Here is a 72,089-nt window from a genome sequence, read left to right as displayed (position 1 = left end):
CAGCTTTGATCTAACAGATAACTCAGGAAGTAATCTGGAATTCTTCTACATATCTATACCATCCTCAGGGCAAAACAGAAGGGCATGTCTATTATTTTGATTCACGTGAAAAGAGCAGCATGGGCTCTAGGCAGTGCCAAATTCTTCAACTTCCAATTTGAACAGGGCAGGAAGTAGCTAAAGATTAACAAAGTAAGCAAGCTTGTTTGCTGTATAAACCTATGGATAAGTTTGAGGCTCACTGCAGGAATTCTGAAACTCCTGGTTTGTGCTTGTGTGGTTTCCATAACAACTAATGACAGAAAATGAGGCAAACCGGCATGACTCATATGAAACATTTCTGTTCAGTTCTCAGAGGCCAAATTTGGTCATTGGAAGACCTTTACAGAATACAGTCATCTCTGTCTTACTAATCACACTCAAAGGACAAAGTGCTCCTCAGTGAGAGCAGCTCTCTCCATGAGCGAGCGGCCAAGGAGGCATGTTCATTCATCTGTGGGGAACAATGAGGGCACCCTACTATTCACACTTAGCTATTCTCTCCAGTGGAGCCACTGTCAAAGATGGTGTTTTTTGGGGGGTGTTAGAGAACATCAGAGTGTACATAGGGGCTGGCTGGGGTCAGGGCCAGAAGCAATGGGACCGTAGTTGTTAGGGTGGGGGTCAGCGTTGCTACAGGAGCCAGCTTGACTTCTGTTGGATCAGGGTGGCGCTGGGTGTAAAGAAGAGAATGACGGGCTGTTCCAGGCCTTAAAAGAAAGTCTAAGGCTTACAAGCAGTCTGCAAATACCTCCCCACCACCCCATCCTACCACTGCCATAAGTCACTATCCAGGCTGCCTCTTTATCTTCATGCCCTGCTGACCTTTTTTGCTACAGCCCGAGGACTTTGTGCACAGCTTCTCTCTTTAACAGTTTCGTTTCCTGTTCTGCTCTTCTAGCCACTTCCATAATTGTTATCTTTTCCACATCATTGCTTAAGGCTTCCTTTAATGCTCACTGCCACTATGATTCCTTTACCTTCTCCACCTCCCTCCTTGCCCCTGAGCCTGTCCACTTTGCACATGGCAACCACAGGGAACTTTGAAAAGTATGGGCCCACTTTGCCATCCTCTGTGAGATACCTCACTGGCTTTGCACTGCCCTAAGAGTGAAGTACAAACTTTGTGAGCTCTACCCCGGACATCAGATTTGTCTTCTCTACCTAGCTGCCAAACCAGCTCTCTTGTATCAAGGCCTTTGCATACCTGATGTGCGAAACAAAGGCAGAACAAAAATTATTAAATTTCTTTATTGCTTACAGCCCATTGACAAGTCCCTGAAACAGGCAGAGTGACATTCCTCTAGAGACTCCACTGCCTGATGTTGATACTTGGCTAAAGGCTAAAGGCAATCTTAGCCCAACCCCTATGATCTATATGTCTATTTAACATATAAAAATTCCTTTGGAAAGTTCCTTTAGCTCCACACCCCAAAGATAGATGTTGGCAATCATCTCCCAAGCATATGACCCACCGATACACATCTGAAGAGTCTCAAGACTAAGGTTTTATTAAACAGTAATAAATAACGTTTTCCCAACAATAGCTAGCCCCCTCAAGGTCCTGGAAACCTTGCTTCCAAAATGCCTCAGAGATTTATGCTAACCCTAAACCCCTCCCAACTTGAAAGTATAAAATGAGCCATTCCTCATGACATTGGGGTACAGCTCTTTCTGCCCATGAGTTCTGTCCCCATGTTTTAAGAAAATCACCTTTTGGCGGGCACCTCAGTGGTTGAGCATCTATCTTCGACTCAGGTTGTGATCCCGAGGTCCTGGGATCGGGTCCCTCATAGGGCTCCCTGCAGGGAGCCTGCTCCTCCCTTTACCAATGTCTCTGCCTCTCTCTCTCTGTGTGTCTCTCATGAATAAACAAAATCTCTAAAAAAAAAAATCACCTTTTTGCACCAAAGACATCTTAAGAATTCTTCCTTGGCTGTCGGTTTCAATCCCCAACGTCTTTTCCTACATCAATACCTAGACCTTTTGCACACGCAGTACTTCTGTCTCCACCTCCCATCCCTCACTTGCCGTAGACATACTTTAGATCTCACTTAGAAATCCCTTTCTCAGTAAGGCTCAATATAAATGAGGTCTTCCTGGATACCGTCCCTCGTAGCAACCTGGACTTCAGACCCATTACCATATTCTGAAATGATATATTCATTTATATTTGTGACTCCTATTTGTCCCTGCAAACCCAACTTCATATCCATGCCTAGCACAGTATGTGGCCACATGCATATTAGTGCGTGGGAACTACCTACACAGCACAGACATTGATTTCAATCCCTCTGACTTAAACACAGTGGGGCAGGTGTAGGATCCTGGAGCATCAATACTCCTAGGTACTGCTTGTCCTCAGGTAAGATGACAAAAGCACAGCATGCAAAAGATATCCCTTATCTCACTATATTTGGAACCTGCTGAATCACGGAAAAGGCTATTCAGAGAAGGTTTGTGATGCAAGCTCTCCATTATCTTATGCACAGAGGAAATGGCCACACTTGTTCTGGCAAGGGCTGGTTTTGAATCATTTCCTGCTCACTCTGGAGACGCCTTGAGTGCAGTACCAGACTTACTTATGAAGTATGTCAGTCTTTAGCAGGTCAGTTTGCCACTGTGAGGTCTGTTCTGTGTTGCAGAGACAACTCCATGATGCAGAGTACATTTCTCAGGGAAGCCCTGGGATTTGAAACTGGTGAATCAGTCCAAGACTGACCACAACTGTTGGCCAAGGAGACATTCCCTGAAAAACATTTTGTATGGTGAGACTCCACCTTGGTGTTTTTTCTAGAGCAATGGTAAAAATAGAGAACAAATTCATTCAGAAGTCTTTTTAATCATAATAAACGATGAAAATTAAAGTCTTTGGAAACTGAAATGTTGTTTCCATTCCAGGGTCTTCAGATGGAAATCAGGATAAAGGGATGAAGAGCAAGAGGGGAAATGATTGAACAAGTTCTCATTAGCTCATTTATTAAAGAATGAGCCTCTGAAATAGGCGAAATTCTCTCCATGATCAAGTAAGGAGAATGCAGCCGAAAGGTTCAATGTCTGGCCCCGTGTCACAGAACGAGGGAGTGACAGAGCCAGGATAGAAATGCAGAGCCCAGGCCCTGTCTGGAGTCCAGTTCTGCTCTGAGTGCAATGCTCTCAGGGGAGTCCAGACTTGCACTGACCCCAGGGAAACCGTTCATTTACTTATCCAGTTATCATTAAAATGTTGCAAAATAACGTGGAAATGTTTTCCTTTCTAAAATATTGTTAGAATAATTGGAATCAAGTGCCATTCTCTTTATTGAATAACACGTTTTAGTATAAATCATACAAAATTGACTTTTTTTTTTAAACTCAGAGGCAGTCAAATGTTGGCAATTTCAAATCGCATTTGTCTTTGAATTGCCTCTCTCTCCTGACATCGCTGTAGTTTATCTCTATTTTTAGCACTTAGCACATTGCCAATCACCTGGCGGAAACCCAGTAGGTGTTTACTGAAGGAATGAACAAAGCTGAGTTATACTATCGGAGGCCCAGACATCCTTGCATAGTGCACTTTTTACATGGAGACCTAACTGTCAGGTTTGATCCCATCGGTAGTGACATGGAACAGGGAGGCCAGGCAAAAGTTGGTCGAGGGCAGCCCGGGCGGCCCAGCGGTTTAGCGCTGCCTTGAGCCCAGGGCCTGACCCTGGAGTCCCAGGATCGAGTCCCATGTCGGGCTCCCTGCCTGGAGCCTGCCTCTCCCTCTGCCTGTGTCTCTGCCTCTCTCTCTCTCTCATGAGTGAATGAATAAATAAAATATTAAAAAAAAGAAAAAAGAAAAAAGTTGGTGGAAACAGGCTTTCAAAGGGACGCGCTCGCTCCTGGATGAGGTTCCAGGCCGCAGGGGAGGGAAGGCCGGGCCGTCCCGCGCCGCGGAGGGCAATTGGGCTCTAGAAGGGGGGAGGGGGAGGGGCCGGGCGTCCGTGGGGTGACAGGTATCAGGCCCGTGGCTGGTGGAATCGGCCTGGGCGATAACGGCGCATGCCCTATATGGGGCCTGGGTAAGTACGGCTCAGCTTTCCTGCAGAGGTCCGGGCGGCCTGCTGGGGCCTCCCCGTGCCCCTTGGGCCTGCCAGCCCAACAATGACATAATATCTTCATAAAATTGATGGTGACTTTCTAGAGGCATCTGGTGCAGAATAAAGTACGTGGGCTCTGGAGCCAGGAAGACAAGGCGGGGTTTCACCTCCCGCACTCACCACCAGACCTCGGGTGAGGCACGCGTCACCTCCTGCCGAGTTCTCTGGCCTGCAAAGTGGGGCTGGCGGTGCACACTGCCAGGGTCCCTCTGCGGACGCAGGGAGGAGGGAGATTCCATTTCTACGGAGCGGGTCTCGCAGTAGAGCCTCAGCAGTGTTATTCCGGAATCCTACCCCTACGCGGAAATCACCATTTAAAAACAAGAGCTACTGGGGATCCCTGGGGGGCGCAGCGGTTTGGCGCCTGCCTTTGGCCCAGGGCGCGATCCTGACCCTGGAGACCCGGGATCGAGTCCCACGTCGGGCTCCCGGTGCATGGAGCCTGCTTCTCCCTCTGCCTGTGTCTCTGCCTCCCTCTCTCTCTCTCTCTCTATCATAAATAAATAAAGAAAAAAAAAATAAAAACAAAGGCTACCATTTAATTTTTCGGGGGAAAATATAGAGTCCTAAAGACTTTATTGTTTGTGACACTGGCTTCAGCTAAGCCACAGTGATTAAAATGTCGAATTATTTTTTAAATGATCATTCAAATAAAAAAATATAGAAGGAAGCAATATGTCCCAAGTATGAATTGTTAGGAATACCTTATATACTAGTACAGCCTGGTAGTGTCAACAAATTCCAGAAAATAAAAATTCCAGTTGCTTTTCCTTTGTGGGAGAGGTATCTTTGTAATAAGAAATTCTATTTTAATACTGTGAAATGGTAAACTTCCTGTGTTCTGAGTTCATTATCATTGCTCCGCCCTGTGAAGATGATAATGGTCAGCAAAACAGAGCTATTTTGGTACCAAGTAAGGCTGCAAAATCTTCCTCATCAGCAAAATTGAAGAGAGAGGCAAGGGAAAAGGCTTTTATGTTTGCAATTAAATGGGTCTCCTTTGATATTTAATAGTAAAAAACAAAGCCTTTGTTGTTCTAAAACAATCTGGTATTTTAGGGAAAAAGACAATTCACATGGAAAAATGTCTTTTTTTTTTTTTTTTTTTTGCTGATATGTATGAAGACACACGTAGTGAAAAAAAATTATGTACTATGTATACCTCATAGGGGAAGATTTTCAGATTATTTTTGGCCCTTTTTTTCTTAAGTAGAAATGCCCAGAATATTGTTCATTTGTTTGTTCTTACTTTATTACAAAAAAAAAAAAAAGAGAAGATTTTTTTTTTTTTTTAAGATTTTATTTATTCATTAGAGACAGAGAGAGAGAGAGAGGTAGAGACACAGGCAGAGGGAGAAGCAGGCTCCACGCAGGGAGCCTTGATGTGGGACTTGATCCCGGGACTCCAGGATCAAGCCCTGGGCCGAAGGCAGGCGCTAAACCACTGAGCCACCCAGGGATCCCCAAAAGAGAAGATCTTAACATAGCTTTAATTAATTCATTTTTTTAGGGGTTAACACTGTTGTTTTGACAGAATGGAAATTCAGTACTTTCTCACTTCATTCATTTAGCATTCAACAAATATTTATTGATTATTTACTATGTGCAAGACACAGGCCTGGGCTCTGAGGACCCAGTGTCCTACAAGAAAAAAAGAAGCGTCTTGCCTTCTTTAAGCTCATATTCTAGGTGACTTCTCCCACCGTGATAACCATCATCCATGTTTTATTGTAATTCTTGGTGACACGATAGTAAAATGACTTAGTTTCTCTATTTATTCTGACTTGCTCTACCTACATGGAGTAGGACACACACACACACACACACACACACACACACACATTTATTCCATATACAATTATATTTTTATTTCAATTCAAATTCAAGTGAGCAAATATTCATTGAGGCCCAATTCTGTAACAGACACCATCCTGGAGTTGGGACAAATTAGATCAAGTTTAGATTAGTTAGACCAAGTCTTTTCCTCCAGCGAGCAAACAATTAGGGAAAACGAGGGGGTAGGAGTTGGAGGGGCTTGGAGAGAAATATACCAGGCAGTTCAGAGGAAACAAACACTGATGCACAATCCTAAAGTTTAGGAACTCCCTCCAGGGGCAGATGTTTGACTTATCTCATAAAAGATGGAGTGGATTTGAGTCGGTGGGGAAAAGGGTGTTTCAGGGCCAGCACAGTAATTCTACTGCTTTAGTCTGAGTTTGCAGAGCGGTGGCCCTAGGAACTTTTCAGTAACACAGAATCCCAGGTGTCCCGCCTACGTCCTAAGTCTCCTGCGTTTTTAACAAGATTCCCAGGTGATTTGTGCACAGGTGAAAGTTTGGGAAGCCCTGGGCTAGAATACAGAGGATGATGAGTGTCTGAAGATTGTGCCTTGGGCCAGCAAGCCTGGAGCGCAGGGCAGGTGTGAGCGGCAGCCAGGTGCAGAGTGTGAGGAAAGGTTGTAGTGGAGTCAGTGTAGAAACCTACAGTCAGTTTGGGGCATGAGCAACTTCCAGTTAATTAATACTTCCCTGGGCAGAAGCACCCACTTCCTCTTCTGGGTTATAATTGCTACTGTGTGTCTTTTTCTTTTGCTGGGCTGACTGACCTGTGTTATCATTATTTGTTTATGTGCCTGTCATCTCCCAGCCCTCCCCAACCCCACAGCAATATTTTAAAGATTTTATTTATCGATTTTGAGAGAGAGAGAGAGAGAGAGAGAGTGCGTTTGCATGGGCAGGGGAGAGGCAGAAGCAGAGGGAGCCCATGAGGGCTCCATCTCACAACTGTGAGATCATGACCTGACCCAAAATCAAGAGCTGAAGGCTGGACCAACTGAGCCACCCCCTACAGCTAATATTGTAGGGCAACCCCCTACAGCTAATATTTTAAAGCAGAAGCTGTTCCTTTTTGCATCCTCTAAACCTTGTACTCAGAAATTAACTAGTAAGATCTAGGTCTGCAATCAGTAAGAGGGAGGCCTTAGCTGATTCCCAAATTACAACTAGCTCAATATTGTAGTTAGACAAAGCTGTTGAACACACATTTATTTATTTATTGTTTGCTTGCTTACTTATTTGTTTACATACGTGCTTACTTAATGATTCAAAACCTATTTACTGAATGCCAGGCATTTTCTACCTTCTGTTCTTTGTGCCTAAGAATTTTTCCTTTCTACTGCTTTTCAGCAACTCTGTCCCTACGTCCATCTTACTGCCCTGGACAAGGCATGTGATTTTAATTTTTTTTTAAGATTTTATTTATTTATTCATGAGAGACACTGAGACTGAAGCATCCAACTTTTGATTTTGGCTCAGGTCATGATCTTGGGATTATGAGATCTAGCCCTGAGTTAGGCTCTATGCTCAGTGTAGAGTCTATTTGAGATTCTCTCCCTCTCCCTCTGCCCCTCCCCCAACAACCATGTGCATTCTCTCTCTCTCTTTCAAATAAATAAATAAATAAATAACATCTTTAAAAAAAAAAAAAAAGAACAAAAAACCCACAAGATTTGTGAATATTGCCATTCTCTGGCTTCAAATTCTTCAGTGGCTCTATTTACATTATAACACAATGCAAACTCTGTAACCTGACCCCCAAATGATTCAGCCCTGTTTCTGTCTCCATTTCCAGCACATTCCGTTCTTTCCTCTACTCTCTGGACTCCAACACCACCAACTTGATCTCATTTTCTTGGACAAGCTATGGTTCTCCAAACACAGAAACTTGTCGTAAACTAATCCCATTCTTTGATATTCTCTCTTCTACATCCTTTGATAGAATAACTGGTACTCATCCTGTACACTGACATTTATATTGCAAGTGAGCCTCTTAGTTATAATTAAAGCCTGTAAAGTCAGCAGTATTTTGAAAGTCCCTTAAAATAATAAGGAAATTGAATAGCGCTAACATTTCAAGAAAGGGGAATGCCTTTATGTTTGGTTATGAAAGTCCATCCCACCTTTTTTAACTTCTTTTTAAAAATTATATTAAAATATTCATAAATAAAATTTATGATTTTAGCCATTTTAAGCATATGATTCGGTAGCATAAAGTATAGTTACATTGTTGAGCACACTGTTGAGCATCACCACATCCATCTTCAAAACTTTTTCATCTTCCCAAACTGAAACTATACCCATTAAAAAATCACTGTCTATTGCTCCTTCATGTCAGGCTTAATCTCTGAATTTGAGTGCTCTAAGTACCTCATATAAATGGAATCAGACAGTACTTGTCTTTTGTGACTGGCTTATTTCACTTACTACAATGTCTTCAATATTCATTCATGTTGTAGCATGTGTCAGAATTCCCTTCTTTTTTTAAAGCTAAACAATATATATGTGTACCACATTTTGTTTATCCATTTATCCATCGATGGGAATTTATGTTGCTTCTACCTTTTGGCTATTGTGGATAATATCATTCTGATCATGGACATACAAATACGTGTTTAAATCTCTGCTTTCAATACTTTTGGGTTTATACCCAGAATTGCTGGATCATGTGGTAATTCTACGCTTAATTTTCCGAGGCGCTGCCATGCTATTTTCCACAGTGGCTGCACCACTGGACCTTCTCACTAGAAATGCCTAAGGTTTCCAGTTTCTCTATATCTTCTTCATCAACAACTTATTATTTTCTGTTTGTTTGCTTATTTTTTTTAATAGTAGCCATATCAGGAATGTAGTACATACTGCATTTTTTAACTATTGTAGATTAAGGAATTAGAGAGGCTATAATCTCATTTTGTCCCTGTGTCTTATGTTTTCAAGATGGCTGAAACCATCAAGTTAAGTGGCGTTCCCCATAGCACACATCCGAACAAGGCAGTAACTAGAATCTCCTGATTCCCAGTGTTTCATGGAGCCTTTGGATATTGGGGAATCAAAACCATTTAGCATCAGAATAAGGGATACATCGGGGCTGAAATCAAATCAGATATGGGATTGAGGTAGAATTCTTATCTGGTACTTCCCTGAATTCTTATGAGATCAGAGCAACATTGGAAAAGTTGGTGACTCGCCCAGACCTTCCATTTTCTCATCTATAAAATGGGGATAATAAAACTTACCTTTCAAAAATGAAAAGATTAAATAAAAATATTTAGCATCTGTTCAGTTCCTGACACACTGTGTAGGGACTGAAAAAAAATACCAATTTTCCCTCCATTGCCAATATCTAGCACAATAGCGGACACTTGTTAGGTGCTAAACCAAAGTTTGCTAACTCAACTTGCCTTAGCAAGCAACAGGGTCTGAAGCTGCCTTGGGCTTAGTTTTATTCTGGTAATTTCTTTCCAATTTCAGGTGGGTTCTAACAAAAGGTCAAAGGAACAACAGAAGCAGATGGCCTTCCTGAGGTGTGTGCCAAAGGAATTCGTTGTGTGTCTTAGGGGTGCTGTCTCCACCCATCACGCAGCTCAGAGGCTCAAGGGCAGATCCCCAACATTGTGCATGTCCCTTCCTGAGCACTCCCTGGCGCAGACTACAAGTCTGACAAGGAAAATGTGCTGTGATCATCACAAGGGGAGAAAGCAGCTGCTCTAAGGTGGAGTCTATTGTCAAGGCTCTCCTGGTAACAAAAAGAGGAAAAGGCCTATCAAAGCATTTCCTGCCCGCAGGAGCCATGTGCTTCCATTAATTCTTCTCTGCAGTCAGTTTGTCGCCCTCAGGCTAATGTCTCTCAATGTCCACTATCCCGGAGAACAGAACAGGCATTTTTAGCAGTAAATTTTACACCCCTTCCAAACAGTGTGGTTTTAACGAGAAGGACAAGCTCAGATGTTCAGTGATGTGTACTGATGTATTTCATAGGGAATGAAAGAGTGTGCTTAAGGCAGTTCGGATTTTTCGGAATTCTACCCACACCTGTCAACTGCTTTGGAACTGTGATGGGTACATGGAGATAATGATGAAGTCACTGCCTTTCCTGAACCATCAATGGATTATAGAAAACAATGAAAATTCTCTTGAGTATGACATTGGTAAAATTCATACCTTATGGAAGGGATTAGCTAGCCCTGGGAGTCATTCCTTCTCAATGAATGACTAAATTTTATGAACCAAATTAACTAACCATGGGAGTCAGTAAAAAATATATTTCTAAATATGTGACTGCATTTTGAGAACTAAACTGGATATCTCAGGGAAGCAGGCCTGGCCTGTGACTATTATCAATAAGGTATTATTGTCAATAAGATAAAGTGTAGTTTCTTATACTGCACCTGTTTCCTGGGAAGAATAGTGCTACAAAGAAAGTGACCGGTGAGCATGGTATGTACAAATAAGGGAGATGGAGAGGCAGAATTTGGCATCTGCATATCTAGCCCTTTCATGGTGAGATCCTCTAAGTACTGATATGGTACTTCAGTAAATACTGAATGATAATCAGATGCCTTGGGCAACATCCTCTCGGCTACCAGCCATGTGAATGAGGCCATCCTACAACATCTAGCCAATAGGTGGCCTGCCAGCTAACCACAGATGCATGAGAGAACCGAACAGAGGACAGCTGGAGACAGGCCAGAAGAACCCCCAGGCTGCCCCACAGAACCAGGAGCTAACCAGAGCCATTGTCATTTTAAGTCATTAAGTAATGGGAGGGTCCTTTTGGCAGCAAAAGCTAAATGTTGCAGTGGTCAGGAGGTAAGAGGTCTCTGCTGTGAGGCTAGTTCTTCAAACCTTATCGAAGCCAGAGTGAAATTGTCCTTAGGCCACTGTTTCTCCCTTTGCTTTCACAAATAATTTGTCTTCCTGCTTGGCAGTTGAATCTCTCTTATGAATGAATAAAATGGTGGTCCTCATCTATATTGTGAACTGCAAGTTTAATTAGGTTGAGTCTTTCTAAGACTCTCAGCCTTGGTGCCCTCGGTATCAAGTCTCCAGGCTTTCTTGGCTGAGAAGCAGAGTTTTGAGCAGCAATGCATCCAGCATGTCCCTGCCCTGCCCAAGGACACATTTGTCTAGAATTTTTACAAACCCATGGATCAGCAACTCAACTTTTAAATCCAAGGAGAAAAAAAGGATTCAGTTTCTTACATCAGTTTTAAAATAAGAAAAAGCTGTAAAAGAATAAAGGTTTACTGAAATAGGTGTGAAATCTAATCAGTAAGATTTGGAGATCCCAGTCTTGACATCTTTCAGGGATGATGAGGAATCCATTTGCCAGGCTAGATACTCGTGGAAGAATCACATGCCCTTTTGATCCCTGAAGAAAGATGAAGGTGTCTGTGTCTTCAACATCCAAGTGTGTGTAGAATAAAAAGATAATATCACTTCATGCCTACTTAATATGACTATCATCAATTTAAAGTTAAGAACCAAATACGCAGATTGTTATTTTGCTACACACCCCACACTTACCTGGCTGATGTATTTTAATCAATTTATTTTATTAAATTATTGTTCTTTGTGACAATAATATGATCTTAAGAGTTGGTATGATATATACATATATATGTGTTTATATATTTTTTCTAGTTGAAATTAGGCAATAGTCATGGCATTTGGTTTCGAAAAACATATTGCAGGCTTTATTCCACAAAGGTTCCTACGCTGCTCACACACAGATTATGGAATGCTCTAAATCTGTTCTATTCATTCCAGAATCCTTGCTATGTAAGGTAAGATATATAGAATTACTTTTGTGCTCAGCATAGTCTGTGTTCAGTCTATTTATTACTTGGGACTTTCTAAGCTTCCTACTGTCATTCCCACCCTAACTCACACTCAACCAAAGGAATGCCAAAGTTATGGCCGTGACTGGTTATACCAGGACTCTGAAGCCAGAAGAAGAATAGAGGAAAACAATACTCTTTAGTCTTAGACCCATAACTAGAGATACAAAAATTATGTCAAGAACAACAGAACCAGACATGATCAGCAAACTCAGTCCACAGATGTTTAGAGAACGTGTTCACTTCCACTGAACATTCTGAAGCCATTCATGTATAATGAAAAGCAAACAAAGCACTTCATGGCAGAAATGCACCATGATGCAGTGATGCCTCCCCAGCATCACTCTTAATCTGAACTATGTGGCTCGTGCCATGGTTGAGTTACTCAACACTAACTGGCCTCTGTTGACTGCTCTCCTTTGAGATGCTAAGGGGACAAAAAAGATGCAGATGATCACATGTTCATTTCATAGATTAATAAGTTGATATATCAAACATTTTATGTTTATGTCAAGTGTGTCTGTTCATTCAACAAACATTTATTAAGTATCTACCTCTGTGGTAGGTGCTCTGTAATATTCAACCACGAGCAAAGCGCCGTCCCTGTCCCCAAGGATCTAACCCCTGTAGGTACTTCACTTCTGACCATTTGTATATACATTCTCTTAATTTGGGCTTCCAGTAATCAAGGGAAATAAGTATGGAAGTGTTATGAGTTGAATTGCATCCCCTCTATATTCATATGTTAAAATCCAGTACCCTGTACCTCAGAATGTGACTGTATTTGGAGACATGGCCTTCAAAGGGGTAGTTAAGTGAATAAAAGGCCATTAGGGTGAGCCCTGATCCAACATGCCCCCTGCTCTTATAAAAAGAAAAGAATAAGTCATGGCGAGGGAAGATCATGTGAAGACACAGAGACAAAGATGGTCATCTACGAGGTAGGAGAGAAGCTTCAGAAGAAACTAACCTTTTGACACCTTCATCTTGAACTTGTAGCCTCTAGAAATGTGAGGGGGAAAAATTTCTGTATTAGGGTGAGCCCTGATCCAACATGCCCCCTGCTCTTATAAAAAGAGAAGAATAAGTCATGGCGAGGGAAGATCATGTGAAGACACAGAGACAAAGATGGTCATCTACGAGGTAGGAGAGAAGCTTCAGAAGAAACTAACCTTTTGACACCTTCATCTTGAACTTGTAGCCTCTAGAAATGTGAGGGGGAAAAATTTCTGTTGTTTAAGCTACCCATCCTATGGCACTTTGTTAGGGCAGCCCAAGCAAACTAATATAGGAAGGAGGTGTTATCCTTCTTTCACAGTTGATAACGTAAGGCTGAGAGAGAGTAGATAATTTACTCAAAATTTACACATATCTAGTAAATGGTGGAGGCAGGATTAGAAGCCAGCTCTTCTTATACCCTACATGTTACTGTTTATCTTTCTATTGTCTACCACGAATCTAGCCATCTGACAGCCAAAACCAAGAAAAGTTGGGAGCAACTGTTTCTCTTAGTGCACTGCCATCTCTGGTCATTTCTCCTTTACTGATTTCAGATGTTCCTTTATCCTCAGTCTCAACCTTCCTTATCTCAGTGGAGGATCCTTGCTGTTAGGAAGAAGGTGTTTTTACTAAGTGCTAGTATGCTAAGTTGTAAGTGATTGTTAGTAATTAGTGCTAAACATTTTTTAAGCCTAACGATTTTTTTAAAGATTTTATTTATTTATGTGAGGCAGAGAATGAGAGAGAGAGAACATGAGCAGAGAGGGATAGGCAGAGGGAGAGGGAGAAGCAGGCTTCCTGCTGAGCAGTGACCCTGCTGTAGATGATCCCAGGACCCTGGCATCATGACCTGAGTAGAAGGCAGATGCTCAACCCATTGAACAGGGGCACACAGGTGCCCCTAAGACTGGCTTTAAAAGAATAACTTGTCTGGGGGCGCCTGGATAGGTCAATTGGTTGAGCATCCAACTCTTGATTTTAGCTCAGATCCTGATCTCATATGTCATGAGATCCAGTACTGTGTAGGGCTCTGTGCTCAGTGGGAGTCAGTTTGGATATTCTCTCCCTCTGCCCCTTCCCCCTGCCTCATGCTCTCTCTCTTAAATAAATGCATACATTTTAAAAATAACTAAATAACTAAATAAATGAAAGAATAACTTGTCTGGACTAAGAAATGAATTCTCCCAGGACTGCAGCAAGTGGTAAATATAGTGGGGGTGGGGGTGGGAGAAAGGCCTTCTATTCATATGAAAAATGTATTTTTACTGCTAAGATTATGTACCTTATGGAAGTTGAGTTCATGGTGATCAGGGGATTTCTTAGAATTTATGAGCAAAGGGAAAATAATGGTATTTGATTAGATGAGAGAAAATAGAAATAACAAATTACAGGATAGGGTGCTAGTCACATCTTGGGTCAACAGTTTGTTTAGTCAAAAATGTATTGAAGCCTGTAATGTGCTTGGGGAGACACGGATGATTTAAAATGAGCCATGTGCTGAGACTGAACACAGTTGGTGGCTTTAATCTAGGTCAGTGGTTCTCAATCTGACTTTGTAGCAAAATCACCTGGGGGATGTTTTAAGAGCAGAAATAGCAGGTGACCAGCCCCAGAAATTCTGAATCATTAAATCCAGGGGTCTGGATTTTAAAATGTTCTCCAGGAGATTCTGATAACAGTAGGTTTGCAAATAACTGCACTGTGGAGGTATTCCACATTTATCAGTCTGGAAGGATGCTCTTAAATAGGTTTTCTATTTATTGTGGCTCCCGTGACTCTCTGAGGTTGAGTGGGATTCTCCAAAATCTTTCGGATGATAAAACCTGGGCATAGATAATAAACATAGACAACTTGCAGGACAGTAAGAAGAGAAGGCAGTGATAGGAAGCAGATTTTCTCCTGGTAAGACATATAAGACAAATATCAGACTGAAATCTAAGGAAAGAAATTACAGAAAAGTTATGGAAGTATTCATCTACACACAATGCAATTGTTAAAATTCAAGATAAATTATACTCTCCTCAACATATATCCTTACTTGGTCATGATTTTTAAATTAAGGACAGAGTCAATATAGTAAGAAAACTCTAATGCCAAAAATCAAATCCTTTTTAAGTCTTCTAATAAAAAGTGCCATCAATTGACGATCCAACTGTAACATAAGAAGTGATTCCCTACCTCTGATGTTCTTCACAGTTAACTGTAGAACTTCGTAAGAACACCCATCACTGGGTGTTCGGACAAGGAATCTATTTTTGTTCGGGCTAAACAAAATCTTTGACATATAAGCACACATGCTTACACACAAGAGGTTCGGACAAGGAATCTATTTTTGTTTACTTGTTCATCACACACACACGCACACACAGGGGCAGAGACACAGGCAGAGGGAGAAGCAGGCTCCATGCAGGGAGCCCGACGTGGGACTCAATCCCAGGACTCCAGGACCATGCCCTGAGCCAAAGGCAGGTGCTAAACCTCTGAGCCACCTAGGAATCCCCAGGAATCTATATTTTTAAAATGCTACAAACGATTATTATTCTTATGTACTGTCGAGATGGTCTCAGTGGCTCCGTCATTGCAGGGATGTTGAAGAGCATGTCAAACTACTACCAGCTGGCCCCAGCATGGGTATCCACCAACCAGAAAAGAGTTAGGCTATTCAAAAATATAGATGTACCCACAGAAAGTTATTTTCCTCACCTTCTGCCTTCAGCAACCATGATTAATAATCAAAACTTCTTATTTACACTTTTGTTTCATTTAAGAGAAATTCCTGTGACCTGTGAAATGCCAACTGACCCTGAAAGAAGTCCTACCATTGAAGGTGGTAGAGTTATTAGTTCCCATTTATGTCATATCTGAGATCATAAAAGGTCACAGACATGGTCCTGTCAGATCTAAGTTTTTTTCCCCTTTACAGATGAAATCTGGAGATAAAAAAGAAATTTGCTTAAAGCTCAGTTGGGAAAAATCTTAGAGCGTCTTGCCTCAGTCTGGTGGTATTTATTTGCTCAACCTTGTCTGCTACCACAGATGAGGACATAGAGGCTCAAGAACACTAATCACTATGCTCTCTTAGGACTATAAATGGTGTGTATATGTGTGTATGTGCATGTATTTGTGTATGTGTGTATATGTGTATGTGTATGCCAATGTGTGGACATGTATAAATATGCACATGTGTATGTATATGTGTTGTGTGTAAGCATGTGTGCTTATATGTCAATATGTGTGTGCATGTGTGTGCATGTATGTGTTTGTACGTGTGCACATGTGCAGATGGGGAGCCGGTGTGTATAAGGGGTAGGGAAGAGAAAGGTGGCTACAACAAAACTCCTCTGACTACTCAACCAAAGTTTTTCAGACCGTTTTAGAACCACTGCTGATCCATACTGGAATAGGATGTTTATTTCCAAAATTCTGTAAAACAATTTTGCTAATCTTGGGTACATACATTAAAATAGAACACATTTGTGTATGTCTATAATAATCACTTAAAATATCTGGAAACTTTGTAGAAAAGATACTTAAATGAAGAGAGAGGTTAGTAGCCATTTCTTTATAATACCTGTTAAATAATAAGACTCATGATAAGGTTCAAACATAGTTGCAATTTCTAAAAAATGTAATTAGGGACTTTACTAGTTTGAGTTTCCCCCAATCTGGCCTTTCTACCCTTTTCCTCAGTTTCCACACAGCTGAGCTTTGATTACAGAGCTGCAAACATCCTATTGTGGCTTTTCACCTCAGTAGATTAACGGTGAGGCAACAGAGTTCTGGAAGAATCACTGTAGATAGAATCTAACCATGTGTTCAGCTGCTAGACAGTGAGTGCATTCTTTTTCTTTCTTTCTTTCTTTTTTGGTCCTACATTGCTTATTAGGTAAGAACTTTGCAAACATTACTTAACATTAGCAGTAATGATGGAGTTAGAAGGAATTGTGTCTTCTCCATGGCCTACAGCGAGGACAACCAATAGTGTGGAGGAACTTGTGACCCTTGCCCAGGTCACGGCTCTTGCCACCTGCAGATGTCAGTTCTCTCATTTCCCTGTGCTGGTGGACTGGTTTGGTGATCCACTGGGTGTCAGAATTTCTTCTGATGGCTTTATGGAATGGATTAATGATGTTAACCTCAAAGAATTTGTACATGGAATCTTTACCAACCCAGTAAGAATTCAGGGTTTTCAGGGCCCTACAGTGACTTTCCCCTTGCTCCTCTGCAACAGACTGAGGCTTGGGGCAAACTCTAGCTGGTTAATAGCATGATGGGCAGACTTGCAATAGGTCATACCCTTAGGAACCAGGTGTTTGCAATCATCATGTTGCACATGAGTCCAGTATATGACATAACATCAGCTTCTTCCTCCATAGCTCCCGGATGTACTTGTAAGCACCTACCTTTGTTCACCTTTGAACTGATGGCTACAGCCAGATGGAAAGGAATGCATTATTTTTCAAAATATTAATCATATCTTTTCCTAGGGTCCGATGTATAGTAGTTAGGCAGTAAGTGTCACTCGTTTATTTAAAGTCCTTACTGATTCTCTATTGCCTTCAGAATAAAATTAATACTCAAGCTTGTCATTTAAAACCCAGTTGCCTTTCTAATTATTGCCCCCAAATGCTTAGGTCCCTAGCCACAAGAACTGCTTAGAGATTCTCAGAGAAATCACATTCTTTCCTCCTGCTTTTGTAAACATTATACCCAGATGCTGAAATAAAATTTTCTCTGTCCACTCTCCTGACTAAATCCTACTTTGAAAATTCTCCATGAACTCTTCTAGGATCTCCCTAGGTTAGGTTAGATTTCTCCTACTGCTACTCTCCAAACACACACAAATAGACACAGACCAACCCATATGCACACATACCTGTGCTCTCATGGCATCCTGTTTAAACTCCTATCATGTATCCCACCATATCACATTTATTTTAAAACATTTCCTGGCTTCTCTGATAAGGAGAACAGGGATCCATTCTGACGATGGAGGTTTACACATATGGACATTTACTATATTTATGTTGCATGAATGTATAAGAGGCAAATCCTAATTTTACCCTACAACTCTCTAAGTGTAAGAAAGGGAATTAACCAAGTATTATGCCATCTTGGGAAATCCCAATGTGGAGTTTAGAACGGTTTTGAGGCACTCAGAAAGGCCACGTAATACCTAGACGGTGGCTTCATTATTCATTTACTAGATAAAGCTTTCAAGGGAACATCAATTGCATCCTCTGACTACTCTCTAACATGGGGGCGCAGGGCGAGGGGGCGGGAATAGCAGGCACTCCTATATCCCGGGCCCATTTCTCAGTAAATGCCATCTGTTGGAACAACCTATAGATATAAACCCTCCTTTGCTGTAGGCCACAGTGATGAACAGAGGAGCGCTACTCTGAGCAATAATATCATGAATCAATAGTTTCTGATTTTCCCCTAATGAGAAAACGGAGGCCCAAAATGTTGATTGACAACTAGAAGAGACATTAGATGCGATCTTTTGTTCCAAGTGCTAACCCAAGTGTTATTTTAACTGCAAACTTGAAAGGCTACATCTAAGAACCCTTGACACAATTAAAATGACTAAACTATGAGGCTTTCCTATATAGAACAAGTGCCAAATAAACAGATGAAGAGACACAGAGCAGATAAAAGTGATTTCTCAGAGGCTGTGCCTTCCTATCTTTCTGACTTACTAGCTTCTAAGTAATTGTCATTTTATAGGAAAAAAGAGAAGCTAAGTTTCTCCTAGAGAAACAGTCTAACCTAGCGGTGAGGAATGAAGCTTTGGAGCAAGAATGGCTGTATTTGATTCCTGGCCTCATTAGCTGTATGTTCTTGAGCATACCACTTCATCAATCTGTGCTTCAGTGTCAGGCTATACACATATGCACATGTATATACACACATGCTCTTATGTCACAATACTGATTTATGCCTAAAAAACACAAAGAAAATTGTCTATACAGTCTGCCAAATAGTAAATACTTAATTAAATTTAGTTGTCATTATTATGATTCCTAATAATATAAATGTTATTAATGACCCATTTCACCTTTGTGTTTTTACTTTTTTTTTTTTTTTACTTTTTTTTTTAAATTTAATTATGATAGTCACAGAGAGAGAGAGAGGCAGAGACATAGGCAGAAGGAGAAGCAGGCTCCATGCATCGGGATCCCGATGTGGGATTCGATCCTGGGTCTCCAGGATTGCGCCCTGGGCCAAAGGCAGGCGCCAAACCGCTGCGCCACCCAGGGATCCCGTGTTTTTACTTTTATATCTTCTATTACAATGAGATGCCTTGAGAAATATTTGGCCATCCCTGTGCCATAGAAGGATTTCTGAACTAGTTCTACCTATTCTAATGATGTTTATTGTCACTTCACATTAAATGATGAAAGCATTATGAAACTAAAAATCACCCTTGTGATTCTAACGTTTGTTCTCCCTGAAGAGGAAAGACAGCATGTTCGTGCAATAATCTGCTGGGATTCTTCTCTACACTGTGTTGTGGGTCATATTCCAATTGCTTTTAATTTGTTTCCCATGTTATAGTCTCGCAATCAGAAAATAATGATAATATACTGCAAGAGAACTAAATTAATACATACTAATTTGCAAAGTGGATAAGACAAACATTTTACTCTATTGAAAACAACAGAGGTAGAGCATATAGTTATGCATCAGTGTAATAAATTCAACCTTTTGACTATGTTCAGTATCCAAGATGTGCTTAAAGTCTTTAGAAAGAAAATAAGTTAAACATTTTCCTAGGAAATACGAGTATGATAGCTATCTTATAAGAATAAATTACCAAATTTCCTTCTCAAGCAGTTTGTCAATGTCTTTTGGGGATTCTAGATAGAGAAAATGTGTCACTAGCAGGCCAGATCAGAGATAGGAAGCTTATTCTTAGCATGGGCAAAGAAGACTTTAGGTGAGATCATTAAGCAAGCTCAGTTTGCAAGCATAGGAAAATAAGGTCATGGGGCAGAAAACCCCTTTACAGTCTCTGCTTTGGTAATCCCTAAATATCATAAGGAGCTGAGCCTTCCACTTGTCAAAAACTTCCTCTTTTGTTCTTAATTTATATTGGTGTCATGGATGTCTTTGCAAATCTGATAGAAATTATAAACACTCCTCCCAGAAAAATGCACACACACAAGCACACACTTCTGCATATTAATATTAATTAATGGATGTTCTCATGTAAAAAATTCCTTTTTTAAAAAAATTCCTTCTTAATGGAGTGATTTTATATTATCTTCAGTAAACTTATCAGTTAACATTTGAAAATAGATTTGATCACTTCATTTCGTTTTTAGAAATGTATTGCTTAAAATCCTGACTTGTAACTCTCCCAGACGATTTTAGATCGTTCACTTGTTTTGTTTTCCTATGATCAGCAAGTTTTAGAAACCTCTGTACATGTTCCAAACTGCCTAATTTCTGTGAAATTTTATTTCTGTCTGCTAGTAAAGGCCAGCAGGCATTGATGTTTGCCTTCTTAGAAAGATTTTTATTATAGTTTTATGACAAAATAAGCAAAGTGACTGTAATATTATTCCCATATTGGTTTATATGGAATCAACCCTGATAAGCCACAGAATCTTGATCATATTTTGGACTCTAACCTCAAAATATATTGTTTTGAGAGAGATAAATGTACAAATGTACGTAACTCCTGTAGCCACAGAGGAGAAATTTCAAAATTATGGAGAAAAGAGCTTCTTAAAGCTCACCCTCCACGGACACATAAACACCACTGTTGATGAGTCAGTCAATGAATTTCTAGGTCTATATCTTATATTTTAGAGTTAGGGCAGAGAAACTTCCTAGATATTCAATGTAAGAATTTGTTTTGAAGAAGTTTGGCAATTAATGTAAAGCCAGTCTAAAAGTACATTTTACTTTTAGAGTAAAATCCTTAGAAACAGGGATCCCTGGGTGGCACAGCGGTTTAGCACCTGCCTTTGGCCCAGGGCGTGACCCTGGAGACCCGGGATCGAGTCCCACGTCGGGCTCCCAGTGCAGGGAGCCTGTTTCTCCCTCTGCCTGTGTCTCTGCTTCTCTCTCTCTCTGTGTGACTATCATAAATAAATTAAAATTTTTAAAAAAACCCTTAGAAACACTTATAATAAATAAATATTTACTATCTTACTTTTTCCTTTGAGACCAATCATCACAGACCAAGAGCAGCTAAGTTTATAATAATTTATTAAGGTTGCATATCATTTGTCATGTATAATAAATTATAGAAACCATAGCATCTTCATAAACTATTTAATATATCATACTTATTTCCTAATGCTTACTGCAATAACTGTAAGAAATCTAATTAGATTATTTTTTTAGCATTAGTTAGAGGATAAAAAATCATAAAATTTTTCACAGTACTTTGGATATTTGAAGGACCCCATTATTTTATCTTTTGTGCAACCAGTTTGAAATGTATTAAAACCTTTTACAAACTAGAAGGGTTTTACTCAGCTGCTGAAAGTATTGCATAATTTGTAATTAACCCCTTTTTCAGGCACTGCAAAAAATGCCAATAAGCAGTCAATTACTGATCTCTAAGAATCTATACCAATAGATCACATTGAAGCCTGGCAATATTTTGACACATTCAAATAAAAAATTTAGTAAACATCAGAGCATAGATTCTCTCTCCCTGTTTGCCCCTCTCCCTCCTCCCTCTCCCTACCCAGTTTGGCTTAGGAAACAAAGTTCAGGTTGAATTTAAGTCCTAGGGCCTGAGAAAGAGACTCTGGCAACAGTTCTTCCCCAGCCCTCTTGCTATCTTCCTTCTCAGTCCTCATCACATCCCCTCAGACTCTTCTCTTGACACCGGCATCAGTCCTTTCCCCGCAGGGGAGAGTTTTCAAATCCTTGCTGAAAGCATTTTGTTCTCCACCGTAACAGCGAAGGCGTGAAATTGGTTGGAGTCTTTATAACCAGTTTGTTCTGTTCCTTTCCAGCTTCCGCAATTCTGATGAAAGAGAAGCTTGCTCAGTAGCAGCAAAATGCTGCATGTGTTGGGTGTCACAAACTCCTTCGGTCTCTAAAATGTCTCTTCTTGGATAATGTCCTTATCCATCCTCTTGTCCTCAGTGAACTTTGATGGAATATTTCCGCAGTTTCAGAAATTGGAAAAGCTTGTCTTTCGTCCTCTTCTTCAGGGCCATCAGGGCTCGCGTTTTCTCCTCCAGATCTTGATCTATGGCAAAAATGATCTTAGCTCTCTCCTCTGCCTTCTTGTCCCCAGAGTTTTTGAAAAGTCTCTGTAGAGATTCTTGGTCTATGTTTTCAAAGATGTTGGCCACTGCCTTCTTACGCGAGGCCGTGTCGAAGTGGTAGCCGTGGATGGACGGGCTAACTCGCAGCGAGGTGGACATGACGCTGGCTTGGCGGCTTGGCTTTGCTTTCATCGATGTGAGGATCTTCGGGAATTCAGCTCCCGGGCTCTCCAGAGAGTCTGTGGCAAAAATCATTCCGGGACTGCTATTTAAAGTGTGAACAAAAGCTCCAGGCTCAAATTACACTGGTGACATCAGAGTGATCTCAAGGAAGAATAATCACAGACAGGTTTAACAGTTGAGTTGCCAATATCCTGTTCTTGTGCAAAATGTTCAAAGCTGTGCTCAGGGATGGAGCAGGGATGTGGGCATTGCTTTTTACCTCATCTGTGGCAATAGGATTATACAGGCTTGGGCCCTGCTTTTAAAAATAGCCGAAACCAGGAAAGGGCAAAGGTAAAACACAAACAAAGTGGCTTAGACTCACAAAGTCTTTCCAAACAACGACAGAAACAAAGGCTTCTGCTAACTACAGGAAAGTTTTAATTCCCGGAGAAGTCATTAAAGTGTATTCCAAACATTTGGCAGCCCACACCCATGTCCTTTGGACACCCCCAGACAGGGCCACTCCACAGCTGCTGAGAGAAAGCCAAAGAATCAAGGTCGGCAACCTGGACTACATCTGATTGTAAAAGGGGACTTCACCAGCCACTGGCTGACATGACACCGACTGAGACTGTGACCTTTCAGAGACTGTATGTAAGAGCTAATCAGTAATCACTGAATAAAATTATACTTTACAATTTTTAAATTTTTTTTAAAGATTTTATGTTTAATCTTTACACCATGGGGCTTGAACTCACAACCCTGAGATTAACAGTCGCACGTTCCACCAACTAAACTGGCTGGGCACCCTATACTAATAATAGCAATAGACAGTATCTCCTTAGGCTTGTGTATATAGTGACAACAATATCTATTTTAAAAATAAATCAGGTACTTTATAGACATAGCACTCAAAAGAGTGAATTGACTTTTTCCTTTAATATTTATTCTTGCACCACCCAGACATAGTTACAGCAGTACCTTCTTTGGAAGAATTTAAACGTGTTCTTCTCACCTTCCACAACATTCAGCCAGCCAGTGCCCCATGTGTGGAGCACTTCCATTCAACCAAATGATAGATGTCAACTTCAGAGGGCCCCAGAGACTTCTCTTCATGGACCTTCTACTTGGTTCCCTTTCTAGGGGACCATTAGAGAAACAGGCCTGGTCTTCAAAATTTTCTCTAATCAGTCAAGTTAGGTCTAGACTATGCAAAAGGGGAGAGAGTGTGGGGAAGGTACCTCACTAGAAAATTGAGTTAGAGACTCATCATTCATTCATTCACTTGCTCATTAAATCCATCAATATTTATTAAAGGTCTACTTTTAGCTAGAACAGTTTTAGGCATTGGAAGTGCAAGAGTAAACCAAACTAAACAAACAAACCAAACCACACACACACACACACACACACACACACACACAACATCCCTATGTTACTTGAATGGAGTTTACATTCTACTGGAAAGTAGATAATAGAAAAATAGGTAATAAAAAATTTTTAATCACATCTATAATCTAGATGATGTCAGAAAGTAACACCTATTATGGATCAAAATGAAGCCTAGTTGTTCAGGAGAGAAGGTGTGTTGAACTTTGGAATACTCTGACACTGTACAGAGACTTGAAGGAAGGGAGGTAATTAGTTGTGGAGCCATCAGGAGGAAAGGTGTTGTAGACAAAGGGCACAGCAAGTTCAGAGGCCAGAAGTTAAGAATGTGTGTAGAGTATACGGAGAATGGCCAGGGGATGAGTGTGGCTGGAGCAGAGTGGCCAGAGAAAAGGGGAAGGGGATGAGGTCAGAAGGAGATCACAGTGGGATAGGATGGGACAGACTGTGTAAAGCCTCAGAGGCTTTTTCATGGGTTAAGCTTCTCCTCCGTAGGACATGGGTAGCCTTGCAGAATTTGGAACAGAAAAAAAGACATGATTTTACTTATAATTTAAACTGTTTCTTAGTAGAGAATACATTTTAGGGAGATAAGCAGTTGCACAAAGAGCAAAACAACTAGTTATGTGATTGTCAAAATAAGCCAGGCAAGAGATGCTGAAGGTTCCCACTAGGGAGGTGATCATGCAGGTGGTGAGAGCTTATCAGATTGTGGGCATATTGTGAATGGCGAGTCAAATGGATTGCTGAAGGCTCCAATGTGAGGAATGGAAGACAGACAGGAGCCCAGCATCATCTCTACCTGAAGGTTGCTTCCTTGAAAGGCATTTCTAGGTGAGCTGGTGTTCCATTCCCCAGCTGTGGCAGTGGCTGCTTGTTCCAGCTTTTCCATGGAAGAACCCTGTGATCTGCTACCAATGACAAAGGGCTCACTGGCACACCTCTGTGGCTATTAAAAATATACTCATTTACTGCACTGTTAAAAATAATTATTATTATAAAATCTTGACAAAGATTTTTAATGAATTTTTATTAGGTGCCAAACACAGTGGCCAAACATTTATACAATCCACCTTCATGTTGTCATTACTCAAGACTTTGTCGACCTTCTCAACCTATGCTCTTTCTTGAGGCGATTCTTCTAGGCTCATGCTTTCTATCCCCTACTCAATGATTACTCCTAAATTTGAATTACAGCATGCTTTTGTCTTCTGAGGTATGGACTCATTTATTTAACTAACTGATCAATACAAATATATGTAAATATGGTACAAATAGCTGTTCAATTATAAAAGTCAGAAACCCAGCTATAATCTTTGGTTTCTTCCTCTCTTTTTTTCCTACCTATATCTTTTCTCTGTCTCCCTCTCCCAGTCTCTCTCTCTATATAAATGTGTGTGTGTGTGTGTGTGTGTGTGTGTGTGTGTGTGTAGTATCTATAAGATATTTCTCAATCTATCCACTCTCTCTCCATCTGAACTGCTGCTGTTTAGATGAGCTTCCATGTAGTGGATGCCCTACTGCAGGATGGATGCCCTACTGCAGGACCTTTAACTCCCTTTAGGATTCCCCCAGATGCTCAACTGTCAGCTCCCTTCAGAGACTGCCACCACTGGAGAAAGTCATCCCCTCCTGGTGCAGCTGCATCTAGTGATTGATCAGCATGAGGGGGTAAAGGCCCACTGCCCTTGTCCGAACTCTGAGGGGTCATGCACACTTCAGGGCATCCTTTAGGGTCCCTCTGCCCAAACCTATTTTTTCCCCATCTGAAGGCATTGGTCCCAAGAACACTCCATATAATAAATCATCTGCCTGCTGATTTCCCTCTCAGGGTGTGATTCCTTGAAGCCTAGTCTATGACACTCTGTCTTCTCTCAACTGGACTAAAGCCAAACATCTTTCCTGTAATTCCTGCTTCCACTTTTGCCCTTCATTCTCTACAAAAGCACCCGGGGCAATAGCTTCTAACAAGGAATCTGGTCACACCACTCTTGCTGTTAGTCTTAAACTAAGCCCCCAAATCTTAACATAGGCTTTTGAGCACAACCTGCCCTGGTTCCTGACTACTTCTGCAGCATCAGAATTTGTCACTCTCCCCCATGCTTTTATGCCTTCAAATTCCTTGAATGCACCACACTCATTCCTGCCATGGGTCTTTTCACACATTTTTCTCTCTCCAGAGTGTTCTTTTGTACATCTAATTTCAGCTAGGTAATTCCTAATCATCCATAAGCCTCAACTCAAAGCTACTTGCTCAGAGGGGCCTTCTCTGTTCTCTGGTTCTTTTAGACTAGCTCAGTTCTCTCTGCCAACATACCCTTCACTATTCTTTAGTAACATTTACTACAGTTTGCAAGCATACGTTTATTTTTCCAAGTAATCATTTAAAGTCTAGCTCCACCAAGGACAGTGATCAGATTAATGTTCCTCATTACTGTGTCTAAAGCTCCTGGATCATTTAATTATTTTTTCATAGTAATAGCAAGTAACATGTATGTAAATCTATTTAATTCTGTAACAATCCTTTATAATAGGAACTCTTGCAATCCTCATGTTACAAATAAGAGAACTAAGGCATTGAAAGTTATCATTTGTTGTAGGTGAATAATGGCTCCCCAAAATGTCCAAATTATAATCCTTGGAACTTGTGAATATAGAGAAAAAGAAATCCTCCATTGCAAAAGGTACTTCTATGGCAAAACGAATTTTGCAGGTGTAAATAAGTTAAAGATCTTGAGATGTAGAGATTATTTTGGATTATCCAGCTTGGTTCACATAATTGTTAAGAGTCTTTATAAAAAAGAGAGAAAGATGCTTATGCTGCTACTTTAAAAGTTGTTAGAGGAAGAGCCCATGAGCCAAGGAAGGTAAACAGCCTCTAGAAGCTAGAACAGGCAAGAAAGAGATTGTTCTCTGCATCCGTCAGAAGGGATATATCATTACAGGCCCATTTTAGACTTCTGGCCTCTTGAACTCTAAGATAATAAGATTGTGTTGTTTAAAGCTCCTAAAACTTGTGGCAATTTGTTACAGTGACCATAGGAAACTAATTTACTCTGCAAATCCTTCAGTTATGATGAGACAACTTGAACCCGGGACTATTTAAGACCAAAGCCCATGTTTTAAACTCTATACTGTATTACTCTCACATCAAAAAGCCTAAATAAAGTTTCTACGTGACATTGAGCAGTTCTTCTTGAGTGTTGCCTGCAAGCATTCAGATCCATTTGAGAGATTAAGGAGTTTCAAAATTGTTTAGAGGACAAAACCATCCATAGGAAAACAATGTCGGTTTCTGTTTCCCAGAAATGTGACATAAGCCTAAAGTTTGTGATTTGCTGATGCTTTTTGCCAAAGGTAAATCCATATGTGCCTGGAAAGCCTTTTACTTCTGTCACCCTGCTCTTTCCCTTCTTCACATAAATATCTTCAGTGAATGATGTAGACAACAGGATTTTAAAAACTACTGGCAAAGATTCCCACATGGCATGTGGACAGGACCATATCATATAGACATCTTACAGAATGTTTGCTTTCTGTAGTAAAGACAGGAGATAATGAAAGCTGCTTGAAAGAAGCAGCTTCTGAGCTGGAGTAGTTTCTTCTGGGCACCAGTTTAGCCATATGCTTTCATCACGCAAAGAGACTGAGTTTCTATTTGACAGTAATACAAGTGCTTGGTTAGTTTTGTGTCTGATGAAGAGATTTGTGAAAACAAGGAGAAAGATGGAAACAAACACTGACTCGTAGACCTCGTATTCTTCGTTAGAATATGAACATGACTCTTCATAACAATACTGAAGACAGATATCACCAACTACCACTTTGACCATGAAGGAGGAACTAGGCTGAACAACCTGTTCAAGGTAAGTAGTGAAAACTGAATTCATTTCCAAATTTTTTTATCCCCAAAATCTCTTCTGGGAAGTTTTTCCTAGCCTTTGGCTGCATTACTTGCCTCTCCTGTTCGCATGATCGGGACTCTAAGTTTACCCTTTCAGAAAAAAATATGACTTATTATTAAATTTATTAAAATAATGAAGATCTGGGGTGCCTGGGTGGCACAGTGACTGAGTGTCTGCCTTTAGTTCAGGTCATGATCCCAGGGTCCTGGGATCAAGTCCCACATCTGGCTCCCTGAACGGTCGGTGCCTGCTTCTCCTTCTGCCTATGTCTCTGCCTCTCTCTGGATCGCTAATGAATAAATAAATAAATAATTTAAAAAATCACCTAAGATATAAAGGTATAGTGACTGGTACACAGAATGTATCCAATGGATATATACTGAATTATTACATGAGTAAGAGAAAGAAAGTGAGCAAAGAATTTACTTGTATTCTGTCTTTGTGTATCAACTCATCTACTCAGCAACTTCCTGAATATGAAGTGTTGAGAAGCCAGCAACTGGAGCTTTGTACCTTATACTTCCATTAAATTATCCCTGGACTTTTTTGTTTTAACAACAAAAGTTTCACACTGCATTGTAATTTACAAAATGCTTTCACATATATTATCTCATATGACTTTCACAACATCCCTGGTATGGTTGCCCGTATTTTATAGGTGAGAAAACTGAGTATTACAGAAGTTAAATAAGTTTCCTCCAATCTTGGAGCTAATTAAATGACAGACTGGCCCTGGAACCCTTATTTTCTGATCCAAAATCCTGTGTTTTGTCCTATCATATAGCTTCCTGATTATGTTCATTGTTTACTTACTCCTATAGTTTGAAATTCTACCAAACTGTCTTTTATTTTTCTTTTCATTTATGTATTCAGTGATATATAGATTCATTCAGACACAAAGTGCTGAGTGCTGAGTGCTGCGTATGTGCCAGGTACAGCGCTATATGCTTGAGGAATATGTTGGGGCAAAAGGACATGGTCCTTGTGTTTGTGCAACATGAGGTCTAGAAAAGAAAAGGGGCTTTGGATAAATAAATAAGCATATGAACATACAAAGAAAAAGTTCATAAATTTTAGAAAATGAATCAGGTGATATGAAGGAGGAAACAAGATGAGGCTTCATTTTAATTGTCCCAGTTATGAAAAGCCTGTAAGAAGAGACATTAAACTGAGACTTGAAGTAAATGTTGAAATTAACACAGAGAGGAGCAGGGCAAGGAGCTTTGGATGCAGACAGAAGTCCTGAGCAAAGGTGCTGAGGTGAGAATGAGTTTGAAAGGCAGGAAAACAGACGCAAAAACAATGCAGGTGGGAAAGAGAAACCAACAAAGAGAGGAGAGAAAGACTAGATTGGTAGGTGGGGGCCAAATGATGTATAGGAGAGTGTTGAAGGCCATGCTGAAGACTGAAAATTTTAACCTAAGTGCAATGGGCAGTCTTGCAAAGATTTTAAGTGTGGAAGGGGTGTCTTAATTTATTTATTTGTAATTACCTTGACTGTTGGGCCAGCAAAGACAAGAGAATAATTATGGTTTCAGATAGTACACAGATTATTGTCAAGTTCATTTGGGAAATGAACTTTAAGGGACTTGGTGGTGAATTGTATTGAGAATGAGGTAAGGTCAAGAGCTGCTCCCAAGTAGCCTGGGCTCCTTGGTGGGAAGGCTGGGATGGAAAGGCAAAAGCAGACATGGATTTGGGAGAAAGATCCAGAGTTCCATTATGCACACAGTCAATCTGCATGCATGGGAAACAACCAAGAAGATGGTCTGAATATATGAATCTAGAGGTCAGAGGAGGAGTCTGAGGTGTAATTTTCACTCTTTATCCTTTCTCAGCAGTAACTGTCGAGAAATCAACATTGACTGCAGCTTTTTTTTTTTTCACACCACTCTTGCATAGATCCAGAGCCCAACTATGCCAAGTACAAGGTTGACTTTTAATAAATAATTTTAGAATTATATTACATAAGAAAAATACTGAAGCTTACAGAAGGCTAAGCAGATACAAAGATGAAAGAGTTGGTCGGTAGCTGTGTTGTTTCTTGTGATCTGATGTTGAAATAGTCTACATTTTTCTGTACTTAAACAGCTAAAACGGAAGTCATTCTCTTCAGTAATTAAGGGTCTTTATTATATCCCATATTTTTATATAAGACCTAGTCTAGATTTCCATTCCTTTGATGGTTGTAGTTAATCCCTTTTTAAAATTAATCAGCATTTTTATTTCAGTATATTTTACTACATGTACCTTCAATCCTCAATTATTGCTGCTGATGAGAAGGAATGGCAGTTTTATTTAGAAACTTTAATTCTGACATTTATTTTTGATCATTGAGAGAAGCTAATTATAAATTCTGGAGCAATACAAATTTCAACACAAAAAAGAAACAACGAAGAAATGGATTTTGAAAATGTTTCAGTCAAAATATGGGGAAAAATCCACAATCTTTTATTGAAAAGAATTCCAGCCAAGACCATTTAAAAAAGTGCTTCTTTTTTTGCATGTGAAATGAAACAGCTGTCTTTGCTTAACCATCGGTCTATATTTGTAGTGTTTCCAAAAAAAGAACTGAAGATAAGCTTTTCTTTTTAAACATTTCAATTAGCTGTCCAGATTCAGATATTGAACTCCTGATATTTATAGCTTCTTAAAAGAAAACACTCCTGAACATAAACTAACATGTTTTTCTCAGGAAGTGAGCATGGGATATTTTTATATATTTATAGTAGCATGTGTGTTTCTATAATCCATGACTAAAGCCAAAATAAGTCTTCGTGAACCACCTCCTCCCACTCCTTGCTCCCACCCGCTCAGTGCGTGCTTCTGGCTGAGAATAGTGACGTTGGCGAGTTTCATTCTTTCTCAGACTGGAACTATTAGCAGAAAAGGGAGCTGCCTACATGGGCTTCCCAGATTTTGTAAGTCATTTTGCAAAGGATATGCGTAGCCACTCCTAAACATCCCCTTCTATTTTCTTTTCCTGAGCTGAGTACTGTCACATCTGGCCCTGCAGATGTGACCCACATCTCCCTGCAGACCAGCCTCATTCTTTATGACCTCCTAAGAACTATATGCAGCCCAAATTTGTAAGGAGTATAGAGAGTCAGTGAAGGGTCTCACTGAGGGACAGTTGGGGCCTTGGAATTCTTCGAAACGTGAAGCAAATTCTTAGCAGAGACAACACAACTCAATTTAAATACCGAAGGTTGGGTGCCTGGGTTGCTCAGTCAGTTAAACATCTGCCTCGGATCAGGTTATGATCTCAGTGTCCTGGAATCGGGTCCAGCATCGAGTTCCCTGCTCACTCCCTCTGCTCCTCCCTTCTACCTGTACTCACTCTGTTTCTCAAATAAAGAAATAAAATCTTCAAAATAATAATAATAATAAATAAATAAATACCCAAAGATTATGCAGAAGAAAAATCAGGCTTGTCTGAAAAGTGCCTAGGGGTAGCAATAAGGCCTGTACAAAAAGTGAGCTCCAGGAAGACCGATTTTGATTCAGTACAATAAAGGCATTTATTCAATGAGCGTAAGCAGCGAGAACACTCAAGTTCAGTCAGGGCCACCACTTAGTAGGTATTCTGGAACCATGTAAGCAGTAGAAATAGATCAACACTTGTTCTTATTTCTTTAATTTTTGTAGTCATGAAGTTACACACACGTAAATGTATGTGACATTTTTGTTTCCGTTTCTATACATGAGAATATATATCTATCATATATAAATAATGTACATATAGAACTGAAATGCAAATTTCAAAAAGACAGTTAAACTTACTAGCTGTATGCACTATGCTGTCCATTCTACTGTATTCCATCCTCTCATCTTTCAAAAATGGTCTGGTCACAAGCCATTGAACTGATTTCACAACTCACTAATGAGTCATAGCCTGCAATGTGAAGCCCACTGAACTGGACAATTAAGTGACTCTTCCAACATTGAGCAGAGGAGGTAGTCATCCTTCTCGTCAATCAACGTTTACATAAACTGGTTGTTGCTGTGTTGTTGCAGCTGTTGTTTTTTTGTTTTGTTTTGTTTTGGTTTGGTTTGGTTTTTGATAATTGTCAAAATATAAGAAAGACATTCAACAGTCACGCTGCCATCACTATAATCATTTTGGGGATTTTCCTTAAATGTCTCTAGAACTAGATTGTAAAAGCAGAGAAAAATATCTCAGTAATTTAAACCACACAGGCATTCATGCATTCATTCATTCTTTTGTTCATTTGTTCAGTATAAAAAATATTTTATTTTGAAAGCCTCCCACTTTGCTATGCCCTAAAGAAACAAATACCGATATGCAGATTGGTCCTGTTTGCCACTCCTCCAAACATCCCAAAGTGTTCCCTCTAATATTTCTGCAGAGACAATGACATGAGAGATAGAGGAGCAAGTAGTAAGATGCGAACTGTGCCGGAGGGCAGTGATGGTGAGATTCTGCATAGCCTTGGGTGAAAGGTGACAAAGTAGATCCAAACTGACTCCCAGGATGCTTAGCAGACACCTGTTTTCAAATGCATGGGGTTAAACACTGACCCTCAGCTAATTTACTAATTATTGACACATGAGTATGAGGATCCCTAAATACCGGGAACATTGCACAACCTCTATAAAATCTAAGCTTCTCTCCTATTGATAAGCCAGCTTTCCTATTCAGGGAGTTAAGCCGACTTAATCTACTGTCTAAGTTTTTAGACAGCTGGGAAAGGAGAGGAAACAGCATTTAATGTCTTCATGTGCTTCAGGATCATTCAGAGAAGGGCACTCAGTAAGAATTTATTGTGGATTTTATGTTTCAAGTATGAAGGAAATGGATCCTGGTGTCTGAATTTTGGCTGTCTTTGTTTTGAATACTAATAAATTTGTCTGGTCCACAGTCACTGAACAATTCTGACTAAATGTTAACTGAGCCCTTCAGAATGTGTTAACTTTCCTATATAAAGTTTTTAAAAACTCTGACATCCACTTACTCTGTGTTTTGTCTTTTTCTCTTCAAAGTATTCTACACACGCTCTCACATCTTGTTAAATGTTATTTCTAGTTAATTATGTTCTGAGTTCTGTGCGTAGGTAATTCTTTTAGGAATAAACATGAATTAAACTGAAATGTCGGCAGAGCCATGCTGTCTGTCCCACCATATGGATTTTGTGACCAGAATGGCACCATCATACCTATTTAACAGATTTGACTCAGGAAGATGAGGCAATTTTCTAAGGGTTCTGAGTTGTTAATGGTTGATCTTCTGCAAATTTGGGTAGTGGACAGAGTTTGTTCTGCGTGTCTCAGATTCCTCCTCCTGCTTATTTCCAAGTAATGAAAGCCTTCCCTCCCCATTCAAACTACTCTCTAACATGATTGCGAATCAGCACTTTACACTTTAGGGCAAATAAGAATAACTTCATGTGGTAACTTTTAGAGGGGATGTTAGCATTTAAGACATATTCTTCGAACACGAGGTACATCTTCAGCTTTCTGTAGTCAATGAAAGCACACAGCTGGTTCTCAGTCCTGGTCACAATTTCTACTCAGTTGCTTAATAAGATTATCCACCTGGCCAATAGTAGTTATCAATAAATCACCAAAATTACAAAATAACAAAATGTTACAGGCCTACTAAATGTGTAGCATGATGCCCATGGGGTTTCAACTTTCAAAAGAAATATGTGCAGTGCCGTGAGGAGTCCGGCTCACTTGAACTGAATGATGGTGGGTCTCTATCTCCAAATTCCCAACTTGGTTCCAGCATTCACTTTGCCTAACCTTAAAGACACTTCAGAACACCAAGTTCCCAGACTTTCCCCTAGTCCAATCAGTCTCTGTGTCCCCAAGTATACCACAATTCTTGACATGCACTCTGGTTCACCACTGCCCCCCAGCTCCTAATCCAGAAGGAAGTAGGGAAGCCAGAAGCTGCATGATGAGCAGGTGTGGGGGCATGGGGGGGCATGCTGGCCTCATGGGCTTGGGGGCCTACGGGAGCCTCACGTTCAGCATCATGCCTCTTCCACACAGCGCTTCCTTGTGGGCCAGTGGATGGGAGGGGTCCCCGAGCCCTTCCCTTCCCCTCTGAGGAAGCTGCAGAGCAGTGGAGTGGGGAAGCCAAGAGGCAGCTCCCTTGAGAGCAGAGCCCAGGTGCTTCATAACTGAAATCAGAAGGGCAGGAGCTGGTCAGAGCCCATGAGAAGGAAACCTCATCTTCGCAAAGCCCATGCCTCATGGAGAGGTGATATCATACATCCATATGCTTCTCACCTAAGTCCCCAGGGTCCGAGGGAGAAGCCTCCAGACCCCCTTCTCTTGCAGTGTGGGGGTGGTGGTGCTGCAGGGGGCATGGCTGGATGGGGGGTCACCAGACTTTTTCTGCCCTTAGGGCAGTATAGCTGGCATTTGTTTTAAAGACTCTTGTCTTTGGAATTGGGGGGTGGGGGGAGCGTTTCAATCTGTTATATGTTCTGTGTTTAAAGAAGAAAAACCTATTTATTAATGAAAAATATAACACATATAAAGGGGGAAAAAAAAGGTTAAGTGCTCACTGGCCCTTTTGTGCTTCTCTCTGAGTCCTAGATCCCTGGGGTTGCAGAAAAGGTTAAGGCTGTGCATAAGCAGAATCTGGCCATTCTGCTGTCCTTAACCTTCCTTCCTCTTCTTACTCCCAGCAGGAAGTCACTGATAGAAGATGACACTTTTTAAAAAAAAAGAGAATATTAATGGAATGTTGCCTAAATCTGAACCTTACTTTACAGTTTTCTGCTTGCCTAGAAGCCAGTAAAACTGAAAGATGACATCAGATATATTTAATAGGTATTTTGAGAATGGTCATATTACACGACCCCTTACACTAAAACCAAATGCCCTAATCATTTTTTAAAAATGTATTTATTTAGAGAGCAGGGGGTGGGGTGAGGGGGCAGAGGAAGAGGGAGAGAGAAAAGTCCATGCTGAGCATGGAGCCTGATGCAGGCCATCATCTCACAACCCTAAGACCATGACCTGGGCCAAAATCAAGAGTCAGATGCTCAACTGGCCGAGCTACCCAGGCACCCTAATCATTGCATTTTAGAGATGACAAGGGCTATGGAGTCTTTTTTAAAAAAGAGATGTGGGTTAAGGCAGAGTCCTGGGCTTCAGGGCTCAATTCACCCTATCTTGGCACACTTGCCATTGTTTCTCTGAAGACTGTGTGGCTGTGGTGGGCTGGAGACTCAGTTTTTCAGAGACTTGCAGAATTAAAAGAGACAATGAGACTTCTGACTGTCTCCTGCCTCTGGCCCTGATCACACACTCATCATTTTAAGTGGGCAAATATGAAATTCTCCTAATTTTATTCCTGTACCCCTGGCTTCTATGTTGACTTATCACTTCTATGTTGACTTGTCACTTATTTTTATTTTGATGATAGTGGAGAGAGAGGGTGAACTAGTTTCTTTTTAAGAAAAATTCTGGAGAAAAGTTAAAGTCTAACAAATTACTGCCCAGAATTTGACACTAGACAGATGATGGCCATAAATAACCAGCATTCTGGCAAGCAGGGCTCCAAGTCTGGGTAAAGGAAAGAGAGAAAGGAAGTCTTATTTCATGAGTTCCCCCTGTTCCAGACACCTCTCATACATTTTACAAATGGTCACCAGAGTGCTGAGAGATAGGCAGTCAGATATTTGTGGAAACTGAGGTTCAGTTAATCATTGAGTACATACTATGGCTTTCTTTGCTTGGGACTACCTGAGAGCTTGTTTGGAGGTTCTAGCAAGGGAATGCAGGTACTCTACTTATATACCCTTGACCAAAGAATGGTCTTCCTCTATCGGGGAAGGTTGTCCTCTTGAATCTACTGAGCACACAGCTTCAGGAGGGATGGAGCAGGGAGGGAGAAAGGGGATCCCTGCCTAGCCTGCTTGATCAGCTTCATCAACCTTTGCAATCAGTGGAGTGACAGATGTCACAGCCAGATCGCCCTCACATCCAGCTTGGAACTTTCTGAATCCAAAACCACAGAAAGCCTTTGAAGCAAACTGCTACATCTTCCATCTTCTGTGTCTTCCTCCCCTTTTCGGTTCTATCTGCACTCATAGTGCACTTTACCTGTGGCAGCATATTACATATATCATCTAAGATAATCCTCATAGCAACTTGATGAACTCGTTGGAAAACTCAGGCTTAGGGGAGTTAAATATTTCCCAAGACAGGGAGGAGCTGAGATGGAATGGCTGTCCCAGTTATGTGTGACTCCAGGTCCCTGCTCGTCCATTTTCAGGGACGTTTGAAAGAGGACTTTACACATGTCAGTAATTTTGCAGCTGGGTTAGACCCAAGAGAACAGAGAGGGAAGGGATCTATGATGGAGAAGACATAAATGGAGTCAAAAAGGAAGGAGAGCCTTGCTTTAGATGGAGAGTCTAGCAAGGTTTACAGAGATGAATAGTATATATATATATATATATATATATATATATATATAGAGAGAGAGAGAGAGAGAGAGAGAGAGAGAGATGTATTTATTTGAGAGAGAGAGTGAGGGAATGAGATGGAAGTATGGAAGGAGAGAGAGAAATTTAAGAAGATTCCCACTGAGCACACCCACGCCGGGCTCAATCAGGTCCTGAACCAAAACCAAGTCAGACACTCAACTGACAGCACTACCCCTTTTTTTGTTTGTTTTTTGTTTCTGTTTTTTTGTATAGCATTTAGTTTAAACATTGTTTAAGTGCTTACTTTATGTCCCAGCACCAGTGTCTCCACTTGATCCCCACTCCATTCCTGGTCCACAAACGTATTTCTTGCCTAGTACATCATCTCAGTTGATGGCAACAACATGCACCCCTGTGCTCTTTCCCAACACTTTGTTTCCCTCTCCCCGCCCCCCTTATAGTCAATCCAGTGAATTCTTGTGGGTCAGCTTCCTGCAATATACCTCATCAGCTCTACTGCTACTACTGTCTTTGCCACCATTAAGTTTCTCCTAAGATATCACCAAAGTTTCTTGGCTATTCTCACGCACAGCATCCAGAATGTTTGTTTTAAAGCACAGATCTCATCATCATTTCCCCTTGGATAAAATCATCCAGCAGCTTCACACTGAATAGAGTAAAATGTGAACTTATGTGAGTTTACAAAGCTCACTCTAATTTGGTCCCTGGGTACATATATGGCCTTTGTTTCTCTCTGTTTCTCTCCGTTATCCACACTGGCCTTTCTGCCTCTTGATGTGTGAGAGTGCTCTGGTTTTAGGATGTTTACACTGCCTTTTGCATAGAATCATTTCCCTCCCATACTGTCATATGCCTTCTTTTTTTCATCAGTCAGATTCCATTTCTAATGTCCTCTGTCTATAGTGGTCTTTTCTTAGCATTTATTATAGGTTGAATTATGTCCTCCATAAAGATATGTTGAAGTCCTAACTCCAGAGCCTATAAATGTGACCGTCTCTGAAACTAGAGTCTGCAAATATAATGAAGTTAAGATGAAGTCTTACTGGATTAGGATGAGCTTTAATCCATTGATGGGATCCATATAGGAAAAGGGAAAATGAGGGAAGGACTATGTGAAACATAAGGCAGAGACTGGAGTGATGTATCGAACAAGCCAAAGACTGCCAGGGATGGCAGGCAACTGGCAGAAGCTAGAAGAAAAAGAAGATTTCTCCCCAAGAGCCTGCAGACAGAAAATGGCCCTGCCAACATCTTGATTTCGGACATCTCTCCTCCAGAACTGTGAAAGGATAAATTTCTGCTGTTTCACACAATTCAGATTGTGATAATTTATATGGCAATCCTGGAAATTAGTACAGAATTCAAGTAAGAGTTGACTGCAACGATTTCTTCATCCTATAACCCTATTTTAACCCTATTTATTTTATCTCTAGTGTTTATCTCTCTCTGAAATTATTTTTCTGTTATTGTATATTGAATTCATAGCTCCATTTATGATAATTATACCTATTTATAATATTTATATATTATATATAATAATACATAAATTTATGTATTAATTCATATATCCATATTTATATTTAAACATGCTTCAGTGGGATGCCTGATGGCTCAGCAGTTGAGCATTTGCCTTCAGTTCAGGGCGTGGAGACCTGGGATGGAGTCCACATTGGGATCCTTGCAGGGAGCCTGCTTCTCCCTCTGCCTGTATCTCTGCCTCTCTCTCTCTGTGTCTCTCATGAATAAATAAATAAAATCTTAAAAAAAAATAAATGTGCTTCAATATAATATAAAATGTCTTTTTTTATGAATTTGTACATTAATTATATCTTTTCATGTATATATAATAAATACATGTGTATATACACATTTTATACATATAACATGGATATTTGAAACACAAAATTTGTCTGGTTCCTTCAACACCTAAAGGATTGCGTGTGTGTGACAGGGCTACACAAGTATCTGTTGCATTAATGTGTGAAGCTTTTTTTTTTCGAGTGGTAGAACTATGCTCAGCTGACCTCTGACAAAGCCTTTGTCATAAATGCTGCAATCTCTTCCCTCATGGAAGGCTGGGTTATCTCAAATGCAAAATATTGTATCAATACTTCATTTGATAAATCAAATTCTGTGAGCACTGAATCCAAATTCTATTCCCTTTATTCAAACTCCCAGGGAGGTGAAGAAAATTGTAAAGATGTGATTTTTGTATCGGTTAATGGACATATATATTTCAGTGTTATTCTAAGAGCAAAGTTCTGAATTCGAGATTATAACAGTTATTCCAAAAAGCATGGAAAAGGCAAATTAAAACAAATATATTAGGTGGAAAGACCCAATTAATTGACTTTTATCTGTTCCCATTGCTTAAAAACTAAAACAGGAGATCCCCAAACAATTATGGTTTTTTCCATGGCTTAGCAAAAATAAGTTCATTTTCAAATCAGAGTTTATGTTTGGCTAAAATTAGAATAGCAGTTTATGTTCTAATTATCATGTGATCTGCTTAATTTAGTTTGTACTAATATCACTTTCTGTTTCCTAAGTATATAGACTTGCAGATGTATTGAGTATCATAGGTAAATCTTGACATAGAAAAATCAAGTTTGTGTCAGTGGCTCAGACTTAAGAATCAAAACTGTCTGATTTCTATCACAATGCACTATATGATCACTAATAACTCTGATTTTCTGAGCAGGATGTATCATTGTTTTTCATGTCATTTGTTACTTTAAAAAATTATCATAAAAGTACAGAGATTAATAACAGCAATTTAAAAATGCCCAAAAGAGAAATCAGTCATAGTCTAACCAGGCTCAAATAACAACTGTTAACATGTTACTTTATCTTGTTAGAGTTGGTTTTGCATGTACATATTAATAAAAAATGTATGCACAGAAGTATGGGCATGTTTCCAACAAAATTAAGAACATAAGTGGGGGGTGCCTTGGTGGTTCAATTTGTTAAGTGTTTGCCTTCGGCTCAGGTCGTGATCTCAGAGTCCTGGGATTGAGCCCCACATTGGGCTCTCCACTCAGCAGGGAGTCTGTTTCTCCCTATCCCTCTGTTTCACCCCTGCCCCCTTGATTGTGTGTGCTCTCTCTCTGTTGAATAGATAAATAAAATCTTTGAAAAATTAAGAACATAAGTTAAACAATAAACAGTTTTTGTGTCTTGCTTTCTTTGGGAGCTATATAAATATCGATTTCTTTTATTCACATTCTATGTGAATTTTGTTTGTGAATACAACTTTCAGTGATTGCTCTAAATTTAATTACATCAATACTATAAATTAGCAAGTGACTTTTTGTTGAAAAATCTAAGCTACTCCTAATTTATAAATGATGTTTCAGTAAATACTGTTGTCCACAAATCTTTAAGTACATCACTGATTATTTCCTTGAGGTAAATTCATATAGGTAGAATTGTAAGGTCAATTTTGTGTCTCCCCAATTCATACAATGAAACCCTAACTCTCGGTAGCTCAGAACGTCACCTTATTTCAAAATAGGGTAGGGGCACCTGGGTGGCTCAGTGGTTGAGCCTTTGGCTCAAGTCATGATCCCAGGGTCCTGGGATGGAGTCCTGCATCAGGGTCCCTGCTGGGATCCTGCTTCTCCCTCTGCCTATGTCCCTGCCTCTCTCTCTGCCTCTCTCATGAATAAATAAATAAATATTTTTTAAAAATAGGGTCATTATAAATAAAATTGCATAAGATGAGGTCATTCTGAAGGAGGGTGGGCCTTTAGCCCAGTATGACTGGTATCCTTATAAAAAGATAAAATTTGGACATGGACATGCATGCAGGGAAGGTGATGTGAAGACACAGTGAGAAGACAGCCACCTACAGCCAAGGAGAGATGCCTGGAATAGATCCCTCCCTCACAGCCCTCAGAAGGAACAGACCCTGCTGTCATTTTGATTTTGGACTTCTAGCTTCCAGCACTGTGAGATGATAAATTTCTGTCATTAAGTCACCCACTTTGTGACCCTTTGTTATGGCATCCCTAGTTCATTAACACAAGAATAATTGAAATCAACATTCTCATTCAAAAAGAAAAGAAATGAGAGGCACCTCACTGTGATTGCTCATAGCAACACCTACCTACGGAGATCTATCCAGGCACATATCACCCGTTTCTTAATTTGACTCTCAGGAGGTATGACTTTTTATTGGTCTTATCTTTGTTCTCAGAACTCTAAGCCCTTCTTCTGGGACATCCTCCCTTTTCCTAAGACATGGCCCATTTTTGCAGTTGACTAGCTTTGTCAGCTCACTTCCTGCAAGAACTTAGGAGTCCACTTTCTATATCACTTTTAATCCAAGTCTACAATGCTTCTACTAGTACAATTATAGTAAGTATCTTGTAGGTATTCTAGAAATCTTATTAGGGTTTATTCCACTAGACAAAATCCACACCTACAAATCTCTGGCTTGGGCTGAGAGTATGGATTCTGTGAGACAAACAGCCTTATGTTTGCTATACACCTTTTGGTCTAGTTAAGAAGACTTAGCATATCCTCAAATTCCTTTGAAGTTTTAACAAACAGACTTACAGCCACACTCTCAATTTGTTCTTTATTCTGATGTTATTTCTTTGAGAATCTGTTGCCATCTAGAGAAACTGGAAATCAGAAATGGTTTTATTTTCAAATCCAGCAGGGTCTGACTCCTTCATATTTCTTCAAAATTATGCTTAAAAGTAGACATATTACTTTATTTTAGCTAATCTTTTTCTATTGATAGCTTATCAAATGTAATTATAAGAAATTAGGCATTTTCAAACTTCTGCCTAGAAATCTCTTTACCCAAACTCTCTATTTCATTAGTCATATTTCCTATTTTCCATGATACTACGGGTCACAGGGATGTCAAAATTTCTGCCACTATATAATACCGATTTCTTTTTCTTAAGCATTCAATAATAATTTTCTCACTGTCTTTAAGGTTTACTAAAGTCACCATGGACATTCTAGTTTTTATCCACCATACAGTCCCAAAGAGAATGCAGTATGCTTCAGTTTTATGTTTTGACAGTACTCCAATTGCAAACATTAATTTAGGTATCAGATAGGGTCTGATCAGGGAAACAGAACTAAGAATGACATAAGGGATTTATTACAGGAATAAGACCTTATTCATTTATAGGAGCTGACACAGAAGTCTAGGGAACACTGTTTACTCTGGTGGTGTGAATAAAATTCTTGTAAGTCAGGAAGACCAAAAGTCAGGAAGAAAACTAAAATTGAATTGGGAAGGACTGAAGAAAAATGGAATCTGTGGAGACAAACAAGAATCCTCAGGGATAAACTGCAAACCAAACCGTAACTCTCACCCTTTCTCTTTGATGACTTCAGTGACTTGCAATGGAACTAGTGTCCTTTGCCACAGAGCCATACGCACGCACACACCTGATTTAGGACTCCAAGAAGCTGAAAAACAAGATCTAGTGGAAGCTGGAGGAATTGGAAGAGCCACATGCCAGGCTGCTTCCTCATTACCACAAGGTAAGTAGCAGATGGAGGTTTCAACTGTGAGATGGCATGGCAGCTGGCGCACTCCACCCTTAGAGGGTAATGGCCGCTGTGTCACTTGCACCTTCCAGTAAAAACTGCTTAGATGGAAGGTGATTAGCTCTGTTCATATAACTGAAGGCAGTAGGAGGTTACACATTGATTGAAGTCTGATTTCTGTAATCATGATTCACAGAATACACTTTTTATTATGGGACTGAACTCTAAGAGGAAGTAGAATCTCTTAATGTAATGCTTTTCTTTCCATTAATAGGATAATGAGGGATTTTTTTATGCATTTTCATCTTCTGCTTTGGCTGCAGGAAGCTCAAATTTAAATTGTGATGTTGAGTTTTTGTAATTATCTTTGGTCAGTGTTTTCTGCTTTAATAACTGCTTCCCCTTCATTATTGCTTTTTAAAAATTTTGATCATTATTTTAATTATTTAGTACTTAACTTTGTAGGCCATCTGAAAAAACTTCTGGAAGTAGGTTGAGTGTAAATATAATATGTTCTTGTGGTAGTTGTATTGCTGCTGCCAAGGCTTTTTCTCTCGCTGGTTGATCCTTTACAGTTCTCTGTCTCTCTCTCTTATTCTTTCTCTCCCCTTTTCCTTTCTGTCTTGTATGCAAACTTTAGTTCTTATAATTGAGAAAGAGATCTTGGATTAAGTTCAAGTGTGGTTATATGATATGTCAAGGGCTTATTTCATTCAAGAGTTTTCATACAATGAAGAAGATAAAAGTAGAGAGCCCCCGGAAGAAGCATGGCTCTTCCAGTGAGCACCATAAAACCAGAGGCTTCCATTTTGCCAACCAGTCTTTAGCTTTTCCTTATCTTATTCAAGTGTAAGTTAATCACATTATGCAAAACTAGGAAGAAAAGAATATGATGAATTTTAGATTCTCACTGAGGATTAATAGTCTGATACTTCCCATAAATCCAGTGCCATATCTTTTGAGTTCTTAATAATGCAGTACATGACAAGATAAATTGCTACCGACTTTAAGTAAATTACAGAGTTTTACCAGTCTTAGAAACAAAGCTGAAACATGTGACATCTTCAAAGTATTCACAAAACAACATGAAAGAACTTCCAATTAAAGCTAAAGAAAATGGCAACCATGAACCTACACACAGTTCTTGCTTCACACTCTTTTTAAATCATTTCCTTGCCTAGAATATTTTTGTACAGGGGGGTTGTAGGATCCACTCAGACACTTATAAAAACACATGCTCCTCCTCTCATAATTTGGAGGCATTTCTGTTCACAGGCATGTAGCTTTATCTAGCCAAAAAGCAATGATGCAAAAAGGATTTGGAAGAAGCACACACAATCTTTTTTTTTTTTTTTTTAAAGTAGTTCTCCATCCCTCTTGGTTATTGCTCTATTAGACACTAAGTTATCTCCCATAGTAATTTACATAGTCCACAGTGGATATTAGATAAACATCCATTAAATTAATTAATAACGTTGAATATAAATTCTCTTTAAATGGGGGAGAATTTGTGAGTGTTTCTGTGTGTCAATGTGTGTGTGTGTGTGTGTGTGTATGTGTATGATAGTAAAAGAAGAGAAAATTTGGTATGGTTATCTGTCCAAGTCCTGCTACCAGCAAGAAGTACTGGAGGTCTTTGGCTACAAAATGCAAAATTAGTTCTATGTAAACAACAGCTGGAAAACTGAAATGATGGAAAAAAAGTCAGGCTCCAAGACACAATAACTGCACAAAATTACATACTTTCAATTCTTTCCTTTTTAACAAAGATAAAAAGACTGTAAAGTGTCTCTTTTTGCCTTTTGTTTTTTTCTCAGTTCTTATTTTGTAGCAGAGAATAATGACCTTCATGGTTCAACAACTTAAATAGTTAGATCATGGAGGCAGGTAATCAAGAACAATGAAGGTCTGAATATTCTGGTAAAGAGAAAAATCCACTATAAGAACTGACTGGAGGGGCATCTGCGTGGTATAGTCAGTTAAACAATCGACTCTTGGGTTTGGCTCAGGTCAAGATCTCAGGGTTGTGATTTCTGGGCCCTGGCCTCAGGGTCATGAGATTGAGCCCCACATGGGGCTCCACACTCAGTACAGAGTCTGCTTGAGTTTCTCTCTCCCTCTGCCTCTGCCCCTCACCTTCCTCATGTGTGTGCTCTCTCTCTTCCTCTCTCTCAAATAGATAGATAGATAGATAGATAGATAGATAGATAGATAAATAAATCTTTTCAAAAAAGAACCGACTAGAACACAGTGCAATTGATTCTCATTCTCATTCTGTAGGCACCATGAGCACTGAATTAGTGGATATTGAACCCTTACTCCTCGGGGAAATATACTGTTAGGTTCCTGAGATCTCTGGTCACAACATTTTCATCAATAGATCAACACATATCTTGTTATATGCATGCTCCTACTTAGACATCTTATTGAATATTTATTGTTAACTCACTAACATTAAACTCACAGCCAACAACACTATAACTCATGCCTGAACAAAGCTTATCTAGTACATGTTTCCTCCCTAAAGGTGATCACACTGGACGCACTTAGCACTAGATCTGGGGGCCATCTGAAACAGCAAAATCACCAGCAAAAAAAACACAAAAATGTGGACTAAATAGACCACAAAAAAGACACTTGTTTACAGTATGGGAGCTGGAATAAAAAGGCAGTGTCTCTTTGTTCAGCCTCAACTGGGAATGTGTACGTCAAAATATGCACATTTTTTTGCTACTTCCACATGTCTGCAAACGACCATGAAAATACCAAAAATATTGGTTTGGGGATTACTGATAAATTTTCATGCTTAGGTGAATTCACAAATACAGAATCCATGGATAAAGAAGATTAACTGTATAGACATCAGTGGACAAACTGAGACCCCTTAAATAGAATCCAATTAGGTACACCACATTTATAATCATGCCTATTATGCATCAACATGGATTCAGGAGGAAGTAGAAACGAATGGTCCCATGAACATGTTTTCTAATAAATGTGCTTTCCCATTAAATGTATGATGGGTGAGAGGCTTACCCACTTGGCATAGCAATGAGAATTCTGAAAAAAGTGCCTATATAGCATTGAAGACACAATGGCATAAATAAATGGAGAACATAAAAGGGTGGCATGAGAAGTGAAAACAGTAATGAAGCCTCTTGAAGAAAGTTATTCCCAATGTCATTTTAGTGATCTTTGAAGTGTCCCTGGGCTGGTGAGAAGCATTAGACACCATTTCTGAAAAAGAGATAATGATCATCTAACTGGAAAAAAACTGCAGGTTGTCTGGATCTTGCTTTTGGATGAGGCCAAAAAAACAAAACAAAACAAAACAAAACAAAACAAAACAAAAACCTCAAAAATGAAAACAGAAACAAAAAACAAAACCAAAGAAATGGAAGTGTCCCTAGATTCACATCTTAACGAGTCCTAGTTAATTTCAGCAGCACTTCATTTGAAAGAGCTCATTAGAGCCAGGCCAAGCAGGCTGTAACCAGACGTTGCTGAAAATCCTAACAATGCAGTAGGAAACAGTGAGCACAGGACAACACGGAAAAGGTACAATTCAGGTATTTTTGTACCCATCTGATGCTAAAAGGATTTTGTTGTTTTAGGAATTATTGAAAGTGTTGCGTAAGTGGAATATTGCAAAAATCAAGAATAAGACACATAAAGGAGTGCATGATATTCAACATGTGGCAGTTTTTGCTATTTTCACGCTCATTTTGAATGGGGAAAACAGACGGCCTGTGAGGCCCCTTCGTCTAGGCAGGTTTCTGACCACAACAGGCAGGCGCCGCAGTGGACTTCGCGACTGCAGCAGCGGCTGCTACTGGCCACGTACCTCTTCTCTGCTTCCTTTCCAAGAGCTTGAAACACCACCCCTCAGGCTCCGGTGCAGTAAAACCTGGCCATGTGACCGAGTTCCAGCCAATCAGGCACAAGTGGAAGTCAGTGGGCGGGACTTCCGGGGACGCTCTCCATAGGGCGCGGACACATTTCCCCCTCCATTTTCCAGAGCTGGTGGCAGCTCTGGATGTTTCGAAAAAAGAGGACGAGAGTTACACCCGAAGAACCGAGGAGCACGAAGCTAAAAGGAGCCTGACTCCCTGTTGAAAGTGTGACGCCTTTGTACCAACACCAGTCTGCTGACCTCGAGCAAAAACAAACAAGTAAACCCTAAGTTGTTTAAGCCACTGAGTTAGGGTTTGTGTGACTAGCAGCTGAACTGACTCCCTGTCTGACAGATGGAGGGATGCTCCGCCTGCATCCCTCCATCTCAGCAGCTCAGCAGGATCTAGGAGGGCCCAGTGTGTGATGATCTCAAGACTTTGGACCTTGTTAGGGAATCCAGTGATGAGTTCTAACGTGGAATGTGGGGCTGTACACTGCTCTGAGGGTGGTTTTACCTGACCTTGTTGGGTGGCACTGAGTCTACAGAAGTTTAAGAAACAGTTTTCTCTTCTTTTTGAGTGTTGGATTTAACATACAACAATTCATGCCAAGCACTATGGCACACACATTTCTTTCAGTTGGGTGAGTTTCCAGGTTTTATGGTCAGATATATATATATTTTTTTAATTTTTATTTATTTATGATAGTCACAGAGAGAGAGAGAGGCAGAGACACAGGCAGAGGGAGAAGCAGGCTCCATGCACCGGGAGCCAGACGTGGGATTCGATCCCGGGTCTCCAGGACCGCGCCCTGGGTCAAAGGCAGGTGCCAAACCGCTGCGCCACCCAGGGATCCCGATATGGTCAGATATTTGATTCTGTATGATCATTTGTAAAATGTCCATTGTAAATAGATATTAAAGGGATTCGGGACATGGTCTCCTCATAAAAGTCAGATCACTTAGATGAGGGAATTATGTCCCACTTTGAAGTTGGCCATCAATTCTTCCAGGTATTACTATATATATCCCAATCAATTCTGCCTGACTTCTGAAAGCCTGAGTTCAGACTTTCTGCTTCTTTGCCTTACTGTTGGATGATAACAGACCCCTCCCAAATACTGAAAGGAATGTTCCAGATTTCCTGTTTAACAAATGATGGTGAAGATGGGCAGAAGATGAGGCGTCAGTGATCCTACCTATGAAAATATGGTGTAAATACTTTGCTAAAAAAGGATAAAGATGAAAGGTCTGTAAGTGGCTCTGTATCCATCCATTGTTTAGTGCAGACGGCGCTGACTCACTGTCCTTATGTCGAGGGGAAATCCTGTATTTCCCTCTCTGGGGCTTTTGGTTTAATCTTACTTAAGAGAGGCAGGCGCTTTATTGTTCTACTGGAGCCTTGGTGTCACTATTCCAGACACACTTGTGCCAAATTTCAGGTGGCCTCTGTAAATCACATCATTGAAACTTGGGGCATAACTTTTTCACTTTTCTTGTTTGGACATTGGGTAGCATTGTGTTTGCACACAGATGTGCATCTTCCTACTCACTGGGACAATTCTGCTAGGTCTTCATGGTAACATCCTTCCAAGTTCACCTGTCATTCTCAAGAAGAATTATTCTCAGCTTTTTTTTTTTTTTTTAAGAGAGAGAGCACAGGGAAAGGAGCAGAGGGAGAGGGACAAGTAGACTCAAGGCTAAGCACATGGGGCTCGATCCCAGGACCCTGAGATTATGACCTGAGCTGAAATCAAGAGTTGGACTCTTAACTGACTGAGACATCCAGGTGCCCCTGCTCAGCACTTTTTTTCCTATCATATTAGGAACACTCCATACTATGAAAATTCCAGCTACTTATTTCATCATATTAGTACTATAAAATTGTCAATCATTTACAATATAATGTACTCAACACTGTTATCATCAATTTACAGAAAGGAATATAAAAAAATTAAGACATAGTGTCTGCATTAAGTGGATGAAAAGAGTCACTCAACTTGATAACAATATGGTCTAGAACTCACAAAATTCCTCAGTCATTAAACTGCAACTGGAAACTACACAAGACTTAATAAGAAACCAAATGGACTATAGTCAGGGAAGAAATCACCAAGAAGATAGGTGGACATGAGGGCTTATTGTTATGTGGTTCTAAATTAGGAGGCAAAAAAAAAAAAAAAGGCAAGTCCAACAAGAATTAGGGTTTGGAAAAGTTGAGGATCAAAACTCACTACTATTGGTAGAGAACAGTAAATTAAAACCCTGTTTGAAAAAAAAAGGATTTGCAAAGAGAACTAGAAGCATTTTAGATTGTTTAGGTGAGGCTACGTTGTGTAAAGTGAGCTTTATCTGTTAGAAAACCAAGAACCTTTAGAGATGCTCAGGGACAAAATGAAACAGTGTTTAAGGAGATATTTGACAAGTGTTCATTAACTATTAATATAATGCTTACAAAGCAAAGAATAATAAAATTAAAATTTAATGTAGAGATGCTTAAAATTACTTAAAAGGATAAGCAGTTTACTTACATTAAAGGATCTATTTGTAGACAATGAAGATGCTATGTCCAAATTACAGAATGATGAAATTTGTGGGACAAAAAAGAAATTATTTCTTTCAATCTTCTAACATTTCTGATGAAGCATTTCCTCGCAGCTATTCACTATCATTAACATGTTGCCTATCATTAACAAAACAAAACAAAGCAAAGCAGAACTCCCATTGGCATACACAGCCTGGTGCAGGACATACAATCTAATTAAAAAAATTTGTAATTTAAATTTAAGTTAGGTCTTTCCATTAGTTGCTCTAAATTAGTGAGTCATAGTAACCAAACTCTGGTTTTATGCTCTGAGTTGTAGTTGGTTGGCAAAGCTACATAGATAAGGAGGCCATTAAAAGGGCCATGGTGAAAACTAAACTTTCTGCCCATGCCCATCACGTAACTTGTTTTCCAATTCAACTGCTTCAAACATCAATTTGTACCTGATAGTTATTTTTGTCCAAAGTCCAATTGTTTGATAACTTTGAATTCATTCTACTGGTTACTGTTTTTCCTCCCTCTACCTTTCCCATCAAGTTGACTTCTGTGTTTAATTCTTCAAGTTCAATGATCTATCCTTTAACTCTTGTAAAATCCGGTGGATTTAATCTTCCTTCTGCCATCAGATGTCTTTCTGCTTGACTGAACTGCACCTGTGGTCTTTGAAGAATACCTTACACATTGGGGATAGAGACATTGGGATCTACCAGTATTACGACAAGAAAGACCCACCAGTATCACTGACAGAGCATGGTAACATAGAAGAAAAGCAGAAGCTGGCAGAATCACGAGATTATCCGTGGACACTCAAAAATAGACGCCCAGAAAAACTTCGAGACTCACTCAAGGAGTTGGAGGAATTGATGCAAAACAGTCACTGTGTGCTGAGCAAATGGAAGAACAAATATGTCTGTCGGCTCCTCTTTGGTTCAGGTGTGCTGGTGTCCTTAAGCCTCTCTGGGCCACAGCTGGAGAAAGTGGTGATTGACAGAAGCCATTTTGTATCTTGGCTATTTCCTGTGGTGCTACTTTTGAGTAGCACCAGCTCTCTAGTGCTCATTGTTCATTTTGAGAGCAACCTAACATTACAAAAATCTTCTGGTGTTCATCTTTTTGGTATTGTGGATGTTACTCAGAGCCATCTGTCAGAACTTCTGGCCTGCAAAGGAATGGCCAGTAGGCCAATGCTGTTCTTTTCCTTAGGCACAGAGATCTATAACTAGCCTAGAGTTCATCCTGTTCTGCTGCTTGATTGGCCACCTGCCCTATCCTATAGAATTTACTTACTTGAAGAACTAAGAATATAATTTACTGTTCATCCCATACCCTCACCTTTCTCATCAAAGAATAGCAGAGAGTAGGTAATGGCACTTTAGTTCAGCATCCTTTTCAATGATTGATTGTCTCTTGTTGGGACGTCGCCTCTGCCTGGTTGGACCTCTTCATTCAGTACTGTTGTATGGTCTCTCATCTCACATCATGAGTGGGCAATGCAGGGCAGAACCAGGAAAGCAGATATCTGGGCTTTGGTTTTAACCTTTGTGTGCTGCCAGCTGGGCTCAGGCTTCACCCTTTGGAAAGATAACCACCATCTGCTCCAATCATATAGACTTGCAGCCTGGTTTCTCTTGTGAAAATAAAGTTACTTTGGACCCCTACCCCCTCCCCAAAAAAATACAACTACAATAATTTCCAATAATTTTATTCATTACTATATGAAATACTTTTATTCAAAGACTTTAAATGTAAAACACAGTCATCTGAGTAATAACCAGGTCAGATCTCTGTATATAACTTCTCTCAACCTGAAAAAGAAATGATGATTTCATTCTTAATTTAGAGAATGTTTTTGCTGTATGTAACCTTTTAGTTTCCAAATTTTCAATTTGCATGTTCTCTTTATCATTTGCATATAATTTATATATTATAGAGTTTTGCTCTCACATCAAAGTACGTTTTGAAGTTAAAAGGTTTTATTGTCATTAACTCTCTCTCACTGACAGATCTGAATTGCCAGTGATAAGACCAGATGGGTCCCGGCTCAGGAAGAGCTTGGTTCAGATCTTGTCTATCTGGGAAAGATAGACAAGAACAACCTCATAATTATTGGGGGTGGGGGGGAAGATTCTCCTAGTCCAAACTTCTGAATATATATATTTTTTTATCTGCTTGAATTAGAGGAGCAGTTTCTCTATTGTAATCCACCACAGGTTCTGATTCACTCACCCAACAGGGAGTGCCATCAAGTTTCAATGGTCAGAGCTTTTATTGGGTTTCATTATGTAGGAAAATTGGTTGAGTCATTAGCCTTCTTCACCCTGTGGTTAGGAGGTTGGACTGACCTCACATAGCTCCAAGTCCCAGCCCTCTAATCACACAATTGATTTTTCCAGCATGGCCAGCCCTATCCTGAAGCTTGAAGCTATCTAACATCTCCCTAAGAGCATTAACTCATGTGTCATCCCAGAGGTCTACTACGAATAACAAAGACACTCCTATAACTTGGAAATTCCAAAGATTTAGAGTCTTCCTCCTAGCAACCAGGGACAAAGACCAGTCAAGTTCTTTATTATACAACAGGATTCAATAAATTTATCTACATTTATTAATGTCATTATACCATTGAGTATCAGGCAGGGAGAGCCTCACAAAATATAAATTTTTATGCTGTGCTTTTTAGAGGTGAGAAAAGAATGAAGATTGACGGTCTGTTCAGTTCAAGATAAAAGTTTTGACTCTTTTGGGAAACCAGATACTTTAAGCAAGTAAAGAAGAATGCTAGGCACTTCACATTTTCAATTTTCACATTTGTAAGCAAGAGAGTAAAAGGTCTAATATTGTAATAACTTCATATGGTGACAGATGTTAACAACACTTACCATGGGGAGAATTTTGTCATGTTATGTTTATAAGTATTGAATCACAATGTTGTACACCTGACATTAATATAATATTGTATGTCAACTCTATTAATGTACACCTGACATTAATGTAATACTGTATGTCAATATATTAATATAATACTATATGTCAACTATACTTCAATGAAAAATGAAGAAAATCAAATAATATAAAAGTTTTAAAAAAGACTTTAAAAAGGCAAACATATTTCTGTAAATTAAGTCAAAATAAAAATACGTATTTGAATTCTGTGGTAATTATGTATAACAACTGTTAAAAAATAACTTCTGTTTGAAAGCTTGATGAATTCATTTTTGGAAGAGAAAATAAAGATGGAAAGTAAGCCAGACCCTCCAAAATACAAGGTACAGATGTTTGGCATATGCTGTTTACAACCATTATCACTGGTGGCAACCAAGGAAAGTGAACTCTTGTCAAAATGCCCTAGATTTTGCTGTATCACTATAGCTTTGATTTACTTTGTATTTTTCCCAGAGAAGCAATAACAAACTTATAAAGATTACATTAGCATTTTTATACCTTTGTAACGGTGGGTTTGATGATGGCTTTGCATCCTATTAAACAAAACTAAGGGTATTTGAAAAGTGTTCTGCTACAATTTTAATATCTAAGGAGTCTCATGGTTCACTTATTTACCCAGATGGATCCTGACTCAGCAGGCAAGTGACACAAGAAGCGAGACTTGCCTCACAGAAGGTTGCAAAGTGGAGGCTTTTCAGAAGGAATCTGAACAGAGTATCTCTTCAGGCTTCTTTCCTTCACACAGACAATTCTGTAACATTTTATATATCAGAAAACTGATGCCCAAAACTAGGTAATTTGTTCAAAGTTATATGGTAGATCTTGTTTAAATAAGAATGATGTAAAAACAACTTAAGCCTGAAACATTTCTCAGCAATCCATCCACGTTACATGAAAGTGTGTGATAGAAATTGTTGGAAACTATTTATTAGGAATCCACAGCTTCTCTGAAAAGAACGAATTTTTTCAGACATTCTAAGTTGCCTATTTTATATCACATTTAAGTAAACACCTCACTTGTTAGGTGGCTTGCATCAGATTAACATGATTTATTTAGATGATTATCTTCAAGTTTTAAAAGAAACTGGTCCTTCTGTGGTGTTGGAAACTCTTTGTTAATATAATGTGTCAGAATCATAAACCACCAAAGGGAACTGTTTGGTTACTATGGAACCCTAAGACAAATTATTTTCTTTTGTTGTTTCTTGGAGAAAAGACTAGAGAAAGACTAGACCTAAGGACAGGAGTAAAGCAGAACAAAAGTACCAGATCATTTCCACTTCTGGGTAAAGGGAAAGATGAGGTGAGGTCAAACCACAAGCAGTGTAATTGGTTGCCTTTGTGGTATAAATACGGAGTCTGTAAAAAGCCCCTTTTTGAGTAAGACCTGGGTTTGGCAGAATATTAGCCTGACACTAAATAGTTTGTGTTTTTGTTTTGTTTTGTTTTGTTTTATCCACAATAGTTCATGAGGTCTCTTTGTGATTCAGGTCCTTGTCTATAAGACCCAGGAGTTTTGTTTTGTTTTGTTTTTTAAAGATTTTATACATTTATTCATGAGAGACACAGAGAGAGAGATAGAGAGGCAGAGACACAGACAGAGGGAGAAGCAGGCTTCATGCAGGGAGCCTGATGTGAGACTTGATTTCAGGTCCCGGATCATGTCCTGAGCCAAAGGCAGATGCTCAACCGGTTCGCCACCCAAGTGCTCCAAGACCTGGGACTTTATAATGGAGCATATAGCATGGACAAATGATTCATAAGCAACTGTTATCTAAAAAAATGAATATCCAACAGACAAATAGGTAAATGGTACATAACTGGTGATTTAGAAAAGGACAAATGTAAATAGCCATTAAATATTTTGAAAATGTGTTCAAACTTATTAGGAAACAAATTATCAAAATTATTTTTAATGATTGTCAAAATCCTAAGTGATTTTTTATCTACCAAATTGGCAAGTATGTAAAAGTAAGGAATGTTCAGATCTGTCTTACTTTACTGCAGTAATTGGAAAGCAAGATGATAGAGTCATCTTTAAAAGTTTTATATTTTGAAATAGAAAATCACAATCAAGAATTTATATTATATAAGAGACATACATACTATTGAAAATGAGCCTTCATTGCAGTGAGATTTGAAAACAATGTTACAAAAAAGAAAACAATGTTACTTTCTAATATAGAGAAATTCTTAAATTACAGGACTTCTTTGTGATGAAATTTTTATATACGGTAATTAACATCACATTCTCAATCATTAGCATTCCAGGATATATTCATGATACATTAAGTGCAAAAGACAAACTTCAAAAGAGAAGTGTGATTCCTATTTTGCTATAAGAGACCATATGGATGGCAAAATACTGGAAGGATAAGCTAAAATGTTAACACCAAGTGTCTCTAGGACTGAAAATATGTCTTGATTTTTAGATGTGTATTAGTTCTTTATTATGTTTTTTAAAAAAGGAAATGGAGATTACTTTTAGAGTCACAGAAACCAAAGAATGTTATTTTTCCAAAAGAAGCTGAAATGGAGTAGAATGATCTCTAAAAGCTTCTCATTAACAAAATTCCATGTTTCTTTCTTTGGACCAAAAGAGCATGTTGACACATTTGTCACCCACCCATCAATTGATGGGGGCTTGTTTTGCATGTTAGCTAGCCCTGCATGGCATGCCTTTAAAACTAACTAGAAGTGAAGAAATACACATCTTGATTTGGGAGAAAATGGAGTCCAGAATTTTAGGAATCATTGCAGCTTTATTGGAGGCACTGCAGCACAGAGTAAGCACTGGCTTGGAACTGGATCTGTAGTGACAGAAGAGGCTGTTTGTTTTGTTCTTTTGAAATTATGAGTGCAGAGCTTTGGCAAATATTGTCCAGTGCAGCATTCCTCCAGTTTTTAAAACAACACCCACAGTAATAACTTGCTTTACAAAGCAAGTCAGCACACTCAAATGCACATGAGTGCTTGTGCAAACACAGGCACACACACACAAATGCAACAAAAGTTTCAATCACACATACAAATTTACCACTCTTACTACATACTGATCTTGCTAGTCTGTTTCATTATAACAAAAGCTGGGTATAATGGCATAGAACTTGGCATTGTCAAGGGATCTCAAAACATGAACACACACAAAATACTAAACACTAGGGATCCTTGGGTGGCGCAGTGGTTTGGCGCCTGCCTTTGGCCCAGGGTGCGATCCTGGAGACCTGGGATCGAATCCCAGTGCATGGAGCCTGCTTCTCCCTCTGCCTGTGTCTCTGCCTCTCTTTCTCTCTCTCTGTGTGTGTGACTATCATAAATAAATAAAAATTAAAAAAAACAAAACAAAAACTAAACACTAAAGATAGAAGATCCATATTCTCCAAAGTGAAGCAAACTCATTCCATGAGTGAAAAAAATGTATTGAACTTTAATTCATATTCATTTATTATTTTAATGTATATTTGTATGTCTTATTTATAATGTATATATTAATACTGCATACACATATAATTTATAGTTAAACAAAACATATAAATTAGCATAGTCTGGAGATGTGTACTCAAGTTGTTTTTTCTTTGATAGGGCTTTGTGTTCAAAAAGTTTGGAGAACAGCAAAAAGAGTTGAGAAAAGAGATTTCTGGGAGTATGTAGTTAGTAAAGTTCTCCAGAAAAGAATATTGATTGATTTGAGCCTTGAAAGATGTATTTTGTTTGGCCAGATATGTGTGTAAAAGATGTCATGTAGAAATTTGGTGTTCAGAGGATCAAGCTGTGGGGCAATGGACAGAGGGACCTTGGAGAATATCAAAAAAGATGGGAATCAACTCTCAAGACAAACACACAGGAAAATAGGGGCAGAGGAGAGATCAGAAAGTTTCCCTTTCTTTTAAGGGCCCTAGGACTGGGGCATTATGGATTGTTTCTGGAGCTCTTCTGTTAGTGTGCCTTAGAAGTTGTGCTGCATGCCTCTATTTACTCATCCAGATTTATTCTCTACCTATCCCCACCTGCTTCATGACATGGGAAGGCCCAATTTGAATATGTGATATATTTCTTGGGAACTAGATTAACAGAGGTGCAAAACAGGTGGAGGTGAATTTCTAGAAGGCAGGATGTGGAATAACTGGTAGTCTGAGCACTTGAAGGATAGGCAGCACAGGAAGAGAGATGCAGGTTAGTCTGAGATGCAAATAAAAGATTTATCATTTCCAAAAGTAATCCTATGCAGAAGTGTCCTGAGGAGGCAAGTGCATTTATTACAAGGTATCACTCTCTGCCCCCTCCAGTCTAGGAAAAGGGCAAGGGCAATGAAGGGAAGGATGCACAGCGCACTTCTAAGGTTCTGACAGTGTTCAATTTCTTGGTCTGGTGGCTGATTCATAGGCATTCATTTTATTGTTCACTCTATAACTGTACACATATATTTTATACAATCACCTGCATGTTGATGTATTTCATAATTAAATAAATGGAAGAAGAATGAACAAAGGTATGCTGACCAAAATCACCCATGATTTCTGTCAACATCATATTTGATATGCTTTACATACTATTTTTTTTGTTATTTAATCTCCATGCTAGGCTTGTGAAGTAGAAATATTCCTCCTTTATTTCAGATATTGTCAGGAGTGTGGGAAAGTGGTATGTATTAGCTGGCAGTATTCTATGAAATGATTTAACTAGAAAAAAATTGTGAAAGATTGCCCAGAGTGTGATGTCTCACTTTGCAAAACATCCTTACTTTCCATCTCAAATCAATTTGTGAGCCCAGAGTGTTTTTAATAAGTAATTATTATCTTTTTAAAATGGTCTTTAATCATTAACAGGAAATTTTATAGTTCAATGAATGCAAACTCAAAATCATTGCCAACTTGTGAAACAACCTTAAAATATTTACCATATTTTTATCACTCTGGCTTTCAAAAGCAAAGAAAATTTCCAATTTTCCTCAGTTATCAGAACAAAGTGGAGTGCTTACAAAAAGCTAAGCAGGATGAAGTTTGGCATTATATTTAGTTTCTAAACAGAAAGTTCCCAGTACATATGTGCATAAAGTCCCCTTGAGAGTGACCTAGCAACAGTGAATAGTTTCAAGGATAAAAACAGAAAAGTGTTTATTATACTCATTCCCTACCAAGAATATAAATGAGTAGAGACATTGTTATTAAACCTCTTTGAATTGGAGTTTTTTTCCAACAACTCACATTTACTACTGTTAGTTTCATTTTAAAGTCAATGTGAATTCAGATGTGAGGAAGGAAATGCTTTATTCATATGAAATTTCTGCAGTGATTTATACACAAATGCTTCAGGCAAAAAGTGAGATGAAAGCATTTTATTCCCCATTTAGAATTCTTTTCCACAGTTCATAAGTAAAATTCCTTCTCACTGTGGTTATTGAGTTTAAACCCACTTAAAGTCCTGAAAAAAATCATGGAAGAGGTACTCTTTACTTGGGCTCAGTCCCATCCTACTATAGAAGTTGCTTAGACAGAAGGTTCAGGGAAGAGGATATAAGAAACTCACCAACATGACTAGAACACAATACATAGTGGCTTCACTTGATTTCTGGGAAATCAAGTGGGAATAATTATGGATCACAGAGAGCCTTGAAAGCACAACTGAAAATTTAACATTTTCCATTCATCAATAGTAAATCAATGATATATTCTTGAGCAATAGAATAGTCCAATATATGTAGTATTTTAAGAAATATAGTCTCATAGTGTACCAGTTAAATTGTGTGCACAGAGGACAAATTGAGAGTAACCCACAATTGGAACTATACAGTCTTATTTATTGGAGGAAGGATGGACAGGGTGATTACCTTTCTGTAATTTAAAATTTCAAAGAAGGAAGACTTGGATAGAGGTATGGACATATAAGGGAATGGAAGAATAGGCCATAATTACAAACTCTGGCCTTCAAGATTGGAAAGAGAGTGGACAGAGCAAGATTATAGAGAATGTGTCCGTTCCCTGCTCTAGATTTGGGTGAGTTTGCTTTGGGCCACTAGAGTTTGTGATGGCCATGGGACATCCACTGAGACGCATTTAGTGGTAGTAAGTGAAATGGTAGTCAACTATGTAAAATTATTGAGAGTGACTAATTCTCTACAAGAGAATTAGAATGAGAGAGAAGAATAGAGGGGACAAGAGAAAAATGTGCCATGAAAGTGGAGTGAAGAAATAGCAAGAGAAGTAGGAGAAAGGGAACAGGGCAATGCTATGGAGACAGAAAATTTTAGGAAGTAGCTGGATACCAAGGTCACACCTTTTACTGATGTTAGGGGCATGAGATTTCAGAGTCACCTTGGATAGAGCACTTGTATTCAATGGAATGTTTATAATGAAAGTCCAGGGTGGAGTGGAAGAAAGCTTAAAGAAAGGTGTTGTGTGTAGATCACAGGAAGAATTGTACAGGAACAGGAAGTAGTAGAAGACATGAAGTAGATTTCAGCTACAGAATCAGCAGAATCAACTGGAAGGATTTATTGTAGGACTTGGGACTCTTGGGACATGGGAACACTTTTGAACCCGAGGTCAAGTGGCCACATATTTTGAAATACAGTACCATAAAGTACGACAATGAGCCTGGTCATGGTTCCAGTGCTGTAGCCTGATTTCTGGTTTTCTGTTTGTGGCTTCCATGGACAAGTTTTAGAGATCAGCTCACAAAATAAGAGGGAGATAGAAGAAATGCTAAAATACCCTTTGTACTCAATTTCATCGTAAAAGACAGCCTCACAACCCCCTTCTAACTGGTTAGAATCTGGCATCTTCAGAGCCTACTTATTTCCTGCTCAAACTGTGAGGATAGACTCAAAACAGATGTGTTATGACCTTATCAAAACCTACACACAGGCAGGAGGCCATGACATACTGTTTAAATACAGCCCACGTGTCGCTAATACAGGCCCCCATTTTCCATGATGTACACCAGGCCTGGGGCCCAGCCAGCTACAAGGGCCCCAGGCCAGAAGTTTCCAAAGAACATGTTCCCCTGAGAGGAAAGCCTGGGCCATGGAGTGGCTGCTCAGTCACACTGAGATGTTTTGAAATGTGAAGTACACCCTGTGAAGTACAATGTAGCATTGGTGTAACAGATGATTCAATAAATGTCTACAGCCGAAAAAAAAAAAAAAAAAAAAAAAAACCACCCAGGAGAAATGTGACATCCTATTTTGACCCTTTTCAATTTTCTCATAATGAAAAAAAGAAACGAAGATGGGTCTTTCAAAGGTCAACTTTCTCAAAAACTGGAAAAGACAAACAAAATAATGCTTTTTTGTTTGTTTTTGTTTTTTGGGTTTTTTTTGACATGACTCAAGTAACAGACTCCTGCCACTTCCCTTTTGGTTCAGTTCCACCATCCAATGTATCTCTCATTGGGACTTTTATTTTCATTTAAATTCATCTTTGGCATTTTTATTAATTTGTTTACATTGCTTCTTTTGGACCAGCCTGAAGATGCCTTTCTTTTATTTCTGTCTCTTCTCTCTCTCTCACATGCACGTGTGCACACACATGTTCACATGCACACACACCAGTTTCTCTCTCACACACACACATGCACATACATCACAGTCTCTGAGTTTAAAGGATTTCGGCAATGTTTCATTTCTCCTCTTCAAGTTTCAATTCAACAAACATGTATTGATGACCAACTATTTACTAATCACCACTTACCCTTGTTTTATCTTGAAAGTGGCTATATTTATTTTGCAGAAAAAAGTAAAGTGTCCTTGTTGAAAAATATAAAGAAGAAAAATGTAAGAAAACCATTTAGGTCCCATTATTCAAATACAACCAAATTAACCACCCATTAGCTATTTCTCCAAGCATATTTATTATATATATACATATATATGTATATATATATATATTTATAATTTTGTAAAATGCAATCATATGTATTTCCTATAATGAGCTTCTTTCACTCAATATGCTGTGACTATCTTTCCTAGTCAGAATGATGATGCTGATCACTACACCATCATTTTAATAGTCACGTCATATTGCATGGTACACATTCACTGGAATTTTCTTAACTAATCTCCCAGTATTGTTCATCTAAGTTCTTATGACACTTTTCCTATTCAAATTTCCAGAAGCAACCTTTTGCATACAGCTTTTCCATTTTTTTCCCCTAAGTGTTGGGAAGTAGGTCAGCAACTCTTTTCCCTTGAAACTTCTTCCTACCCCAGATTGACTTAGGAGGGCTTCAGAGTGATTTTCAAGATGGAGATCTTTCATGGAAGTCACATTTTATGTGCTACTCCAAGCAGATGACACCACAAGATGGAAATGACATGCAGGCAGATTTTAGTTTAACACTCAAAAGCATGTCTAAAAGTAACTTGATTAAATAAATTAGATAGTATAGATTTAAAAGTGCTATGAAAGTTGATAGCAAAATAATTATTCAAACAAATACCATTATTATAATGTAATTCTGGGAGGAGTTGCTTCATTAAGTGATACGTTTTTCAGTCTTTGCTATGTTTGCACTAGAGCTGGATGAATTACTTTCAACAAAAACAAGACATGTCCTTATGTGAAAGTTTGAGCAAGCTGACTTCCTATATATCATTCTTCTATAAGTTTCTAAGCTTCCTAGTTGGAGTCAATATTATAGGGGCACTCAATCCCAGATCCTGGGATCATGCCCTGAGCCAAAGGCAGACGCTCAACCGCTGAGCCACCCAGGCATCCTTTGACTTTTTAAATAAAAGTAATAATGTCCTCAAGGAGCAAAGTGTATAAATTTTCCCGGTGGCCAAATCTTCATGACCTCTGAGCCATTCTTTTTTTTTTTTCTTTTCATTTTTGTACTGTGGTCATAAGGTTTTGTTTTGTTTTGTTTACTTTTTTGTTTTGTTTAATTAATTTTAATTCCAGTGTATTAACACACAGTATTATATATTAATTCAGGTGTATAATATAGTGATACAACAATTCCATGTATTACTCAGCACTCATCAAGATAAATGTACTTAGTGTCCTTCACCTGTCTCATCCATCTCCCCACCCACTGAAAAAATATGCTAAAATCAAAATGAAATCATGTATGTGCAAGTGCTTTGAAGTCATAAAGGCTGTCTAATGTTTATCAATGACAGTGACAGTCTTTATCTCTGTCCTGTGAAGTCTTTGTGATGTGAAGAGTTCAGGAAAAGGAAGAACCTTCTAGAACAGAAAGAGTTTGCATTTGCCTGTAGCTCTGGTTTCCTTTTAAAATTATGCCATGCCCTGAAATGGTGTGTGATTCTCTTCTTTTCAAAATATTTGCAATGATTTTCCATAACATAAGGCTTGTGCTTTTTAGCTGGAGTAGCTTACCTCCAGGGTTATTTGGCTGTAAGTACAGGGTACTTAAGCCTCTAAGATAAATCATTTGCCTGCAGCTTAGATTTCCTGGAATTTTTGATAAAAGAAAATCAGATCCATTACAATCTAATGAAAATAGGTATTATGGAGTAGAATACAACATTGATAGACATTATTTCACTGTATTTTAAAAATCGTCTATATAAATTATCATAAAACTTCAAAACTTTTCCCTTTACAGTCAGATAAGGATAGGAGCATTCATGTATCTCACAACCTTGGAGGTACTTCTGCAAAAAATTTGGAAGAGGCATTAACTTAAGAGCAAAGAACAGACTCCCAGCCTGGTATTCAAAATCCTTCATAACGTGGTCTCAATATGCCTCTGATTTTTTTTCCTGCTACCCTTCTATCTCAAATCTGAACACCAGCTGGCAAGTCCGCCCCCTCACTATCCTTCAGGAATACCAAGCTCTACAATGCCTCAACCAGCTTCCCTTCCAGGATGTTCTTTATCTCTACTTCTCCCTCACTTCTGGTTTTCAAAGTTTGGCTCTTGTTAACTCTTCAGCAGCCCCTACTCTCTTAGTGGTTATCCTCTCTTGTATCCCACAACTGTACCTATTTTTTTCATGTTCTTTGCCACTATTGACAAAATACATTGCTTTACCCAAAACATACAACCTCTTGTTTTAACTGTATTTCTTGCCTTCCAAGCTTATACTGAATATTCCCAGAAGGACTTTTAATATTCTATATAAATCTTGACACACTGTGAAGCACATAGTGACATAGATTACAATACATGGACAGTATTTTAGAGCTCATTGAATCTGAATTTCTCATTTTATGGGTAAGAATCTTAAAGAGGCCAGAGTTAGGAAAGTGACCACTAACTGAATGAATGAGAGAAACAAAATGAGGAAACCTGCAGGATAAGACACAAAAGTGATGTTCAGGAGTCTTCTTTTAGTTCTGTTAGGGGTTAGCTGTATATAATGCCCTCTAGTAATGAGAAAGAGAGAGAGTGTGTGTTGCTTAGTCTATGGCACACAGATTAGGTCAGAAATATGGAATTTCATCTGATAGAAAGGATAGTTCCATTTGTTTCATTCTGGCCTCTGGGGATCTTTCCTGCTGATCTGAGAGAGATCTGGTATTTCCTGATAGGAGGAGGCACTTCATTCTTGTGATTTCCCTCATCTATGCTAAGCTCTACTTTGGCCTTCATTTGTAGCGTGGCTTTATTTTTGGAGTTCTACTCATTCACATGCAAAACCATAAATCCCACACCAGTCCTCTGAAGCTTTTCTTTATAGTCACCACTACAATTGTTTGTTCAGGTGTACCAAGCCTCCTTTATTGAGTATGATGTCACTTGAGAGGCTGGTGGATGATGAAAGTTGAGAGACAGGCGGATGGATGTTGGTGGTGAGAGGTGAGGCTTATGGCTACCAGTGAACAACCCAAGAGAGAAGGTGATTACTAAGACTTCTTTATTCATTCTTCTTTCTCTCTAGAAGAAAAATAGCATTGGTCTATATAACCTGTATTTATTAACTCATTGAAATCTCACAGAAATCCTGGGAGATAGGTACAGTATAATCAGAAACTAGGGCCCAAAAGGATTATAAATCACCCAAGTGAGTTGGCTTAATAGGTGTCAGCACCAGTATTTGTATTTGGAGTTCAGGTCCAGAGCTGTGCTTCCATCTACAATGGTCCTCTCCTATCCAAAACCACTGTTTTCACGAGCAAGAGGCATGGCGGACCTACCTTATATGTAAAAATGAACACAGTGAGTTAGATAAAATAAGGAAACAAAGGAAATGTGAGTTTTTTGTATAACCTGGCCCCATGCTGACCCCTCCTGGACAAACCTGACTTGTTGGCACTCTACAGTGATTCTCTCACCACTTGTGCTCACCTCAGGGACTTCTAACACTCTGGAAATCTCAGCTCAGATACAATGCTGTAATGGAATCTCACAGAAGGCTGAGTCCTCTTAGTTGCATCCCTTTAGAGCTCCATTTTATTTATCCATCACAGTCCTTACTCAGTGTGGCTACCGATTATTATCCCACAACTTCACAAGACTGGAAGCTCCACGCGGGGCAGACATCACACCTACTTGATTTGCCACTCTACACACTCAGTGTCTAGAAGAGTACAGGACTTAAACAGCCATTGCATCACTGGATATTGAATTAGTATATATATTTCTATGTAGAAATTTGATTTGCCTTTTCACCACATGAAGTTTATTTTTAGGTTTGTTGATTTTTAACAGCAAACGGCATGGTTCAGTGGAAAGATCACAGGCTATGGAATTAGACACACCTGAATTTAAACTGAGCTGTTACATTTGAGTTGTCTGGATTTGGATGAAAGAGATATCAGCTGCTAATATTCAAGTCTTATTTTCTTTGATCTTTCCATCACACACTCACTTTTACTTAAAGTGTTCCCTTTGCTTTGTGGTGCCATTCTTACGATTCTCTTTCTAAATCTCTGAGAACTTCCTCAGTTTTCTTCCCCTTTACTTCAAAGTTTTCTTCTGCAACCTCTCTTCATTTTATAGCCTTTATGCAGTGCTCTTATTTTCTCTTGTAGTTTTAACAGGCCAAACCTGAATTTTTCTGCTGCTTCATTAGTATCTCCATGAGAATACAATTAACCCCAGAATATAGTACCCCAGGAGGTACTATAGTTAACCCCAAAACCATGCTGTGTGATGCTTGTCCATCACTTGTAATTTCTGTGTAGTTTAAAGCTTAAGGTATTATTTTAGTGAATTACTTATGGTTTATTTCTAATTGCTGTGGGAAATGTATGTGTCACATCCTAGCTCAGTTTCACTTACTTTGTAATAAAGACAATTCCTGTGCATGCACAATCTATAATCTCACAGAATGAACCAACAGTGTTACACTTGGTTCTGGGTGTATGTTGGTTGTGTTTTAGAAGGTACTAACTTCCACCACTGTAAAACAAAACAGGCAGAAAAACAAATAAACAAAAAACAAAAACCCACGTCTTATATATCTATGAAAAATAAATTGAATATGTTGAAGGGAATCCAGAAGTGAAAGATATATCTAAGACATGTAATTGTAGAAATATGAGTCAAAAAGGAAAAAACTTAAAAATGAAGAGCTGGTAAATATTATTGTGAAGTTGGGGAAAGAGAAAAAATATTGGAAATTTTTAGTCTGATATAAAAATGAGTTGTAATGGAAAAAGAGAAAAAAGGGGGGGGGAGGACCCTCTAGTCCTATATACTAATTTCCCTCAGTCTTGGAGCTCTTCTGAGGGAGGGGCCTGCTGTGCTGATTCTCAGGTGTGTGTACCTGGGGGATCTGCCCCACCCCCTGCCGGGTGCCAGACTCGGAGTGAGCTGTTAAGCCTGTGAAGGCAGAGTCTTCTGCCTCTCCCAGGCAGAAGGTGAAACAAAGAGGAAAAACAACAATGGCGGTGGCCAGATTTCCAGCTCTGGAGTCAAGCTCCCCACTGGTAACCGAATCCCACGTCGGGCTCCCGGTGCATGGAGCCTGCTTCTCCCTCTGCCTGTGTCTCTCCCTCTCTCTCACTGTGTGCCTATCATAAATAAGTAAAAAATTGTAAAAAAAAAAAAAAAAAAGAAGATAAAAGTTTCATTGTGTCTTTTCTGTGCCTCACCGCTTCCACCTGGCCCAGAGGATTCCGCCTTTTTCCCCTTGGGCGCCCTGAGATCCGGGGCCTGTGCCGCTGGACCTGTGCTCCCAGGGACTGCCTCTCCCAAAGGGAACAGGGCACAGCCACCTCCATGCCAGAAAGGGTTCTAGGGTAAAGAGCTCTGGAGCCAGCCCGCCTAACCGACTGGCTTCTGCCAAATGCCCCGGATGGCTACGGTGCTCCAGCCCTTTACTGATATCGGATCCACATTTGTGTTGAGCTTTCCCCCAGGCACCCCTCCTCTTACACTGACTCCGGGAATCTTGAAGCTTCACTGCCCCACCTGCGATTCTGCCCAATTTCCCTGCTAAGTACTTTTCCATCAGGGAAAAACTCTGGCATGGATTTTTAAAGTTCCCGCTTCTCCAGGGCTGGGCTTTCCTGCCCCAGAGGCTTTCTCAGCTCCACTTTAGCCCAGCTAGTCGCATTCCCCTCCCCCACTTTATTCTTTTTTATTTTATTTTTTTCACCTTCCTTTGTTAGAAGCGAAAACTTTTCTCTCTGTAGCATTCCAGCTGTTCTCTCTTTAGATCTCAGGTCGAGTTTGTAGGTGTTCCAGGTGTTTTGAAAGTTACCCAGGTAAGTTTGTGGGGCCAGGTGAGTTGAGGACCCCTACTCTTCTGCCATCTTGCTCCTCCCTTTAATTTCTATATTTTAAACTGATATTGGTTCCATTATTAATTATGAAAATTTATCTAACATAGCACAAGTAACCATAAATGGGCTTAAATAAATGACTGAAGAGTATGTCTATAAGTCAAGTGACTAAGTCTCACCACACTTAGAATCTTTGCTTCCGTGATCTGGGTCTGTAAGAACATTGGATAACTGTTTACTGATTTGAAATAGCATGGAAAATGTTTTCAGTATTTCTTTTTTTTCTTCCTCCTTTTTCTTTTATAACTTTAAATGGGTAGTTCTTTAGAAAAGCCACAGTGAAACTTTTATCTTCTTATTTACCTTGTCTATGGATGTCTCCAAGCACTTATTTCAGAGATAGCATGAGAAAGTTGATGGGCAAAAGTATCTCGGAGAGCAAGGCTCAATGCCCTAAGGTCTGTCCAAAGTGCCTTCTACAACTGTGGCTGATTATTTTTTTGTGTTTCTGGCTCTGTAGGCCTGCAGAGTGACTTAAAAACATATTTACCTATAACCTGTGGATCACTCAGAGGTGCATAATGTGAGGCTAAAAGTGTAACTAACACATTTTTTTAGTCAAAGAAAATGTCTTAACTTAGAGGTTATTTAAACATGAAGAAAAGTCATTTCTCTTTGATAAATGGCAGGTTTGATTTTTGCTGGGTAGTTACTGGTCAAATCTTTATTCTTTCTCTTATAGAAGGCCATTCCATTTCAGATTGTTGTAGCAAGTTTGGGGATACCTCCCTTAACATAGATACATGTCTGAATGACATATTTCTTATCTTGATATTTGAACTTTCTTTTCAAATTATTTTTAGAGTATATATCTCCCTCCATATGGGTTTTATTGCCCTGAGAAGTTGTATAAGTATCTGAGTGAAGAGGACTGTATTCAAATTCAGTAAGTTCTAGGAGTGGACTAGAAGGGATTTCTGATCTCTGAGATCATTCAATGAAATATGAGATATTCTCTCCTGCACTAGATAAAATACATAGCTGTAAGTTTTTTCCTTTTTGACTTTCATATTTCTACAATTACATGTCTTAGATATATTTTTCACTTCTGGATTCCCTTCAACATATTCAATTTATTTTTGGTAGATATATAAGACATAGGTTTTTGTTTTTTGTTTATTTGCTTTTCTGCCTTGTTTTGTTTTATAGTGGTGAAAGTTAGTACCTTCTAAAACACAACCAACATACACTCAGAACCAAGTGTAACACTGTTGGTTCATTCTGTGAGATTATATTCTCTCTTCCTTCCCATTCTGCCCTCCTGTTTTATTTATTTATGTTTTAGTGTTCAATTTTGGGACTTTCTATAAGTATTGCTGGTTTACATAAATTTGGGATTGAGCATCCTCTAACATATAGAACAAAATACACTCTGAACCAAGAGGATCACCCTCTAGGACGCCTCAGGTAGACTACATTCTCTGTCCCCTACCACTTCCTTACCCCCCCTTTTTTCTCTTTTTCCTTTACTTTTTTTTTTTCATTTTCTTCTTTGTTTTTCATTTTTGGCTTCTTATTTTCACTACTTTGTTTTTTAAAATTTGTTTTTTTACTTTAGTGGTCCTTTTGTTTTATTTTGTTCTGTTCTTTATCTTTTATTTTCTGGTCTCTGACATCATCAGAATCATATAGGGTGTATTTTACTTAAGTCGTGGTTGATATTGTTGACTCAGCCCACTCATACAGCCACTCTGCACTGAACAAAGTGACTAGAAAGAAGAATTCACCACAAAACAAAGAACTGGAAACAGTACTCTCTGCCACAGAGTTACAGAATTTGGATTCCCATACAATGTCAGAAAGTCATTGTAGTTAACTTTAATAAATTATAAATTTTTCATTGTAATTGACTGTAATAAAAATTGTAAATTTTTACAATTAAAAAGCTACTGGTGGCTCTGGAAAAAAAGCATAAAGGACTCTAGAGACTGTTACTGCAAAACTGAGATCTAATCAGGTCGAAATTAAAAATAGATTAAATGAAATGCAATTCAATCTGGATGTTCTAACTGCTAGGGTTAATGAGGTGGAAGAGAGAGTGAGTGACATAGAAGACAAGTTGATGGTAAGAAAGGAAACTGAAGACAAAAGAGAAACACAATTAAGAGCCCATGAGGAAAGGCTTAAGAAAATAAGTGATAGCTTGAGAAGGAAGAATATATGTCTATTTGGGATTCCAGAAGAGGCAGAGAGAGAGAGAGGACCACAAAGTTTATTGGAGCAAATCATAGCTGAGAACTTCCCAAATCTGGGGAAGAAAACAGGCATTCAGATCCAAAGAATTGAGAGGGCCCTTCAAAAAAACAATAAAAACCATTCAACATCTTGATATTTAATAGTGAAACTTGCAAATTTCAAATATAAAGAGAAAATCTTAAAACAATGTGAGATAAGAGATTCTCAATTTATATGGGGAGAAACATCAGATTAACAACAGACCTCTCTACAGAGCCCTGGCAGGCCAGAAAGGGCTGGCAGGATATATTCAGGGTCCTAAATGAGAAGAACATGCATCCAAGAATACTTTATCCAGCAACGCTCTCATTCAGAATACAAGGAGAAATAAAGAGATTCTAAGATAGGCAGTAACTGAAAAGAATATGTGACCACCAAACCAGCTCTGCAAGAAATATTAAGGGGGGCACTGTAAAAGAAAAAGGGAGCCCAAAGAAACAATCCACAATAAGAGGGACTGTATAGTTAATACAATGATACTAAATTCATATCTTTCAATAGTTACTCTGAACGTGAATGGGCCAAATGATCCCATCAAAAGATGCAGGATATCGGATTGGCTAAAAAAACAAGACCCATCTATATGCTGTCTATAAGAGACTCATTTTAGACCTAAGGACACCTACAGCCTGAAAATGAAGGGGTGGAGAACCATTTACTATTCAAATGGCCCTCAAAAGAAGGCTGGGATAGCAATCCTCATATCCGATAAATTAAAGTTTATCTCAAAGATTGTAGTAAGAGATGAAGAGGGACACTATATCATACTTAAAGGGTCTATCCAACAAAAGAACCTAACAATCATGAATATTTATGCCTCTAATGTAAGAGTTGTTAAGTATATCAATTAATAACCAAAGTAAAGAGATTCTTAGATAATACACTAATAGTAGGAGACTTCAACATGGCACTTTCAGCAACTGACAGATATTTAAAGCAGAAGATCACCAAAGAGACAAGGGCCTTAAATGATACACTGGACCAAACAGATGTCACAGATATATACAGAACTTTCCATCCAAATGCGACTGAATATACTTGCTTCTCAAGTGCACATAGAACTTTCTCCAGAACAGACCACATACTGGATCACAAATCAGGTCTCAACCATTACCAAAAGATTGGGTTCCTCCCCTGCATACTTTGAGACTACAATGCTTTGAAACTAGAGCTCAATCACAAGAAGAAAATTGGAATAAACTCAAACGCATGGAAGTTGAAGAGCATCCTACTAAAACATTAATGGGTCACCCGGGAAATTAGAGAAGAGTTAAAGATTCACAGAAACTAATGAACATGAAGATACAACCGTTCAAAATCTTTGGGACACAACAAAAGTGATCCTAAGAGGAAAACACATCCCAATACAAGCCTCTCTCAAAAAATTGTAAAAAACTCAAATACACAAGCTAACCTCACACCTAAAGGAACTGGAGAAAGAACAGCAAATAAAACCTACACCAAGGAGAAGAAGAGACTTAATAAAGATTCGAGCAGAATTCAATGAAATAGAGACCAGAATAACTGTAGAACAGATCAACAAAACCAAGAGTTGGTTCTTTGAAACTCTTAATAAGATAGATAAACCCCTAGCCAGTATTATTAAAAAGAAAAAAGACTGAAATTAATAAAATCATGAATGAAAGAGGAGAGATCACAACCAATACCAAGGAAATGCAAACGATTTTAAAAACGTATTATGAGTACCTATATGCCAACATATTAGGCAATCTAGAAGAAATGGATGCATTTCTGGAAAGCCACAAATTACCAAAACTGGAACAGGAAGAAATAGAAAACCTGAACAGACCAATAACCACGGAGGAAATTGAAGCAGTCATCAAAAACCTCCCTAGACACAAAAGCTCAGGACCAAATGGCTTCCTAGGGGAATTCTAACAAAAGTTTAAAGAAGAAACAATACCTATTCTACTAAAGCTGTTCTGAAGGATAGAAAGGGACAGAATACTTCCAAACTCATTTTATGAGGCCTGCATCACCTTATTTCCAAAACCAGACAAAGACCCCACTAAAAAGGAGAATTATAGACCAATATCCCTGATGAACATGGATGCAAAAGTTCTCAACAAGATACTAGCCATTAGGATCCAGCAGTACATTAAGAGGATTATTCGGAGGAGGAGGAGCAAGATAGTGGAAGAGTAGGGTCCCCAAGTCACCTGTCCCCACCAAATTACCTAGATAACCTTCAAATCATCCTGAAAATCTACGAATTCGGCCTGAGATTTAAAGAGAGACCAGCTGGAATGCTACAGTGAGAAGAGTTCGTGCTTCTATCAAGGTAGGAAGACGGGGAAAAAGAAATAAAGACACAAAAGGCATCCAAGGGGGAGGGGCCCCGCGAGGAGCCGGGCTGAGGCCGGGCGAGTGTCCCCAGGGCAGGAGAGCCTCGTCCCGGAGAAGCAGGAGCTGCACCAATCTCCCTGGCGGAAAGGCTCCCGCAGGGAGTTGGAGCAGGACCCCAGGAGGAGCGAGGATGCCCTCGGGCTCCCTGGGACACTAACAGACACCTGCGCCCCAGGAGAGTGCACCACACCCCGCCGCCGAGCTCCCTAAAGGGCTGCAGTGCACACGGCTGGACCCCGGAGCAGCACGGAGGGGCTCGGGCGGAGGCTCCATGTGGAGGGGGCTGCTGCTGGGAGCGCGAATCCAACAGCGCAGGTCCCGGGAGCACTGGGCGCAAGGACAGAGCCCAGGATCCGACCTCCCCCTGGGACAGGCAGAGGCCAGGAGGGCACAGGACAGCAAGGATGCTCCCGCCCCGAGCTGAGCATATCAGCGGCCCTGCCCCCCGGAGCATCCAGGCCCTGCAGACTGAGAGCTCTGTAGTTACTGCAGGAGCTGAATCCAGGGCTCCAGAGCTGGCCGCGGCCACTGTGGTTGTTCCTCCTGGGGACTCACGGGGTAAACAACCCCCACTGAGCCTCACAGTGGCCTCACTGGATAAGCAGCTTAAGCACTCACTGAGCCCTGCACCAGGCAGGGGGCTGAGCAGCTCCCCCAAGTGCTAACACCTGAAAATCAGCACAACAGGCCCCTCCCCCAGAAGGCCAACTAGACCGACAGGGGAAAAACAAATTATTGACCAAGCAGCACTGGAAAGTTCCAGAGGAAATCAAGGGACTTTAAGTATACAGAATCAGAGGATACTCCTTACTACCCCTTGGATTTTTTGTTGTTGTTGTTGTTTTGTTTTGCTTTGTTTTTTTGCTTTTTGACTTCTGTTTGCTTCCCCCCCTTTTCTTCTTTCTTTTTTTTTCTTTTTCTTCTCTCTTTTTTCTTTTTTCTCTTTTTCTTCCTTTTTTTTTTCTTTTCTTTCCTTCTTTCTCTTCTCTTTTTCTCCTTTTCCCAATACAACTTGTTTTTGGACACTCTGCACTGAGCAAAATGACTAGAAGGAAAACCTTACCTCAAAAGAAAGAATCAGAAACAACCTCTCTCCCACAGAGTTACAAAATTTAGATTACAATTCAATATCAGAAAGCCAATTCAGAAGCACTATTTTACAGCTACTGGTGGCTCTAGAAAAAAGCATAAAGGACTCAAGAGACTTCATGACTGCAGAATTTAGATCCAATCAGGCAGAAATTAAAAATCAATTGAATGAGATGCAATCCAAACTAGAAGTCCTAACGACGAGGGTTAACGAGGTGGAAGAACGAGTGAGTGACATAGAAGACAAGTTGATGGCAAAGAGGGAAACTGAGGAAAAAAGAGACAAACAAAAGACCATGAAGATAGATTAAGGGAAATAAACGATAGCCTGAGGAAGAAAAACCTACGTTTAATTGGGGTTCCCGAGGGTGCCGAAAGGGACAGAGGTCCAGAATATGTATTTGAACAAATCGTAGCTGAAAACTTTCCTAATCTGGGAAGGGAAACAGGCATGCAGATCCAGGAAATAGAGAGATCCCCCCCTAAAATCAATAAAAACGGTTCAACATCTCAATATTTAATAGTTAAGCTTGCAAATTCCAAAGATAAGGAGAAGATCCTTAAAGCAGCAAGAGACAAGAAATCCCTGACTTTTATAGGGAGCAGTATTAGGGTAACAGCAGACCTCTCCACAGAGACCTGGCAGGCCAGAAAGGGCTGGCAGGATATATTCAGGGTCCTAAATGAGAAAAACATGCAACCAAGAATACTTTATCCAGCAAGGCTCTCATTCAGAATGGAAGGAGAGATAAAGAGCTTCCAAGACAGGGAAGAACTGAAAGAATATGTGACCTCCAAACCAGCTGTGCAAGAAATTTTAAGGGGGAATCTTAAAATTCCCCTTTAAGAAGAAGTCCAATGGAACAATCCACAAAAACAGGGACTGAATAGATATCATGATGACACTAAACTCATATCTTTCAATACTCTGAACGTGAATGGGCTTAATGACCCCATCAAAAGGTGGGGGTTTCAGACTGGATAAAAAAGCAGGACCCATCTATTTTCTGTCTACAAGAGACTCATTTTAGACAGAAGGACACCTACAGCCTGAAAATAAAAGGTTGGAGAACCATTTACCATTCAAATGGTCCTCAAAAGAAAGCAGGGGTAGCCATCCTATCAGATAAACTAAAATTTACCCCAAAGACTGAAGTGAGAGATGAAGACGGACACTATATCATACTTAAAGGATCTATCCAACAAGAGGACTTAACAATCCTCAATATATATGCCCCGAATGTGGGAGCTGCCAAATATATCAATCAATTAATAACCAAAATTAAGAAATACTTAGATAATAATACACTTATACTTGGTGACTTCAATCTAGTGCTTTCTACACTCGATAGATCTTCTAAGCACAACATCTCCAAAGAAATGAGAGCTTTAAATGATACACTGGACCATATGGATTTTATAGATATCTACAGAACTTTACATCCAAACTCAACTGAATACACATTCTTCTCAAGTGCACATGGAACTTTCTCCAGAATAGACCACATACTGGGTCACAAATCATGTCTGAACTGATACCAAAAGATTGGGATCATCCCCTGTGTATTCTCAGACCATAATGCCTTGAAATTAGAACTAAATCACACAAGAAGTTTGGAAGGACTTCAAACACGTGGAGGTTAAGGACCATCTTGCTAAAAGATGAAAGGGTCAACCAGGAAATTAAGGAAGAATTAAAAAGATTCATGGAAACTAATGAGAATGAAGATACAACCATTCAAAATCTTTGGGATACAGCAAAAGCAGTCCTGAGGGGGAAATGCATCGCAATACAAGCATCACCCAAAAACTGGAAAGAACTCAAATACAA

The 72,089-nt window shown here is 39.4% G+C and overlaps 2 protein-coding genes and 1 long non-coding RNA gene across 3 annotated transcripts in view; 2 read left to right on the top strand and 1 right to left on the bottom strand.

Annotated features, from left to right (window-relative positions):
- Positions 1 to 3,226, top strand: part of LOC121488936 — a 19,822-nt gene extending 16,596 nt beyond the window's left edge. The window contains exons 2-3 of the long non-coding RNA XR_005987218.1: positions 2,685 to 2,807; positions 2,941 to 3,226. This is a non-coding gene — a long non-coding RNA (uncharacterized LOC121488936). The remainder of the gene's footprint in view (positions 1 to 2,684; positions 2,808 to 2,940) is intronic.
- Positions 3,227 to 20,341: 17,115 nt separating this feature from the next.
- TCIM (transcriptional and immune response regulator) lies at positions 20,342 to 22,514 on the bottom strand. The gene has a single exon (XM_041750983.1). The coding sequence runs from the start codon at positions 22,332 to 22,334 to the stop codon at positions 21,951 to 21,953; it is 384 nt and encodes a 127-aa protein (XP_041606917.1). The 5' UTR covers positions 22,335 to 22,514; the 3' UTR covers positions 20,342 to 21,950.
- Positions 22,515 to 27,366: 4,852 nt separating this feature from the next.
- On the top strand, positions 27,367 to 49,147 carry LOC121488702 (WD repeat-containing and planar cell polarity effector protein fritz homolog). The gene is made up of 2 exons (XM_041751043.1): positions 27,367 to 27,499; positions 48,551 to 49,147. The coding sequence occupies exon 2, from the start codon at positions 48,551 to 48,553 to the stop codon at positions 49,145 to 49,147; it is 597 nt and encodes a 198-aa protein (XP_041606977.1). The 5' UTR covers positions 27,367 to 27,499.
- Positions 49,148 to 72,089: the final 22,942 nt, after the last annotated feature.

The sequence above is a fragment of the Vulpes lagopus genome, chromosome 4 (assembly GCF_018345385.1).
Source record: "Vulpes lagopus strain Blue_001 chromosome 4, ASM1834538v1, whole genome shotgun sequence".
Taxonomy (NCBI): domain Eukaryota; kingdom Metazoa; phylum Chordata; class Mammalia; order Carnivora; family Canidae; genus Vulpes; species Vulpes lagopus.
This window is presented reverse-complemented; position numbering and strand designations above follow the sequence as displayed.

Excerpts from the sequence above, each read along its gene's own strand:
- TCIM (XM_041750983.1), bottom strand. The coding sequence starts at position 22,334 with ATGATTTTTGCCACAGACTCTCTGGAGAGCCCGGGAGCTGAATTCCCG.
- LOC121488702 (XM_041751043.1), top strand. The coding sequence starts at position 48,551 with ATGTCTTTCTGCTTGACTGAACTGCACCTGTGGTCTTTGAAGAATACC.